The 72,089-nt window shown below is 42.8% G+C and overlaps 1 long non-coding RNA gene across 1 annotated transcript; it reads left to right on the top strand.

Moving 5' to 3' along the window:
- Window positions 1-4,626: 4,626 nt before the first annotated feature.
- LOC107130728 (uncharacterized) lies at window positions 4,627-36,894 on the top strand. The gene is made up of 3 exons (XR_001493240.3): window positions 4,627-6,331; window positions 36,182-36,278; window positions 36,589-36,894. It is a non-coding gene; the product is annotated as an uncharacterized lncRNA (long non-coding RNA).
- The last annotated feature ends 35,195 nt before the right edge of the window (window positions 36,895-72,089 follow it).

Below are 72,089 nucleotides of genomic sequence, written 5' to 3' on the forward strand. Positions count from 1 at the left end.
CCCTTCCTTCTGCTTTCCACTGGGAGTCAAAGCAGCACCAGGTCCTCACCAGATGGGCTGCTGGATCTTGTACTTCCCAGGCTGCATAACTGTAAGCTCCATAAACCTCTTTTTATTCCTTATAAATTACCCAGTCTTAGGTATTCGACAGAATTGAATTGCTTGGGTAGCAACACAAAACGGATGAAGGCGTCTGTATTCCCAGGACCTGGGACAGCACCTGGTAAATGCAACCTATTCAGCAAATGTTCTCTAGAATCTTTAGAGATTTGGGAATATGAAGAAAAAAAAAAACTAGAAAAATGGGGTGGCAGATATTCCGGTTAAAAAATATTTCAGGTGAATTCTACAAACCAGGGTGGGTTTCAGACAACTGTGAATCATGAGTATACTTATTGGGAAAAAAATTCACATACCTAAGACAGCTACTCCTTGCGGTAAGCATTGAGGGACTGGGGCAATGAGAGGCATAAGCTGACTACAGAAAGTTAACTCTGACATTTTCAATTTTAAAACAGTTTCGTTTCCTGTTTGAAAACTTTGGGCCGGGCGCGGTGGCTCAAGCCTGTAATCCCAGCACTTTGGGAGGCCGAGATGGGCGGATCACGAGGTCAGGAGATCGAGACCATCCTGGCTAACCCGGTGAAACCCCGTCTCTACTAAAAATACAAGAAAATTAGCCGGGTGAGGTGGCGGGCGCCTGTAGTCCCAGCTACTTGGGAGGCTGAGGCAGGAGAATGGCGTGAAACCGGCGGGGCGGAGCTTGCAGTGAGCCGAGATCGCGCGCCACTGCATTCCAGCCTGGGGCACAGCAAGACTCCGTCTCAAAAAAAAAAAAAAAAAGAAAACTTTGGGGGTCTTTTTCTGAACAACTTTTTTTTTTTTTTTTTAATAGAAGGGGCAGGTATCAATTTTTTTAAAAATTTCAAGCTCTAGGTTTTGTTTTTAGAAAACATTTCTCAGAGGTTTTTCATCATGGATATTTGAAAATGCTGATGTAAAGAGACACATCTCAATTTCAATGCTGTCACAGCCATATTGTCCTTCTTTGGAGAGTCTTTGAACTAGAGTAAGCCATGGAAGCTTGATATTGTACAATGTGGTTGCCTATGATGACACACTGACCTGTCCAAATTTGTAATCTGCACATTTTAATGTAAATTGAGTAGTTGATGTAAGGACATAAATTATTTTTAAAGTCAGTAGACTATATTACAACAACGACGACGACACCCTAGGATTTCAGCATTTGCAAACTTCAAAGAATACTGAAAACTGGCTTAGGCTTTTGTTCTGGGGATGCTCAGCTATGCAGAGGAGATGCTGGGATTTCTGGCAGCCATCTTGTCTGCTACATAGTGAGACCTTATACGGAGAACGAAGTCAAGGAACACCAAGAAGGACACAGTCCTGATAGATGTCTAGGGGTCCCCAGACCCAATGTAAATGGAGCCAAATTAAGACAAGCAGAGCAGAGAGATCAGAGGGAGACGTCCCTGATTATTCCACTGGAAGTCCAAATCCAGCCATGCTTGAAGTTAGTGCATCCCTGGTTTTCCCATTTTCCCAGTTTTCTGAGAAATAAATTCCCCTTTCCTCTCTTGGTTCTGACTTTAACTAGTTTGATTTCTGATTTAATCACCTGTAACTAAAAACATTCTCTGTAATAAACTGCATCACGAGGTTATTGGCAGGATAAATTGAGATTATATACATAAAGCATTTCTTGGTGCATAGTAAGGGTTCAATAAATAGAATTTAAAAAATAAAATCTATTATAATCTGAGAGTAGTTATTGTAACTAACATAGGTCAGACAGCAAGTAAGAAGTAGCCAAGATTTCACAGTTTAAAAGTTCAATACTTATAATTTCAGCAAATTGAAAGGATCCGGGATGGAACCAATATGATGTGGTGGATAGAACTTGGGTCGTAGAGATAGATAGACTTGAGTTTGAAGTCCAGCTCTGCCATTTAACCATCTGAATTACACTGAGAAAACTGCAAGCAATTCTGAGGCTTTGTTCCCTCATCTTATAAAATGGGGATAATAGTGATAGTGGCAGAAGGCAGTCAAATGCCTAGGAAAATAGGGACAGGTCCCTGGTGAAACCGGACCTTCAAACCAAAGAGAGTTTAAAGCCTGAAAGCCAAGCTACAAGTCTCAGATAAATCCACGAACTGGATTGAGAACCTCTCTTCCTATTTGGTGTGCTTTCCTCTGATCGATCCCCACCCTTCACCTATTTTACATACACCTACCCTTCCCTTGAGCTGTGCCTTTTTTAGCCATTTTTTTTGCACACTCACAAACCAATCAGCATGCACTCCCCCATTCTGAGCCCATAAAAGTTCCAGACTCAACCATAGTTGGAGGACCACTCGCCTTCAGGTGGGGGAGACTCCCCAACTTTGGGTAGGGGGAGGCCAACTCAGGTCCCCCTCTCCACTGAGAGCTGTTTCATCACTCAATAGAACTCTTCACCTTGCTCACCCACCAGGTGTTAGCATAACCTTCAACTTCCTGGATGTGGGACAAGAACTCAGAACCCGCCAAACAGTGTGTGTGAACAGAGCTGTAACCCTGTAGCACTCCCCTCCTGCTCACCAAGCAATGGGAGAGGGAGCTGCTGGGTGCCACATGCACCAGTTTGTTGGGGCAGGACTGAAAGAACTGTTAACATGCTGTAATACCCTCTTAGGGGCTTTGGGGTTGCTGGCATCCCAGAGTTTTTCAGTTGCCACCATGTTCCCCTCTTCCACATGCTGGCACCTAAAGTGGGAGCAGACCAAGACATGCCCGGCCCACTCATAGGCTGGAGTGCAAGCCAAACACAGCTGCTGGACCAAGTGGTGGAGTACCTCCTGCAGCAAGCCCAGAGCCAAGCATGGCCCTGGGCAGGGGCATTGCTGGCTGCGGAGGTCACCAGCTGGTGAAGCGACACCCAAAAAATCCTCCTTGTAATAATTAAGATAATCAAGAATGTAGCATTATTCCTGGCACATAGACTTTCAGTAAATGCTGGCTGCCTCCCTCCTCCAGCATCTGCCACCACTACATGCTGGCCCCTTTTACAGGTTAGAATTTTATTTGTTAAAGTGAAGCACAAGGTTTACTGCCCCAAAGTATCTTTCCTTATGATGCTTCTGAAGGTGTAGTAAGGCTGTTGAAGACTTGTAAAGAGGGGTTTATTGTTTTATATCCAAAGTGTTTTCTAATGAATATTTTATGGTTTTTCTCACTGTTTGATAATTGTGTAGGATTCAAACAAGTGAGGAAACTTGATTTGTTTTGGAGAAAAAAAGAGAAAGAATCACTATAACTAGTGATAGAGCCCATCTGTTCTGGGTACCAGAGAACCCCAGTTGGTGACCCCATCCCTGACTGCAGCATTAAGTCCTGAGTAATGTAACCCAATCAGCTGGTAGCATTCTTCTTAATGTCTCCTATTGTTTAAGCATGGTCATTTGCCTAAATCTATACAACAAGACTAAATTAAAGGATATATACTTCAGTATTTTACATGCTTCAGGTAAAGATTTCTCACCCATGCTGACATGAACATGGAGCACAAAGCTTTAAGACCACGAATTTTTTAGCTGCTGTCTTAGCACTATGAGGGGACCCACCCTTAGGATGAAGCCAGGTGCTGAGGACAGCAAAGCACAGGAATGGAAAGAACTCGTGTCTATGATAACATCTTTGAGCTGATAATTATACTGCACCTGGATCCCTCCTACCTCTGGACTTAAGGTTATGTGAGGCAATGGATTTCCTTATTCTTATGAAAACCAGTTTCTGTGAAACTGATCAATATTAAGCGTGAAGCATGCTTCATGAAGCAGCACCAGACTATAGAAAATACCAGGGCAGCTGCGGGTCACAGCCCTGAAATCTAGCCACCTGGGTTCATATCCTGCTTCCACTTGTGCCAGCTGTGTGGCCTTGGGGAACATACTCAACCTCTGGCGGCTTCAGTTTCTGCATCTGAGAAACAATGATAATAGTAGTGTTCCTCACAGGAGAAACGTGCGTAACACACACGATGTAGTGCCTGACCCGTGGTAAGTCTCAATAAAATCTGACTTGTAATTATGGTTCCCCCTAGGTGTGAAGATCATCTCAGGATCCACAGATTGATTCAAAAGTGGATTCCCAGTCCTCTTCCTTTCTATCATTGACTCTGTGTCTCTTTATTATTTTGGGTTTTTCTCACTTTTCCTCTCCTGATCTTCTCTCCTCTCATTCCTTTAGCCATAATTGGGATTGATTGATAACTTTATTTGTTGTATTTTAAAATATGTAAGTTTACATTTTCCCTTTTTAATTTAAGAAGTCAAAGAATGGAACATTTTATATTTCTTTCAATAAAAAAGAACCTCTTTATTTGCTTTATATGTATATCCCCATTCAATTTCATCTGCTTGGCTTTGGTCCAGTGTTCCACCCTGTCAGAATCATTTTCCATCTTGACACTGTCAGTTATTGGCTTTGCCATCCTTCCTGGCTTTATTTCATCTGCCTTTTAAACCTTCACCAAGTTCTTGACAAAACCTGCAATTTAGGATGGCTCTATCAGTTATCAGGTAGGTGTATGTGCTGGAAAACTCTAAATCAATGCTCCTTAAACTTCAGTGGCCATAAGAATCACCTGGAGAGCTTGTTAAAGCAGATTTGTGGGCTCCTCACCTGAGATTCTGATTCGGTGGGTCTGGAGTGGGGACTTGGCATTTCCAATAAGCTCCCAAGTGACGCGGAATAGGGCTGCCACAAATAATAGGGGCTCAGTCAAGTTAGTATAATAAGTTTCTTTCCTCTTACGTTGACGTCCGTAGGCAGGTAGTCCAGCCTAGTACCAAGGTTTCAAAACCTAGGTTTTTTCCCTCTCCTTCCTGCCTTAAATGGCATTTGGTTTCCTACTCATGTTTCAGAGTGTTTGCTTGAGCTACAGCCATCATGTCCACATTCAAACCAGTAAGAAAGAGGAAGGGGGAAAGGATGTCTTCTCTCTTTGTAAGGACATATCTCAGAAGTTGTATGTGACACTCTGCTTACCTCTTCTTAGCCAAAACTTCCTCACAAATCACACTAGCTGCAAATAAATCTGGAAAGTATAGTTTTTATTTGGGGTGTCATATGCCCAGCTAAAAATCAAAGTTTTATGACCAAGGCAGAAGAGAATGTGTTTCTGACATTACTAGTTTTTAATGTTACAACAAACCTTTCCCAACTCTCCAGCCAGAGGTTTGCAATCTAAAACCTGCAATGGGCTAGGAAGTTCCAATAAAACTCTGAATTTCAAATTCTGATCACCCCTCCACAGGTAAGTATTATTTCTTTCATTTCTGTGTTCAGGAAATTGAGTCTCAGAGAGCTTCAGTGACTTTCTTGAGATCTCTCAGTAACTAAATGCCCCAAACAAGATCTAAACTCAACCCTGCCAAAGTCCAGGCTTCTAATGTGTCATTCTACATCACAGGAATCATACATTTGTGTGCAGGATGAGCCTTGAGTCAACCAACTACTGTTTCATGCTATGCAACCACAAAACTCTGAGACCTAGACACTTATTTTACTACCATGTCTATAAGTCAACTGGAGACCAGCTGCTCTAGGCTGGGCTGGACTGGACTCCTCCAAGCCACAGCTGGGTCTGGGTCTGCTCCATGGTTCTCCATCTTTCTCAGACTTGTGGGCCTACCAGGGTAGAGCCTTCTCATGCCAAATGCAGAGAAGCACATCTCACTGCTGCTTGTAGTGCGGTCTGCTTCCATTCCCTTGACTGAAGGAAGTCACATGGCCAAGACGAAAGCTAGGCAGTACAGTCCTCCAGGAGGGAGTAAATATTTCTCAATATGTTCTTATCTACCTCAAGTCCCTATGTGATGCATTGGAATGGAAAGAGCCCCAGACTGAGAATCAGAAGTCCCTAGTTCTAGTCCCAGACCTGCCATGAATGACTTGTGTGACCTTGGACAAATTACTAGCCCCTTCTGGGCCTCAGGTTTGTTCTAGAGATCTCTAAGGCATATGCAGACTTTAACTTAAGAAGCTATGGCATGAAAAAACAAATCATTGCCTCTCAAAATTCTAATCTCCTCTGAATGTAGCTTAGTCTGTATGCAAAAATAAACACACACACTAGAGTCTTTTCAAAACCACTGGGCTAATAATGTTCATGATTCTGCTAATGACCAAACTGGAGCACAGTGCAGCTGGTCCTGCTGGTCACGGGAAGGCCCTAGAAAGAAATGAAGCCATCAAGAAGCTATTGATGCTGTGACCTTCTGTTCACAGGGCCTGAATGCAGGCTGCTCCTCTACTTAGACAGGTGAGATTTAATTTTGGTGATTTATGATAATGGCTCTAAGTGCACGGGTAAACATGTCATGGCTTATTTTGTAGAATTAATGAAGTCTGATTAATCTCTCGGTCCCCAGCAGATTCTGCTCTGAGAAATGGAGCGAGACTACCAGGCTTTTGTGCAAATTATGGCGGAAGGATTGATGGCATGAGAATCATCTGAAATCCACACAATCTGACCTTTTTTAATCCCGTGGATCCTTTAGTTGGATTCGTTGCCATCATACTGGATGACTGCTGACCAGGGAGAGACCCTTCTGTGAACACAGTGTGCAATACCACAACTGCAGCTAAAGTTAATCAAGCTAGTTCCATGCATCAGGTGCTTCACATGGTCCTTTATCCCAAGGATTGAAAAAAGCCACGCTTTTGACTTGGATGGATAGCAGTTCAAATCCTAGTCCCACAATTTAGAAGCTGTTTGATCTTGGATGCATAGTGCAGGCACTGTTGGTGTTCTTCTGTGCACATTCAACCCTGTGTCTTCTCTGTCCATATGCATCCTACAGCATGGACAGTTCCAGCATGTCACCTTTTCGTATTTTGGTGGGAGAGAGAAATATGTAAGCAACAAATTATATTGGAAATAAAACCCATGAGTGACTCTAAGCTGCAGATGGAAAAACTCAGTTTATCCACAACACTGGGGTTAAATCCTTCTTACTAAGAATTGGAGGCCAGGCATGGTGGCTCATGCCTGTAACCCCACCCCTTTGGGAGGCTGAGGCAGATGGATCACTTGAGTTCAGGAGTTAGAGACCAGCCTGGGTAACATAGTGAAACCTCATCTCTACAAACACAGACACACACACACACACATACAATTAGCCAGGCATGGTGGCATGTGCCTGTAGTCCCAGCTACTTGGGGCTGAGGTGGGAGGATCGCTTGAGCCCAGGAGGTCGAGGCTGCAGGGAGCTGTGATTGGGCCATTGCACTCTGGCCTGGGCAACAGAGTGAGATACCGTCTCAAAGAAAAAAAGAAAAAAAGAATTGGAGATGGTAAAGATTCACAGCCGAATTTAAGGCTTTTGTGTGTCGAAATACACAAACAAGGTGGGAGAGATTGTGCTGCAGCAAAAGGAGTGCTGTGATAGCCATCAGGAATCTGGATTTGAGTCTTGATTCTGCTGACTACAAAAGATGTGACTAGGGGCAAAGTTACAAAACTGGAATCTCGGTTTCCTCATCTGTAAAGTGGGAATGATAATGCCTGCCCTGCCTATTGCACAGACCTTCTAATGGAGATCCCAGAGATAAAAGCCATCAATGATTAGTAACTCCATTTTACAGATGAAGAAACCGAAGACAAAAATGTAGGCGGTGGAACAGAGACATGGATCTCGTAGTTCTTCTCCTACCTCATCTTGTACCACTGTTTTTCCCACTCACTCTGCTCCAACCACACTAACTTTTTGTCCTTCCCTTGAATAAAACAAGCTCATTTTCACCTCAGGGACTTTGCTGTTTCCTCTTTCTAGAATGTTCTTCCCCTATGTCTTCATGCACTTCGAGGAGGAATTGGCCTTCCTTTCTTGATATGCAGGAGTCAGTACAAACATCTCTTCCTCATAGAAGTCTTCCACAGACCCCCATTCAAGGTGATCTCTCTGCTAGGCTCCCTTTTGCATATCATCCTGTTATATTTTTGCTCTATCACTTCCTGAGATGATGACATTTATGTATTGACTTGTTAATCATCTCTCACTACTCTCTTTCCTGGAGAAGAAAGATCCTGAATATCTCATTTTCTGTTACATTGTCAGTGCCAAGAACAGGACTTGGTACATTGTGAGCAGACAGTAAATATTTTTTTGAATGAACAAATTAGTATGTATAGACTTATTTTTAATGACTTTATAATATGTTGCATGGATATACCATCATTCATTTAACCAGAGCTTTAGAGATGGATACTTGATTTTTCTTTTCTGCTTTTACTTATTTTTATTTTCAAATTATTTTGCTACAGCAAACAAATGAGTATAATCTGTGTATACTTACTTGATTTTATCCATAAAGCATATTCTTAGCAGTGGGATTGCTGGATCAAAGGACAAGCGCATTTACAAATTGTGATACATATTTTCAACTTCCGCTATAAAATATGTTCATCAATTTATGCTCCCATCATCTGTGTATGGCACCACCAGCTTGGCATTCCCTCTAAGTCCCTGACAATAACACATTATTGCTGAGAAGCCTTTGCTGCCTTTCAACTTGCTCTCCAAGTGCTTCATCTACTTTACTCATTACCCAGTGAGAGGCTGTGTGTGCAGCAGCTCTGCTCTATTTCTCTGAGATCTAAGTGCTTTGGGTGATTTTCTCCTCTCATTTAGGTTGCATTCTCTAGCCTGCTGTGGCAAAAGAAGGGACATTTAAAATATATGGTAGTGTCTGTAAAGATTAGATTATTGTTCAGTAAATATTCATTATTTTCCCCCTACCCTGTGGCAAGAAAGTACTTTCTGTACTCCCTAACTTTGGCCTTGGCCTGGTGATTAGTTTTGGCCAGTAGGATGTTCGCAGAGGTTATATGAGCAGAAGATTCAAATATGCTAGTATTTTTGGGCTTGCTCTTATGCCTTTGTTTTTTTGCCATGAGAATAACATGCCTTATTTATCTAAATCAGCTAGATCAGATGAACTCCAGCTGTCATGTAGATGTGTAAACGTCTTGTCATATGACATCAAGATTTTTTTCTTATTTGTTACACAGTGAAAGCTGATACAAATTCCAAAATGAAGCTAGAGCTCGCATTTTGCAGCACTTGGCACTTTCTATGTTAAATATTAAATATTCCCTAGGGCAGTGGTAGCAGAGGAATATTTGAACCTATTGACATTTATCTTTGTGTGGGTTTAATTGAGTCTTGAAGAAAGCATAGGGCTAAATGAGTCCTAGGTGAGGACTCATAGCAGAAGGAAAGGTATAGAAGAAGGACTGTGCAAGGCCTGTCTTAGGACTAGTGAGCAGACTAAAATATAGGCTATATGTCAAAGAGTACTGTAGTAGCTAAGGTTTGAGTTAGGAAACAAAGAAATTGAAGAAGTTAGAGATAGCTTTTATTCTCAGGTTACTGATTCCAGCAAAGAAATATAAACTGCAAGGGAACCCTGGATGCCAATTATATGTCAATTATACCATAAGTCATTGACATTCCGAGGTCAACTACGTAATGAAAACTGGTAAGAGCCTAAGAATAGGCTGTCTGTGCCAAATAGAACAGGCCGGCAGGCAGCTTTATTCATACTTGTATTGTTTCCATTTAGAACATCATTATTAATTAAGCTGTATTTAATGTAGTACCAGCCCACACTTTTGCTCCTTAAATATTGTATGACTATGGCCCTGTCTTCACAGAAACAGACATCAATTGCAGTACTCAAAAGTTATTCTGAACGTAGCCTCATATTTATCCACTTTTTGATAGTATATTGTTTTTTTTAGACAGGGTCTTGCTCTGTCACCCAGGTTGGAGTGTAGTAGTGCAGTCATGGCTCACTGCAGCCTCCACTTCCCAGGCTCAAGTGATCCTCCCACCTCAGCCTCACAAGTAGCTGGGACTACAGGTATGTGCCACCATGCCTGACTAGTCAAAAAAAAAATTGTTTTTGTAGAGATGGGGTCTCACTTGTTGACCAGGCTGGTGTTGAACTCCTGGGCTCAAGCAATCGTCTCACCTCAGACTCCCAAAATTATGGGATTGCAGGTGTGAGTCATTGTGCCCAGTTGAATAAAATTTTAAACAATTATTTTGTGAGTAGTTTTTGGTATTTAATCCAATCAATTGTGGTAATATTCATTCATCCATTTTTAAATATTTAGCATCATGAGAAGTCATATGGATGCGAGTCTGAATTCCAGGTTCATCACTTACTGGTCATGTGCCCTTGAGCAAGTTATTTTACCTTGATAAGACTTTCTTCGTCTGGAAAAGAGGGTGAATAAAATGCACCCCATAAGGTTGCTGTAATGATTAAATTAGTCAATGTGTATGGAGCTGTGTTAGTCCATTTTCACAATGCTGATAAACACATACCCCAGACTGGGTAATTTATATTTAAAAAAACGGTTTAATGGACTCTCAGTGCCTCGTGGCTGGGGAGGCCTCACAATCGTGGCAGAAGGTGAAAGGCACATCTTACAGGATGGCAGACAAGAGAGAATGACAGCCAAGCTAAAGTGGAAACCCCTTTTAAAAACATCGGATTTTGTGAGATGTATTTACTACCACAAAAACAGTGTGGGGTAAACCACACCCATGATTCTATTATCATCCACCGGGTCCCTCACACAACACATGAGAATTATGTAAGCTACAATTCAAGATGAGATTCAGGTGGGGACACATCAAAACCATATCAGGAGCACATAGCATTATCCCTGGCCTCAGGGAGGCTCAGTAAATGCCATCTCCTGACATGCAGTTAAACACTTATTGAGAAGCATGAAGGGCTATGAGTCAGGTACCACGCTGGGCACAGTGAAGGAAACAGAATGTTTGTCCTCAAAAATCTCAAAGGCCAGGGACAAACCAGCCAGGGCTGACTTACAAACATAAGAAGGGAAGTGAGGGATAAAGCCTCAGCGTAGCAGCCCCTGCCTTTTTGTCTGCCTGTTGTAGAGGGACGTCCATAAGTAGTAGCCATGATTCAATCACACACCACATGCTTGGATGCCAGGTTCTTAAAACCCCACCATTGTGACTGACCCAAAGCTGGGCACCTGACCTCAATGGGGTCTTCAATTCAGTCTTCTCTGGAATTTTGTATTTATTCCAGATGGCAAATGGACTTATTCCAGGCTGCAGATCATTCTTTTTTCTCGAATTTGATTTTTTGGTTAATAAGAGTGTCACATACACCTTGAAAGCAGTACCGGATCTTTTGCTGCCTGCCCTACCTCTGTTCCTCCTTGAGGGGAAATGTGCGTTTATTGGTTGGAGCCTGAAGTACAGATTAGGCTACACTCACAACTGCCACTGGGGGGTTCACTGTGTGTTGAAGGGTAGAGACTTGTTCTCATGTCCCTCTTCTCACTTCCCTTTTGCAACCAGAGCTGGTTGGGTAAACTGAGCTTTGCCTGACCCTCTGAGACAGAGGGTCTGAGACTCTTCTCCCCACTCTCTTTCTCTCTCTCGTGTCCTCTTGCTGCAGTGATGGAAATTGCCTACATCTGCACTGTCTGCTATGGAAGCCACTAGTTGTGTGCGGCTTTTGAGTACTTGAAATGTAGCTAATGTGACTGAAGACTTGAATTTTCAATTGTATTTAATTCTAATTAATTTAAGCCTAAATCTAAATAACTTCATGTAGCTAATAGCTCCTGTATTGGACGGCACAGCTGTGCCACACAGAAAAGGCTGGCAGGCAGCTTCATTCACAAATTTTATCGTTTCCACTTAGGGGAGCAGTATTAATTAAGCTGCTTCTAACATAGTGCCAGCCCACGTTTTTGCTCCTTAAATATGGAGGAGAGAGTGAGAAGAGTCAAAATTGGATTTTTTTTTTTTTTTTTGCCTGGGGCCAGGGGCTGGGGTGGGAGAGGCTACACTTAGCCTCTGGTCTAATCTGTGTGTTTTAATTCCTCTGTACCAGGGAAGATTGAATTCAGGTGCCAGTTGCTGGCTCAGCTAATAATGAAAAGGTTTTTTGTGTGTTTGTGTCGTATATGACCACTGTTTCTTGTAGATCTATCTTTCGGGACTTCCTTACTCAGGAAGGTAATTGGTGGGGCAGGATTCAGGTATTCCCATGGGCTCCAGAAATACTACCATGGCTTAGACGATGTCACTCCCTCTCAAGTGCGGCTTTATCAGATTTAAAGGGACAAGGCAGGCCGAGGAACAAACGTGTCCCAGGAGTGCTGGCCCGGCTTGGGAGTTTGAATTTCTGGTGCACCATCTCTTGATCGCATGTCCTTGGACAAGTTACTTTACCTTGATAGGACTCAGTCATGTATGTATTATAGGTTGAGGGGTGGGGTGTCTTTTGTCTTTGCGCCAAAGTGATCTCCAGGTGAGATGACTCCAATTTGTCCAAGGGCCATCCTCTGGAGAAGGCTGCAGGTGGGAGGCGTCAGCATTGTTAGCTACAACCGCCTCCCAGTTTCTAGATCCCTCCCCTTATTTCTTTCATCCATTTCTGCCAATCTTGACTTCAAAAATTTCCCCAGATATGAGTTCTTATGCTTTCCCCAGTACCAGTTACCTTCTATGATACCAATTATTTGATTTAAAAAGTGATTAACACTCCCTAAAATTGTGGTTTGAGTCTCCCTCCTAGACGTGAGCTCCTTAAGGGCAGGAATCTTGTTTCTTATCTTCACGTCTGTATTCCATTATGGAGAAATGTGCAATGAGGCTCCATCAAGAACCTGGTTTTCCTGGATCCTGATGTAGTCTGTACTCAGCTGGGGGCGCTCAGGACCTGTTTGGAATTAAGCAGACCCAACAGCCAATCATGGCTCTGCTGCTAACTAGCTGAGACTGAGTAGATGAGTAGGTGGCTCCAAGTCTGTTTTCTTACCTGTGGAATGCAGATAGATGACAGCTACCCAACAGCGGGGTCATAAGAAAGGAATGTCATCAGGTATGTACAGTACTTAGTCAGGTGCCTGGCACACGGCAGACACTTAATAAGTGGAGTTACAACCATAATTAAACATTTATCACAGCTTGCTTTTGTTAGAAATCAGTACTAACCTGTTGTCCCTCATTTGACTGTCAGCTCTTTGAAAACAGTAACTTTGTTTTTTTCGTTTTGGTATCCTTGTTTATCCTTTCCATCCCCCAAGCACTCAGCAAAGAGCTTGGGACGTGGAGGGGATTCGTAATACTTACTAGGTTGAAGTCTTAACACATGACAGTTCCTACAGTAGGTGGAAAATGGAGTGGAAATAGAGTGAGACAGTTCAGGGAGGATGATGTAAAAAGACCTCGTGACAGTAGCATCTCCTTAGAAAAATATAGGAATGAACTTATCTATATACTGCATTCCTCAAAAGGAATTTTTGTAAATATACTTAAATGCCTTACATTCCCTAAAGGGGACTGTTTCAAACAGACACAAATACTTGACTGTATCTTCTAAAGGACCTGTTTACTTAATTCGAGAGATGAAGAGAGAGGCAGGTGGCTGAGATTTGAAGGCAGGGCTGCCAAGAATTCCATTCTGCGGCTGATGAAATGCAGCACTTTCTTTGATGGATGGTTCTTTCTTTCTTTTACACAAGACAGGAAGTTATTTCCAGGGCAGGTATTGTGTCCTTTGCAATTTTGCACCCCCACACCTAGCTCAGTGTTCGAGTGGTATAAGATACTTTGTGTTGGTAAGGTACTTGTTTAATTTTAATTAATGAGTATTGGATCAGTTGGGTTGCGTTTCTTCATCTTTGTTTTCATATCCTAAGAAAGGGTTCTCACCCTAACTGTACATGCGAGTCCTCCAGGGAGGTTTTAAGAAGACTACTGCTCAAATCTGCTCTGCAGATGTTCTGGCTTACCTGATCTAGGGGAGAACCTGAGCGGGTGGGTGATGGTCAGTAGCATCCCGGTGATTCCTCTGTGTGGTCCGATGTTGGGATCCACTGGTGAGGATGAGAGTCAGTAGAACTGGATTCCGGTCCACATCACCCACTTGTTACGTGACCTGGGGCAATGACTCTCTCTTTGGGTCTGGGCCTTTTCATCTGTAAAATGAGGGCGTTGGATTAGAACAGGCAGTTTTAATTTTTCTAGTTCAGAAGTCCATTCAGAATGGGTTTTCCTTCTCTCCAGGAAAATAAGCATACTTATGCAAAATTTGCGTATATTTCAAGGAATTAATGAAATTTCCTGTATTGGTTAGGATTCTTTTCTTCACAAGTGTCAGAGACCCAGGTCAAATTGGCACCTACCAAAAAGCAATGTAATAGTTCATGGTCCTCATAAATCCTGGAGTAGAAGTGGTCTAGGCATGCTGGAACCAGGAGCTCAAAGATGCCAGGAGGAACTTAGCTCTAGATCTTGCCTCTGCTCTCTGAGTTTTTGGCTTTCTTTTAGGAAGTGTCTCTCCCAGTGATGGCAAAGATGTCCGTCAGCAGCACAGGCTGGTATTTTACCCACCTAGCAACCCCAATTGAAAGAGCGCAACCTTTTTTTATGGTCCTGGTAAATATCTGGCCCAGCTCTGACACAACCTCTGTGGGTAGGGGGTTGGATGCTCAGCTGGCCCCATGCTTGTCACTATTACTTGGAGTGGGTAGGCTCCACTTGATCTTGATGGAGGGCAGAATGGGGTGGTTTCCCAAAAGAAAATTAGGCCGTTGTTACCATAAGACAGAGCAATAAATACTGGGAAGGCAAGGATACAGATAACATCTTACCTTGGAAGGCTGTACATCTGTGGAACCCATAGAGGTGCATGGCCACAGGTTGAAAACACCTGGACCAATGAGGTCTGAAGTCACTCTTAGTAATGTACAATGATAGATAAGCGTGGTGTTCTTATCTTATTTTTGAAAGCTTTTGGAGATATATATGAGATATATATACTATTTAAAATTTATATGTAAGAAGGGCTATTGATTTTCCTTCCATGTTTAATTTTATATTCCACTCATTTCTGGAGTGCCAGTTATGTGCTAGATCTGTTCACCCCATTTGTTTTGATGGCAGTAATGAAGCTTGCAGGCAGCTGGAAATTTGCAAAAACTCCACAGTGAGGAAGTAGAAGAGCTGGGATTCAAATATAGGCCTCCCAATCCACACACAATGCTGCTTCCAAGAAAATACTGCCTTGTGTTCCGTCCTGTTTTTTTCTGTTTTGAGAGATTCACCCCATAGACTACTGTTTAGCTTGAATGAATGGTTCCTGAAAGTGCTTTCCTAGCGTCAAGGCCTTGTAACCCATTGTCTGATGAAACGGGGTAGTTTTGTCTGTTTAAAGTTGACCTTTAATAATAATACACCCAGTGCTTTCTGCCTATCTCTTGGGACTATACTTATCTAGATTGTATTAGCCCCTGTTGTCTAGTATGTGAACCCGAGAGACATGCCTGCAACCAGTGAGTGTGGCAATTATTCCTGTGTCCAGAAAACCATAGGTGATTAGTGGAAGAGGGGTTGTTAGGTTTGGTGCCCTGGAGCACCTCAGGTTTTTTGAAATGCTAAGACCAGAATACATAACTTGTCATTTTAAAGAGAGTATAATTTTAAAAGCAGTGGTCCAGCCCAAAGAAAGTGGACGTGATTTTTGTCTGAACTCTCAAATAATTTAGCTTCTTAATCTAGGATCTCTAATAGTGATCTAATGAAAAAAGATTCACTGCTTAAGTTACCAAAAATGTGTTGCTCAACTTCCACAGATATCTGGAGAATGAGTCTAAAGGAAGAACAAAACATCCCGCCTTATTATGTGCAGAAATATTGTTGAAGAAAAGGAATAAAATGAATGATCTAGAAAAAAGGTATTAACTATTAAAGTCCATGGTAAAATACATGGACACAAAGTAGAGCTGACTTCTCTAAATAGGTTCTCTAGGCCCATGTCGTAATTCTAATACTTCTTTGCTTTTGAACTTTTCAGGATATTTGGGCACTTATTATCACATGCATATTCTCGAACAACTCACCCACATTCTCTCTAAACAGGGACACAGGTTCAAGTCCTAGCTCTTGCACTTAGTAGGTTGAGTCAATGAACCACTATTAACATCTTGTGATATCTCCTTCTAGCCTTCGTCTTTAGTATTGTCAACCATTGAGATACTAGTGCATGATTTTGTATGCTGGCTTTGTCACCAAATATAAGCTCTTTATTTTCAGATTGTTGAAAGCTCTGTTTTATATGTCATTTTAAATAGCTGCATATTACACCTTTGCATGGATACACAATGATTCTCATGTTTCTTTCTCTGCCATCAGAAGAAGTTCAACCAAGGAGGGACATGATGAGATTTGTGCTGGAAGCTTCCTGGAGGGTGACTGGAAAGAGTGTGGGTTCAGAGGGGCCAGGGCTACTGAGAATTCCTTTCATTAAATGATTATTACAGGAAAGTCTGAGCAGTATCACTGACGAAGACCCTAAAGTCTATCAGTACAACTTTCTTGATTTATAATTGAAGAAATGGAGACTCAGATTGATAAAATGACCTCACCAAGGTCTCCCAGCCTCACCTGGGGGATTTCTAACTCTCTGTCCACGGAGCTGTTTCTATTCAAGTTCAACATCTGCCACAGCCGTATCATAACTGAACATAGGCTAAACCCACTCCCAGGGTGCTGTTTCAGTAAGAAGTAGATAGAGATCTAGTCTTGAAATGCATTTAGCTGTTCCTTTTTTTTTTTTTTTTTTTTAACAAATTGTCAGTGTTATTAGTGATTACTGGCTGCTGGCTTCAAACCATTCCTTGCCTATCCAAACATAGCAAATTAAGGAGAACAAATGATGTAACTTTGTTTAAATAGAAAAAAGCCATTGAAATGTCCCCCAAAGAGAGGAAGCTATTATTATCCCAGACTTATTAATGGGAAGATGTGAATAGGCTAGGCAACTTCTCCAAAGTAATCAGCTAGAATTAGAAGTCAAAATTCCTGATGTCCACCAAGGGGCAAGAGCTCTGCTGGCAGTTTGGCTTTGCCCGCTATAGGGAGGGCCAAGTCAAACAGGATACAATTAAGGATAGAATTCCCATGCCTTCTCCTGCTCTGTGACCCCCTGACCAAGCAGCTCTTGCCAAGTTTTTTTGCTGCTGTATAAACCTTCTGACTCTCATACTGTCAGCAAGATTAAGCAGAAACAATGGGGTGGGGCTGACTCTTCCACTGCCTCCTAGCCGAGCCCCACCCGGCAGTGGCTTCACCTCTTGGATCACAAATGTTCCATCTGGAACTGGAGATGACATCTAATTGCCTTCCCAGCTCCATAATCCAAGATGTAAAGTGAAGGCCCGGCGTAGGGGCTCATGCCTGTAATTTCAGCACTTTGAGAGGCCAAGATCATTTGAGCCCAGGAATTTGACACCAGCCTGGGTAACATAGGGAGACCCATCTCTACAGAAAAAAAAAAAAAAAAAAAAAAAAAAAAAAAATTTCTGGGCATGGTGGCTCATGCCTGTAGTCCCAGTACTTTGAGAGGCTGAGATGGGCAGATCACTTGAGGTCTGGAGTTCAAGACCAGCCTGGCCAACATGATGAAACCCTGTCTCTACTAAAAATACAAAAATCAGCGAGGTGTGGTGGTCCATGCCTGTAATCCCAGATACTCGGGAGGCTGAGGCAGGAGAATTGCTTGAACCCAGGACACTGAGGTTGCAGTGAGCCGAGATCACACCACTGCTCTCCGGTCTGGGTGACAGAGCAATACTCTGTGTTAAAACAAACACACACACACACACAAATCTGAGGGTGGGGGTGTGGTGGCACGCACCTGTAGTTTCAGCTACTTGGGAGGCTGGGGTGGGAGGATCTCTTGAGCCCAGACGCTCAAGGCTGCAATGAGCTGTGATCATGCCACTGCACTCTAGCCTGGGTGACAGAGTGAGACCTGGTCTCCAAAACAAACAAACAAACAAAAACCCACAAAAAACCCAAAAACAAAAATAAGATGTAAAGTGAGAAGTATGCTTTCAAAAGGCATTTGCCAGGACTTTCTTGGTGGCAGGTAATAGAATGTCAATTCATAAGAGATTAGGCAAAAGAGAAATTCATAGCAGTTTAGTGCCCACCTTTCCCTGCAAAACCTAGGATAATAATAATAATAATCCCTGCTTATAACTGCATTAGATGGGGGCCCAAGCCTTGAATGATTTGTCTCATTAAATCCTTGCAAACTCTGAGGTGCCTAGACTTTTTTGTTTGTTTGTTTGTTTGTTTGTTTGTTTTTTAGAGATAAGGTCTCACTCTGTTGCCCAGGGTAGAGTACAGTGGTGTGACCATAGCTCACAGGAGCCTGTAACTCCTGGGCTCAATGGATCCTCCTGCCTTAGTCTCTCAAGTACCTGGGACTTCAGATATGCAACACCACATTCAGCTAATGTATTTTGTATTAAAATTTTCTTTTTAGAGACAGGGTCTTTCTATGTTGCCCAGGCTAATCTCAAACTCCTGGGCTCAAGCAGTCCTTCTGCTTTAACCTCCTAGATTACTGGGGTTACAGTCATGAGCCACTGAGCTCAGCTACTGAGGTGCCTAGTTTTATCAACCTTGTCTTATACGGGGACAAACCAGGGCCTGGGGACCAGAAAGTTGTCAGGCACAACCCAAAGGCCAGTCTCTCTATGTATCAGGCTCCAAGCTGCCACTCTCTCTGCCTTCTGCATCTGAGGAAGGACAGACACAGGCATTTGTAAGAACCTTGCATCCTGGCATTGTGACAATTCTTTAGGGGAGGTGTGATTATCTCCAATTGACAGACAAGAAAAGTGAGGCTGCCTCTACAAGAAGAAAGTATTTGTTTTATATTTAAAAGAGCATAGGGATGGTGTCTTTTTCTGGGTTTTGGGATCAAATCCAATCAGGGTGCAAGGGTGTCTATGACTGAGAGGACAGCAGCTTGAGCCTGAAGGGCTTGTGCTGAAGTCGGGCAAGCTGAGAATGGTAGTTCCCCAAGACTTGCAGGTATCTGTACGCATAAATGAGTGAATTAAAATTTACCGGTACCTTTGTTGGTCAGACCCTGTGCTGGTCAAAGTCACATTTGCCATCTCATTTAAGGTTCACAGCAACTGTGGAGTAGTATTATTTCCATTCTACAGATGAGAAAATTGAGGCTCAAAGAGGTGACATGCCCTGGATCATTGAGCTAGCAAATGGCCAAGATAGAATTTAGACCCACGAATGTCACATTCTGGATTTGGGGCTCATTCTGTTTTTCCTCAATGGTTTTATTTGGAATGAACACCGAAACTTTCTAGGTCTTTGGCCAAGAGGAGCAAAACAAACTACAGAAACACTTTATGTCCCACAGAATTACAGAATACCAGAGCTAGAAGGGCTGTTCAAGACTAGGAAATTTTGTATTCCTTGAATTTTGTGGAGTTTCAAAATGCTTTGACACTTTTCTAAGAAAAATCAACATAGCACAGATACACAAAATCTTACTTACAAGTCTGGGGGGGAAGAATCACCCTTTGCTTCATTTTCCTGTCCTTCATATCCAACACGATTTAACATGATGAAAAGAAGTGGTAAAAAGAAGCTAACTAGACTATGAGCTTCTATATTATTACTTGTCAGGATTCTCCAGAGGAACAGAACCAATAGAATGTGTGTGTGCAGATTTATATTCAGGAATTAGCTCATGCAATTCTTGGGGCTGGCAAGTCTGAAATCTGCAGGACAGACCAGCAGGATGGAGACTTAGGGAAGAGATGATTTTGTTGCTAGAGTCCAAAGACAGTGTAAAGGCAGAATTTTCTCTTCCTCAGGGACCTCAGTCTTTTTCTCTTAAGCCTGTCAACTGATTGGATGAGACGCACCCAAATTGTAAAGGATAAACTACTTTCGTCAAAGTCTATTGATTAGAATGTTAATCTTATCTAAAAAATACTCTCATAGTGACACCTAAACCAATATTTGACCAAACATCTGGGTGCCATGGTCTAGCCAAATTGACACATAACAATTAACTCTCACAGCTGTGCAAAGCAGAGCCTGGGTCTGATTCACTCTGTGTCTTCGGGGCTGAGTGCAGTTCCTGGCAGAGAGTGGCTGCTCCTGACCTGTTGGCAAATTAATGAGTCAAATTCTAAAGCTCCCAGAATGACCTTGGAGGAAGCATGGTGGAAGGCAAAGAAGGCTATGCTCAGCCCGGAAGATTAGGTGTGATTCCAAGAAGCAATTGGGAAGCAAAGAGTTGTGGGCTAGAGAGGTGACATTCAGGGACTTTGGCAGAGGTGTGGACTTCCAGTGACCCTGCAGGTGTATCTCAGTGGAGCAACCCTGGTGGGGGCTCTGCGCCTGCTGAGACGCTGCAGAGCAAGGGCTGGAGTGGAAAGTGGCTTGGCCTGGCAGCGGGAGCTCCGGTCCTTGTGCTGTCTCTGGTGATCATGCGCTGTGGGCCTGGCAGATTGTCTCACCTCTCTGGACTCAGGTGCTGCGTCTATGGAAGGGTCACGAACTGGCCATCTTCAGGCAGGATCTGACCGACAATCAGGTATGTTTGACCCAGGAAACATTTACAAAACGGTTTAAATAATCGCCAATATTAAAACATTGGCGGATTTTGGCCAGGCATGGTGGCTCATGCCTGTAATCCCAGCACTTTGGGAGGCTGAGGTGGGTAAATCAGTTGAGTTCACAAGTTCGAGACTAGCCTGGGCAAAATGGTCTCTACAAAAAATACACAAATTAGCTGGCCGTGGTAGTACACACGTGTAGTCCCAGCTACTTGGGAGGCTGAGGTGAAAGGATAATTAGAGCCTGGGAGGCAGATGTTGCAGTGAGCTGAGATCTTGCCACTGTACTCCAGCCTGGGTGACAGCCAGACCCTGTCTCCAAAAAACAAAACAAAACAAAAAAATTATATAAAACAATTGGCAGATTTCACACACAAAAAATGAGGATTTATGATTTCCCTGAAAATTTCCCTGAAGTCAGGCCAACAACTCTAGGCCTGGCTTTATCTGGTAGCCACCACGCAGACAGAGGAGCCACTGTGTCCTTAGCTGGGGAAAGTCCTTGTGCTGTCCACCACGAGGCTCCCATGGCTCTATGTGGTCTCCCTGAGGCTGAGGTTGCAGTTAGCTGCCAGTCATCACTGAACTTGTATGGTGGTTTTTCACTCTTCTATGTAACCCCACCAGGCCCTGGAGACCTTGGAGTTTCTAGACCTTGTTCTAGATGCTCTTCAAGGTCTCTAGGTCTCTTTACATGAATACCAGTATGTTCCTCCAACTGGGCCCCAACACATGTCAGGCATAATCCTAGGCAGTTTATGTGCATCACAGAGGCAAAACATTCAAAGATTCTTAATTAAAATGCTGGACAGGCTTGGTATGGAGCAATCACAGGGTGGGGCTGGCACAGAGTGGGACGGAGCAGTGAAAGGAACAACACTGTCTGGCTAATTGCATGACTTGCAGTCTGAACGGCACTAAAATGATGTTTTCTCATGGTCCAGCTGCCCTGAGAGTTCTTGCATAACATGCCTTCTAAATATATATCTCTATACCTTTCCCAAAAGAGTTTGAGAAAATTTCATTTATTTCTCTAAGTCCTTCGAATGCCTGGGCTGGACATTTGCACAGCCACAGCCATTCCTTCATATGAGAGTGCCCAGGCCGTGTAGCCTTATTACCCCCTCTAGTTGATCTTTTGAGGCTCACTCTTGCTCAAGAATCTATGGCTGTACAGTAAGAAGTAAACCTCCAAATTGTATTTTCTACGACTCTTTTGGTGGCAAGAAATCTCATTTGAAATAGATCAGGTGCAAGGGAAATTTTATAGGTGAAGTTTCACCCATACCTGACTTTAAGCAGTTTTTGGGACAGTAGATGACAAGAAGACGTAATCCTAGGACTCAAGAAGCCTGTGCTCTTTCCCATGGGCAAAGGGAGCCTGTAAGAGAAAAACATTACATTTGATTTTGGCATAGAAAGAATATGGGATTTGGGGCCAGGAAGCCCTGGCTTTGCCATATACTAGCTTAGCAAACGGTGCAGTCTCTACAGTGGGACATTGATACTCCTTTCCTTGCATGTTGGTTTTGAGAATGGGCACAATGTGTGTAAAGTGTCCACCACGTTGTCGTCTGTCATACACTAAGAGCTTAACAAGGGACAGCTGTGGTTGTTCTTATTACCATAGCCAGTAGGTAGTCTTGGAGTTGTGGAGACCCCTGTGGTCTAATAGGTCTGGGTGGTTTCAGAAAGGAGCTGGGCTCTTGCTGGGGCTTAGAGGATGGGTAGGATGTGGGTGGGTTGTTAGCACTGCAGGTGAGGGAACAGCGTGTGCATGGGCGGAGGCAGAGGTCAGCACGGCATGTTCAGGGGACAGGTCAGACTGGCCTGGCTAGACAAGAGGGTTCACATGGAGGCAAAGGGTTAGAACAATGCCTGGCTTTTGTGATAGCTGGTTAGAATTGCCCCGTGCTCCTCTCTGAAATATCTGTCCCCTTTGCCAAGTGGAAATTGGCATTCCTTGCTCTGGCCACATACCCTTTTCTCCCCTGCCTGCTTACCTGTAGGCGTAGGCAGTGGAGCCAATGAATTGTTCTTATTCTCTGCCAAGTTTCCAGTTAAGTGATTACATACCTGGCGTTTCTATGGAGCCGGCCTAGGAGTGTGTCCTGAGTGAGAGTCAACCAGACCCAAGGAGCCCACCAGCATGCAGTGTCCAGGGACAGTGGAGCAGACCAGGCTGGGGATCCTTTGACTTGGGATGGCTGCTTCCCAGGTTTCTCTACCCCTTTCTGTGTGGACAAAAGAACTGGCAATTCAGAGAGGGAACTCTTCACCCTGGTACTCAGGATATTTTACTGGGAAGAGCCCAGAGAAGACATCCAGTGCTTAGTCCAACTTCACATCTGACTTTGACTGCAGGAAACACTGCAGAGCTTTCTGAATAGGTGGTTGCAGCTCCTACTTGCAGACCCCCAGTGCAGGGGCTCACTCCCTCCACAACAACCCTTGCTTCTGTTGATGGCTTTAGCAGTTTGCAAGCTTGTCTTTGTATTGAATTATGTACCAAAACTCCTTGTGTTTTCTTGTACTGCTTTTTGTTTTATTTCTGTTTATGTCTAGTTATGAGATGGATAACATTATCTTAATAGCACTTCATAGAGAGAGCCTAAACTCTAGGAAGGGAGATGTGTAAATAAGAAATGCAGGCCAGGCATGGTGCTCACACCTATCATCCCAGCACTTTGGGAGGCCAAGGTGGGAGGATTGCTTGAGCCCACGAGTCTAAAACCAGCCTGGGCAACACAGTGAGTCCCCATCTCAACAAAAAATACAAAAATTAGCCAGGCTCGGTGGCATGCACCTGTGGTCCCAGCTACTTGGGAGGCTGAGGAAGGAGGATTGTGTGTGCCCTCGAGGTCAAGGCTGCAGTGAGCCATAATTGTGCTACTGCACTCCAGCCTGAGCAGCAGAGCAAGACTCTATCTCAAATTAAAAAAAAGAAATGTGATGCAGAGGTTGAGAGGGGAAGGGAGTAGGGAAAATTCTGGCTGAGGGTATAGGCAAGACTTTCTCAGGTTCCACACTGGGCACTCATCTTCAGGGGGCTTGTGGAGGCATGGCCAATAAGGAGAGGACCACTCAAGTTGTGAGAAAGGAGAGCAGGCTTGCTGGGGATGACTCTTCCTAGGTGCCCCTTCCCCACTGACCACGGCAACCATCTTGTTTGTTTTCATTCCCTGGAGCTAAAGAACAAGTGTGGTCTCTGTCATACGGGAGAGCTCTTTGACATTTCCTTCCTTGGGGTGAGTAAGACATAGTCCCTGGCCACAAGGAGATCATAGTCTAGAGTAGAAGAGAGATCTAAGAGGAAAAGTATGCGAAGATACTCTGTCCTGGGATGGGGTGTATGTAACAGCCAAGAGAAGGAAGATGAAGGCCCCTAATCCACTCTGAGGCATGGATCTGTCCACCCTTTCTTCTCCACCTCTAGTCTTCTCCTGTACTTTGCTGATAGTATCAGGGGTCATTTTTATCTTTTCCATTTCTAGCACTCTCTGATAGTAACATTTTACTGAATACTTAGTGCATGCTGGGTCCTGTGCTAAGTGCTTTTCATAGATTATTTCACTTAACCCACCAGCAAAGGATTGCTCTTCTCCTTCTTTCATGACTGGAGACACTGAGGACAGAGAGGTGAACTAACCTGCTCCAGGTCACACAGCAAGAAGGGGCAGGGCCGGAATGTGAATTACAGCCACCTAACCACACAGCTTCCATTCCTTCCCCCTATACCAGTCTGAATACCTGATAGATAATACCACAACAGGGTTCTCCCAACAAATTAGGGTTGGCTGGGGAAGGGTTATTGAGAAGGAGAATAAATGGGTGGGTGAAAATTGTGAAAAGCCTTCTTTTTCATGGATTACATTTGGATTCAATCTATAGGCATTAGGGAAGCATTGCAGTGTCTTAAAGAGAGCAGTTATGTCAGGTTTGCATTTAAGGACTATGTCTCTGGAGGTGTTGTGAGGGAACTGATTGCACAGAGGAAAGTAGAGGCAGCAGGCACGGTGGCTCATGCCTATAATTCCCAGCACTTTGGGAGGCCAAGGTGGGCAGATCACTTGAGTCCAGGAGTTTGAGACCAGCCTGGCCAACATGGCAAAACCCTGTCTCTACTAAAAATACAAAAATTAGCTGGGCATGGTGGCACACGCCTGTAATCCCAGCTACTCGGGAGGCTGAGACATGAGAATCGCTCGAATCTGGCAAGTGGAGGTTGCAGTGAGCCAAGATCACAACACTGCACTCCAGCTTAGGGGACAGAGTGAGACTCTGTCTCAAGAAAAGAAAAAGAAAGGAAAAGAAAAAAGAAAGTAGAGGCAAAGAGATGGCTGGGAGGCTGTTTGGCTTTCCAGGTAAGAGTTAAGGTGCAGGGAACACCATTTGGCACTAACTGGGTACCAGGCATGGCTCTACACACTTTGCCTAATAAATAATTACATTTGATCTTTACAACAATTTTGTGAGGTGCAAATTGCAGCAGTGTTTCTCAACTCTGGCTGCCCCTGTAATTACCTGGTGAGCTGTAAAACAGTGATTCTCCAAGTGTGGTCCCTGGACTAGCAGCATCAGCATCCCTGGGGACTTGTTTACAACGCAAATTCTCGAGTCCCACCCCAGACCTACTGAATCAGAAACCGTAAGGGTGGGACTCAGCAATTTTCTGTTTGAACCAACCCTTCAGGTGACTCTATGTGAACTCGTGTGTGAGAACCACTGAACTGCAGGTTAGGTGTCTTCCCTAACCTGGAGATTAGGTCTCATTGTTCCTCCCACATTCCCAAAGCGAGTGGCTGGTCTGAAGTTGTGAAGGCAGTGACATTGTTCCAGAGGCACAGAGACAGCTGCTGGATGGAATGCTTCAATCAGGAATTTATTAAGTGCCATGTGTGTACTCAGTGCCTTGCTACGTACTCTCAGGAATTCGAAAGTTAGGTCTCAGAGCCCACCTTCAAGCAGTTGAAAGTATGTTACTTATTCATCCATTCCTTCTGTAAATATTTCTTGAGCTCCTATCATGGGTCAGGCATAGTACTGGATGTGGTGAACAAGATACACGGTGAATTGTGAACAAGACAGATAAGGTTGCCACTCTCAGTGTCTTTTTTTTTTAATTTTTAAATTTTTATTTCTATTTTTTTTTGAGACAGAGTTTCACCCTTGTTGCCCAGGCTGGAGTGCAATGGAACAATCTCGGCTCACCACAACTTCTGCCTCTCAGGTTCAAGCAATTCTCCTGCCTCAGCCTCCTGAGTAGCTGGGATTACAGGGGCCTACCACTAAACTTGGCTAATTTTGTCTTTTAATAGAGACGGAATTTCTCCATGTTGGTCAGGCTGGTCTTGAACTCCTGACCTCAGGTGATCTGCCTGCCTCAGTCTCCCAAAGTGCTGGGATTAAAGGCATGAGCCACCATGCCTGGCTCACTCTCAGTGTCTTAATCCTACCTTGGAAAAATAGAAGATGAACAAGTGAACAACTACATAAATGTAAAATGGTGATATTTACTATGAAGGAGAGGAAGCAAGGTCAAATGTCAGAGTAGGAGAGAGGTGGAAGGCAGGGGTGGTGGTGTCTCTGAGAAAGGGTGATTTGAACTGAGACCTGAATTACAAGAGAGGCTTGCAAAGATCTGACACAGGGCATTCCAGACAGAAAGAAGAAGGTTTGCAAAAGCGCTGAGGTGGGTGGGAGCTCCGTGAGTGTGAGGAAGAAGCAGGAGATCCACGTGGCTGGATTTTGTTGGGGGCAGAGTCAGAAGCTAGCGTGGACGAGCACAACAGGTGGGCACCAGTGGTCCAGGTGAGGACTTCAGAGGTCAGCCCCTGAGAAAGTCTGGCAGGTCCACACAAGACTCGGAGATTATCCCCAGGCTGGCCAGACCCCTTCCTGTGATCCCCACACTTGGAAATCATGGGATCTGTCTTTGGTTCCTGAGATCCAAGGAACCTGTGGACTCTTCCAATCCAAGCTCAGTCTCCAGGAAACCCATTTGTGTGCATTTCTTTTTCTCATTCTCTTTCTCTTTTAAAGAAAAATAAACCTGGGAAAGGCTTCCTTCCACAGGGGGAACCTGGAAGCCTGTTGAAGTTCTTGTAAGGGTCACACTCTCAGAAGCTCCAGTGTTAGAGATTACTCGTCTAGTGCCTAAGTCCAGCGTTCCAATTTTACAGATGAAATTGTGGCCCATAGAGCAGGGGCTTGCCACTGTAACCAGGAGATTGCTGACTGCGTGTTTAAATCTTTTTAGGGGTAGATTCTCACCATGTTGCCCAGGCAGGAGTGCAGTGGCTATTCACAGGTGCACTCACAGTGCATTGTATCCCTGATCTCCTGGGCTCTTTGGCCATGTTTCAAAGTTTCCTCAAGTTGCAAGTGGTGGAGCCTGAATGACTTCAGGTTCTTTGACTCCAAGGGCACTGCCTGTCCTTCCAAAGCCTGACTGCTTGTCCTAATTACAAGGGAAAAATGAAGGATTCCCACCTTGACTTGCAAAAATGAGGTTATTGTGTTAAGTGATCCTCCTGCCTCAGTCTCCCAAGTAGCACACCACCACACCTGGCTCTGGCTACAGGTTTAATACTTTATCTTTTTGTGTTGGACATTGAGTTACTGACTCTCAGCTCCAAACCCACCCTTTGCTACTCTGATTTAAGATGCTGGGGCTGGGACTCTGCAAACCACATTTCTATCCTGTCCACTGGCTCTGAATTTAGGTTCTTGGATGGGGGTATGAGAGAGGAAGAAAGCTTTGGGCATCTCTGTATCCTCTGTCCAAGAATGACCCCAGCAACAATAGTAGACTCCGGGAGTCCCCTTGGTTTCAGGTTGCAGGTGTTCCACACTCCTGGGATCAGCCTCCTTGCACCCCCAGTACCTACCAACTGGAGCACTTTCTTTAGACATTTGCATTCAAGCTCCAGAGGGCCTCCCTCCTCAGAGATTCTACATTCTAATAATCCCGATCTTTTCTTCTGTTTCTTAACCCTTGGGTTGGGAGCTGCTTTGACAGTTGCTGCTCTTGTATTCCTTAGTGCTCCCCCAACTTTTTTTTCTACCCAGTACTTGGTTAACGATTCTTTGTATCAAGGTCTCTCTGTTAAAATAACTGGTAGAGTTTCTGTCTCTTGATAGGGCCCTAACTAGACACGCTGTTTCTTTCTTTCAAATACGGTTTTAAAAGCCCCATTTGCATCCTTTTGCCTCTTCTGGTCTTTATTCTTATCTCATGAAGCAGGGTGTGTTAATATTATCAGGGAAACTGAGGCTCAGGCAGCTTTGGCCATGTTTAGAAGTTTCCTCAAGTTGCAAGTGGTGGAGCCTGAAGGACTACAGTTTCTTTGACTCCAAGAGCACTGCCTGTCCTTCCAAAGCTTGACTGCTTGTCCTAATTCCGGGATAAAAATGCAGAACTCCCACCTTGACTTACAAAAATGAGGCGATTGTGTGCTCTATTACAAGCATTTTAAAGACTATGCTTTAAATGATGTATTCCTTGGAAATGAAAGGGCAAGAACTAGAATTTGTTAGTAAGTCTTCATGATAAATTCCAAAATCCCAATAAAATAGGATTATTCTATGAGGCTTGCATTACTAAAAAAATTTTACTGTGGAAATGGTGTAGGTTCTTGTTTATTTTTTGTTCATCTCTATAAGACATTTTATTGGTTATATATTTTAGAGGCACATAATTTAGTTGTGTATTTTTCTATATATCTTGTATTTTGAGTGCATAAAGAATATGTGTGTTATCTGTGGTATCAAGGAATTGGGTTTCTCCTTGAATATTCTGTTGGAGTGACTGTAATTGTTATATTGGTTAATCATTTGAAAATAATTAGAATAATGTGGCAAATGTAGTATTTACAATGTGCCATGCACTGTTCTCAGTGCTTTACATATATTAAATTAACTTATGTAATTTCCACAAAAACGCTGAGAGTGGATAGTATTGTAATACTTTTTTCATTTATACCATTAAGGCACAGGGAGAATAACGAACTTGTCCAGAGTTACACAGCTGACAAGTGTGAGAGCTGGGAATTGAACCCATAATATCTGGCTCCAGAGTTCTTGCTCCTATGCTGTATACTGACTCTGTTTCTAAGATCACTCCTTTTTTGAGTCTGCAGCTGTCATAGTCAGGTTATTTATGAGTGCTGGAAAATAAGAAAGAAAACAGCAAAGGCAAGTCTGTAGAGCATATAAACAAGATGGTACAGGGCTACTTTAACAAAGGGATGCCACCACCCCCAGCGCTTAGAGAGTATGATGGATTGATTGCATTAATAGCCCCGATTATTCATGCCTCTTTTTATTCTACTTTTTGGTAATGCTCTCCCATGCTGACTCTGGGATTAACAATGTCAACTGCTGTATTAGATGTCTATGTTGTGTAACACATTACTACAATCTTACCAGCCTAAAACAATGTATCTTTCTTATTTCCCACAGTTTCTGTGGGTCAGGAATCCAAGCAGGGTTAAAGGGGCCCTTTTTCTAGGGTCTCACGAGGCTGCAATCAAGGAATCAGCTGTGCTGTCTCCTTTCTGCAGCTCAGGTTCCTCTTCCATGGTCACATCATTTGTTGACACAAGTTAGTTCCTTGTGGCCACAGCACTAAGGTCCTCCTTTTCTTGTTGGCTGGTAGCTGGGGACGACTCTCGGCTCCTAGATGTCATTGGCTCTTCCTTGCCACACGGCCCTCTTACACTGTGACAGCTCACTTCTTCAAGGCCAGCAGGAGAAACTCTTATTCACGTTCGCTATGATGGAGTCTTACAGAACATAATGAAATCATGACAATGAATATTCCAACACCTATATATACCATAGGAGAGGACTTCCAAAAGTTCACAGAAAAATGGAATTAAAAGATACAAATTTAAAAATATAAACTTTATTTCCCAACACAAGTTCCATCAAGTTCAAGACACCTTTGTAAGCAATTGTAAAAGTCACGGCTGGGCATGGGAGCTTACACCTATAATCTCAGCACTTTGGGAGGCCGAGGCGGGCGGATCATGAGATCAGGAGATTGAGACCATCCCGGCTAACATGGTGAAACCCAGTCTCTACTAAAAATACAAAAAATTAGCCAGGTGTGGTGGCGGGCGCCTGTAAGTCCCAGTTGCTCAGGAGGCTGAGGCAGGAGAATGGCGTGAACCTGGGAGGCGGAGGTTGCAGTGAGCCGAGATCACGCCACTGCACTCCAGCCTGGGTGACAGAGCAAGATTCCATTTCAAAACAAACAAACAAACAAACAAACAAAACAAAAAAAGTCATTTAGTTCATCCCTAAAGAACTGAGGGTCTTGGGAATTTAACCATATCAATGCAGTCTTTTAACATTATTAACTGAAGAAAAATGGGTGCCATTTAAATTTTTTTTTAAGATTAGGAAACAAAAAGAAGTCAGCAGAAGTCCAATCAGGAGTGTAAGGTGAATGCCTAATGATTTCCCATCAAAACTCTTGCCAAATTTTCCTTGGTTGATGAGAAGAATGAGAAGCAGCAGTGTTGAAAGACTCTGGTAAAGCATCCCCAGGCATTTTTCTGCTAAAGCTTTGGCTAACTTTCTCAAAACGCTCTCAGAATAAGCACATGTTCTTGCCCCTTGGTCCTCCAGAAAGTCACATAAAATTCCTTGAGCATCCCCCAAAACTGTTGCTACGACCCTTGGTCTTGACCCCTCCACTTTTGCTTTGACTGTAAACTTTCATCTTTTGGTAGCCAAGGCTTTGATTGTATTTTGTCTTCAGGATTATACTGGTAAAACCACATTTCATTTCCTGTTAAAATTCTTTAAAGAAATGCTTTAGGGTCTTCCCCCCCCCCACCGCCCCACCGCTGAAACAGGGTCTTGTTCTGTCACCCAGGCTGGAGTGCAGTGATATGATCTTGGCTCACTGCAGCCACAAACTCTGAGGCTCAAACCATACTCCCACCTCAGCCTCCTGAGTAGCTGGACTACAGTTATGCACCACCACATCTGGCTAATTTTGTTTATTTTTTATAGAGACAAGGTCTTACTATGTTACTTAGGCTTGTCTCAAACTCCTGGTCTCAACTGATACTCCTGCCTTGGCCTCCCAGAGTGCTGGGATGACAGGTGTAGCCACTTTATCCAGCCAGTTTTAGCATCCTGATCCCAGATGTTTAAAATTTCCATTGAAAGCTTTCCTCTTGTGTGCAGTTGATCTGGGTGCAACAGTTTTAGCACCTATTGAATGGAAAGTTTGTTCAACTTTAATTTTTCAGTCAAAATTGTGTAAGCTGAACCAACTGAGATGTCTATGGTGTTGGCCATTGTTTCTGGTGTTAATTGTTTGTTCTCTTCAATTACGGTATGAACAAGATTAATTTATTCCTCACGAATTGATGTGGATGGTCTGCCACTGTGGTCTTTCATCTTCAACATCTTCTCGTCCCTTCTTAAAACAAGTTATCCATTTTTAATTTGCTGATTTCGTAGGGGCATTGTCCCCTAAACTTTTCATAAAACATCAATGATTTCATCATTCTTTCATCCAAGCTTCACTGTACATTTGATGTTTGTTCCTGCTTCAATTTTAGTAGAATTCGTGTTGCTCTGATAGGGGCTATTTTCAAACCAATATTTTATCCTTCTTAGTGCCTCAAATTAAATCCTGTTCACATGTTATAACAAGGTAGTATGGTTTTATTTTGGTGCAAAAAATTTTGAAATCCATGCGTAGTTTTTAAAAAATATGTCTTGTCCATAAACTTTTTGAAGGCCACTTGCATTCTACTGGCCAGAAGCAAGTCATAGGTCCCACCTATATCCATGAGTAGATTATACATGGGTGTGACTCATTGGGGGCTCATCTTAGAATCCTTCCTGCCACTCTTATTTTAGCCACTGGAATGTGCAAACTTGACATTAGCAGAAATGTGCTCGCAGATTTCTGCTGGGCCCCTAACATTGCCCTGTGGCCATGCCTGGGCTAATCTACTGTGAGAGAAAGTGAGAGACATGTAAAGGAGAGCTGAGCCATTCCAGCTGAAACTTAGACCAGCTTAGAGCCAGTCAAACTCCAAAAGTGAGAAAGAGTCTGACCAAAATCAGAGCTGGCTATCCAACCTGCAGCTGACTGTAGACTGTGAGAAAGCCCAGTCACGACTAGAATCATCACCTACCTCATAAGTTTGTGAACAGTAATAGATGGTTGTTTTTAAGTTGCTGAGTTTAGGTCATTTTTATGTAGCATTGTGCTGTCAACAGATAACGAATACAGTGTTACCATTCGTTGCCTACCATTTCTTGCCAGGTATCATATTAGTTTTTTCATGCTTGCTTTCTCATTTAACCCTCAAAGCAGCCCTGAATGAGGGCTTGTGTCTAATCAGTATTTTCACTGTAGACATTGGTGAGGACGTCAATATTATGATTGCTAATGGCCAAAAAGCTCCTGAAAAGATGCTCAACATCACTAATTGTTAGGGAAATATAAATCAAAGCTACAATGAGATACCACATTGCAATCATTAGAATGGCTACCATAAAAAATAACAGAAAATAACAAATGTTGGAGAGGATGTGGAGAAATCAGAACCCTTGGGCACAGTTGGTGAGACCGTAAAATGGTGCAACTGCTGTGGAAAACAATATGGAGGTTATTAAAAAATTAAAAATAGAATTACTGTATGATCAAGGAATTCCACTTCTGGATATATACCCCAAATAACTGAAAGCAGGATCTCAAAAATAGTCTGTGCATGAACGTTCATAGCAGCGTTATTCACAACGGCTAAAAGATGGAAGCAGCCTAAGTGTCCATCAATAGGTGAGCAAATAACCAAGATGTCATATACACATGCAATGGAACATTATTCATCCTTTAAAAGGAAGACAGTTCTGACACATGCTGTGATGTGAATGAACCTTGAGGACTTATATTAAGTAAAATAAGCCAGCAACAAAAAGACATGTACTGTATGATTCCACTCCTATGAGGTATCTAGTGTAGTGAAATTCATAGAAACAGAAAGTAGCATGGTGGTTGCCAGGGGCTGGAGGGGAGAAGAGTAGGGAATTATTGTTTAACGGGTACAGCTTCAGTTTTGTAAAATGAAAAAAGTTCTGGAAAAGGATGGTGGTGATTGCACAACCATGTGAATCTATTGTCTGTACATTTAAAAATGGCTAAGATGGTAAATTTTATGTTATATGTATTTTAATCACGATTTTAAAAAGCAGACTATGGCTGGGCACAGTGGCTCACACCTGTAATCCTAGTACTTTGGGATGCCAAGGAGGGTGGATTGCCTGAACTCAGGAGTTTGAGACCAGTCTGGGCAACATGGTGAAACCCCATCTCTACTAAAAATGTAAAAATTAGCCGACATCATGGTGCGCACCTGTAGTCCCAGCTACTTGGGAGGCTGAGGCATGAGAATTGCTTGAGCCCAGGAGGCAGAGGTTGCAATGAGCCGAGATTGCACCACTGCACTCTAGCCTGGGTGACAGAGTGAGACTCTATCTCCAAAAATAAAATAAAATAAATGAATGAATAAATAAACAAATGCAGACTATGATTACCATCTCTTCTACTTGCAGTGCAAATCCTCCTGTAAAAAGCCTACTTTTTTTTTTTTTTTTTTTGAGACGGAGTCTTGCTTTGTTGCCTAGGCTGTAGTACAATGGTACAATCTCAGCTCACTGAGACCTCCACCTCCCAGGTTCAAGCGATTCTCCTGCCTCAGCCTCCTTAGTAGCTGGGATTACAGGCAAGTGCCACCACACCTGTTTGATTTTTGTATTTTTAGTAGAGACGGGATTTCACTGTATTGGCTAGGCTGGTCTTGAACTCCTGACCTCATGTGATCCACCTGCCTAGGCCTCTCAAAGTGCTGGGATTACAGGCGTGAACCTCTGTGCCTGTTCTTACTGTTCTTTAAATTACTTCCTCCAAGAAGCCCTCCTTGCTGACATGCCTCTCTCTCTCTTTTTGTTTTTAATATTCCAGTTTATCTTTTGTAGTAAGACCCGAAGCTTAAGGGTAAGTGATGCATGGAGTTTGCAAAGTCTGTAAGTTCAGGGCCTCTGATGTTGGACTCCCTGGGTTCAAATTTGGACTGTACCCTTGATCAGCTATGTGGTCTTGGGAAATTTACTTAATCTCTGTAAGCATCAGGTTTCTCATATGCAAAGTCAAGATAACAGTACAACCTCATAGCATTGTTGTGAAGATTGAGTGATGAGAGACATGTAAAATGCTAGACACAGTGCCTGGCAAGAAGTAAGCACTCAGTAAACATCAGCTGTTGTTGGTACCTGATAAAAGATAATACCTGCCTAGTGATTCTAAAAAAAACACAAGATACTCATCATTATGCACAACATAGAGGACGTAATTAAGAACTTGGCAACTGAAAAAGTATAGTGTACGGTTTCCTACCTATTGTGTGATCCTAAGAACAAACCATTTGTTCTTTTCCTTTTAGGTAGTATTCAAAATTAAGGGAAAATTGCCCACAATCGAAGTCTGGACATTATAGAAATGGGTCACAGTACAAAGCCTTCCACAGTCAAATGACTCAATTAGTGTTCAAATGGCCACGTCATGGCATTAGTGGCTCTTCCCTGCTCACCTTATCTTACAGTTGTTTCTCCCCTCTGTTGTCTCTTCCCTCTTGAAGATGTTGGTATGGGATGTCCTGTATGATCAGTGTTGTGCAGTCCTATGTGGCTCAAAGCAGGGTGAGCTTTTTGAGGGATGGGGCCATGTCTATTCACCCCCTGATGTATCACTGTGCTTGACACAAAGAAGGCTCCCGCGAGTATGCACAGGATTGAATCAATGATGTTGTGAGGACTTAGGGGTCGTAGTTAGAGGTTTCCTAAGAATCGGGAAACATACATGTACGCATGAAGAGTTGAACTTTAAATTCCACACGTAATGGATCAGAAAAGAGTAGTGCAAAATGTAGCGATTTTAGCATGAAGACACTCAGGCTACCTGTCTTGTCTGGCCAGGGCTGCTATAACACATTATCATGGACTGACTGGCTTAAACAACAGAGAATATTTCTCACAGTTTTGGAGCCTAGGAAGTTCTAGATCAGAGTGTCAGCGTGATTGAGTTCTGTTGGGGGCTCTTTTTGTGGTTTTCCGACAGCTGTCATCTTGCCGTGTCCTCACGTGGTGTACAGCACAGAGAGAGGAAGCAAACTCCTATCTTTTCCTATGAGGGCACTAATTCCATCCTGGGGCTCCACCATCATGACTGAATTACCGCCCAAAGACCCCATCTCTAAATACCACCACACTGGGGATTACGGTTTCAAAATATCAATTTTTGGCAGGGAGCAGGGGACACATTTAGTACACAGCCACTTAACACTTTACTTAGGATTAACCTTTAAAGAGAATGTGAGGATCGCACCATTGCACTCCAGCCCTGGCAACAGTGGCCAGACTCTGTCTCAAAAAAAAAAAAAAAAAAAAAAAAAGAAAGAAAATAAAGAGAAACAAAGAAAGTGGGACCATCAGAAGTTGGCACTGGCTGGTGGTTTCAGTGGTGGTTTCAGTGGTGGTTTGTCGGACTTGGAGGGATGGCAAAGGGAGTCACAGATGATAAATATCACCAAGACCCCACCCAGCTTTCATCAAGGTGGGAGTCATACTGGTTTCTGGGTCCATTGGTCAAGTCATGCCCATGGTGGAGGTAGACACCATTGACTATGTAAGCCTGACACCACCTAGGCTCCAGTTGCATGCTCACCAAGCCTGTGGGTAATCCTGTCTATGGGGAAATCATGGAGTGGTGAAATGGACTCAAGTATTCTTGTTCTCATGTGTGTTAAGTGGAACCAAAGATGTCCACATCTTCACCCCTGGGAATTGTGACTATACTGTGTTACATGGCAAAGGCAAATTAAGTTTGCAAATGGGATTATAGTTTCTAATTGGCTGACTTTAAATTGGGGAGGTTATTCTGGATTATCTGGGTGAGGTCAAGGTAATCACAAGGGTCCTTAAAGGTGGAAGAGGAAGGCAGAAGAAGAGTGAGATTGGAAGGATGTGAGCTGAGAAGGACTCAGCTCACTGTTACTGGCTTTGAAGATGGAGGAAGGGGCCATGAACCAGGGAGTGCAGGCAGCCTCTAGAAGCTGGAGGAGAAAAAAATAAGGATCCTCCCCTAGAGCCCCCAGAAGTAATTTTCCTGCCAACAGTGAGACCCATGCCAGGCTTCTGATCTGCTAAACTGTAAGATCATACACTGGTGGTATTGTAAGCCACTAAATTTGTGGTTTTGTTACAGCAGCCGTTGGAAACTAATACACCAGAGCAGTGATTTCTCAGTGTAAATGAGTAAATTAACATTTTTATTTGTTTCAGCTTCAAGATATGTGGCTTAAACTCTCCATGGGATGATACAATCCTATTTCTGACTCTGGAAAGCTGACCAGACTTTGCCCCTTGCAATGAACTGAATGTTTGTGTCTCCCCAAAATTCAAATGTTGAAATCCTGCCCTCAAATGTGATGTTATTAGGAGGTGGGGCCTCTGGGAGGTGCTTAGGTTATGAGGGTGAAGCCCTCTTGAATGGGATTATTACCCTTGGAAAAAGGACCCCAGAGAGAACTCTCATTTTTTTTTTTTTTTTGCCATGTGAGAATACAGGGAGAAGATGGCCATCTATGAACCAGGAAACCCTCACTAGACACCAAGTCTGCCAGCACCTCGAACTTGGATTCCTCAGACTTCCCAACTGTGGGAAGTAAATGTTGTTTAAGCCACTCAGTCTATGGCACTTTTGTTATAGCATCCTGAATAGACTAACATATTAGGACTTTCCACTAAGAGACCATAAGAATTGTCATCATAATATTGGGAGCTTCTATGTGTTGAGTGCTTTACCAGTGTGTTGCCTAGAATTATCTCTATAACCCTATGAATTAGGTGCAGTTATTCCCATTTTATAAATGTGATAACTGTGGTTTAAGTTGAGCCACACAACCTCAGATGATGTGATGTGGATTTAAACCCTGGTCTGGGTTCTCCACTCATGTTCTTTTGAACACCCCTAGCTGCCTCACCGCCATGCTGTCTCAGAAGACTCCGTCTCTCGGAGAACAATCTGCCTTGCTGATGGCATGAGGCATGACGAAAAGCAGCTGGGTGGGAGAGGGACAGAAAAATCTCCCATCTTCCTGCATAGCTGAGGCTTTCTCCATTCCTAGGGAGAAGGCACTGGAGTGAATCCCATGAACATTCTCCACTATTTGCAAAATATTGCCAATATACTTCTGTGTATTGATATTTTGAAACCGTAATCCCCAATGTGGTGGTATATTGTATTTTAGCTGTTTTACAAATTGTATATGCTTCATTCTAGCTCGGTTTCTGTCATTCTCAATGATTTCTTTATTTTCTTAAATATTTCTGAATAAAAGGGCCTCCTTAGTGAACCTAAGACAGGTGTATTTAACCTGAACCAGGTGTGGTTAATCTGAATGAAGAGGAGGCAACTGACAAATGGTCAGAGAAAGCTGATTAGGAAATGAACATCCTATATGGTAGAGGTTCTTATCACACACACAACTCTTGATGAAATGAGAATACATAAAATCAGCACTAGCACACCTGCTTGGTTTCACCTGCTGCCTCCAAGATCATGATTGATCTGCAGAGCAGAGTTGAGAGCAGACACCATTTGTCTATGGTCTGTCCCAGTGGAATCATATGACATGTCATATCTGACTATGACTGCCCAAATCTTCCCGACTCACTTTGCCAAAGAGGGAACTAGGTCTTCGGGGTTGGAGTGACTTACCTAAGGTCTTTCTATGGCGAGGTGGCAGGGCTAGAATTTAAACCCAGACTCTAGGTTCCAAGTGCACACCCTTTCTGCTGTACTATCGTAGCCTGTTTCCCTTCAGTGCTTAGCTCAGTTCCTTGAATGTATTGAGTCAGCTCTGTAAGTGCTTCCTGAATGAAGCTGAGGTTGTACACATGAGAATAGTGAATACGACTTTTTGTTTCCCAGCAGTTTTGCTGGGTGACTGCAGGAAGCACTTGGCTTTCATCATCAGCCAACTGGGGATATCCACCCCTGGAAGTCATTTGATCACTTAAGCTCTCAACTCACTCAGGAGGTTGCCTGCAAGGGCCTTGCAGCTTTGATCCAAATTTTCCATCCAAACAGCCATGTAAACGGAGAGGCTCCTGATTCCACCCAACCCCCAAATTGCCGCTCTCTTTCTCAACGAAAAGAAAGAAAATGTGTCTTCCACTGTGGCTGGGCTACCTGAACAGATCAAGTGCTGGAATGCACTGATTGCTTTGAGGAGCAGGATCCTTTTTAGCTTCATCTTTTTGTTTTGCTGCTGGGCTTTAGGAGACTCAGTGTTTATTGCTTATTATAAGTCTCACCAGAAAATATTTCAATCTCATCATCTTCACCATTCAGGCTAAGGCCAATGAATGCAATTCAGTCCCAGAAACAGTAATCATGCACCATCGTATCCAAGCACTGTGTCAGAAGTAGGGATGTGGAAGTCAGTGTGGGGCCATATTCTCTCAGGGAGGGCACAATATCTGGCCCAGCGGAGGAAGAGTTAACCCAAAGCAGAGCTGTTCATGTTAAGCTGTGGCTGAGTAGCCTGACATGAGCATGGAAGACAATTCCTTTTTTGAATTCGCACTGTGTGAAGCCTCGTGTCAGCTGCCAGATGCTTTCATGACCTGAATCATCTTTGGCAAACCCTGTAACAGGAGCAATGTTCTTCCCGTGGTACAGACAAAGAAACCGAGGCCCAGAGAGAGGAGCCAGAGCATTGGAGTGGAAAGGTTCTGGGGGACCTGGGTTCAAACCTTAGCCACAAATCCTGAGGCTTTGGACACTTTTCTCAGCCTCTCTGAGCCTCTGTTGAGTCATTTGTAAGTATAAGTAAGTGGTTGTGAGGTTCCATGGGTAGGTGCAGGTGTTAGAGGGGTTACCCTGGCGCCAGACAGAGTCACTGCTCTCACAGCTCAGAAGATCCTGTGAGCGACAGAAGCTCAGGTGCCTCTCTCAGCTGAGCCTCATAGTTTCGAGACTACCAGTGGGTTATTCTATCACCCCTGAGGAAATGCCCGAATGGATTCTGGAGGAATGTGTTTGTTGGTTGTGTTCTTCATTATTGATCTCTCTGGAGGGATGTCTGCATCACCCCTCTCTGGCAGGCTTGGAATTGATGGATGAGAAGGGAGGGAAGAACAGCCTGGATGGTCTCCCTGTAGGAGCCTGGTCCAGAGTCTACTTGCTTGGGGGCAGCCACCCATGCAGTGGTAGTCCTGCAGCATCCTAAACTCCTGACCTGTCTTATTGCTCCCGTTTCCCATCTGGGAGGAGGTGGTTGAAAAACCCACTTGCCTGAACTGTAGGACACTGTCTGGCCCTGGTTTTGTCCTGGGTGGTGAAGGGACTACCTGGGGAGACTTTTTTTGATTTGGGATGGTTCATCTTTTCCTTCCTTTCTTGCCTTATTTTATTTCATTGAAGCGATGGGCTTTCTTCCCACTGCCTTTGAGACAACCCTCCGGAGAGTCTGACTTGGGTCTTCCTCACTAATGCACATTGGCTCAGGACTGCTTTGATGGATAGAGGCAATTTTCCTTGGAAATCGGCTGCAATATTGGCAGTTCCATGGGACATACATTATATTCCTCTCAGAGAGAGATTTTCTGTGGGGTCTTGAGATGGAGTGATGCTGTTCAAGAGGGTTTGGGGAAAGTTGAAATCACCTGAAAGGAAAGGCATCTATTTCAATGTTTAGCATAGCTGCATCTCTTGGCGAATGGGTCCAGCCCACTCTTGCAAAGTGGCTCCTTTAGAAGACGAGGGAACTTGTCCATGTCTTATTAAAGGTAGATAAATTAAAAGGCGAGGAAGCAGAATCACGTCCAAGTAGAACAGAGCTCCTGCCAGGTGCAAGAGGACTCAAAGGCCCCTGCATCCCAGAACTCTTGGTTTTCAACTGAGATAAGAGAGACCCATTGATCAAAGGATGTGTCACATATGGTGGAAGGTGCTGGGCACTCGGGAAGAACAGGGCACAGTCACCATCCTTTTCCTACTAGAATTGACCGTTTCTTTAGGGACACACACATGCACAAATAGCCCTCTTGATATCATAGGACAAGTATTAATAATAACAGCTAAAATTTGTTTATAATCTGTAAAAGCATTAAGTACTTGACATTCACTAAAACTTTTCAAGGTAGGTATTATAATTATCTCCATTTTACAGACAAGGAAACTGAGGCATGGGGAAGTGAAATAATTTGTCTCAGGTCATCCCTAGTAAGTAGAGGAGCTGGGATTCAAATCCAGGCCCTCTAGTTCCCTCGCCCCTGCTCTGTGCTGCTGTGTTGCTCTCTTGCTGACCTCTGCAAATTGAAGAGACATCTGAAAGCTTCCAGAGGTGTATTTGCTGGCTCGTAAATCCCAGATCTCTGTCCGATCAGCCCAGCACTGTTTCCCCCAACCTTACTTCTTCTTGGAAACTTTGCTTCCTTCTGTGTGTCTTGTCTTGTTGTGGTCAAAGGGCAAGGTCTGGAGGCAGCAGGGTGTGGGGTAGGAGGGCAGAGACATTGGTCCAGAGGAAGCTGCAGGCTTCATCCCAGGAGGGTTTGTTCGGGAAATCGGGGCCCGCTCTGGACCAAGCTCTGTATTGGGTGCAGGGATGTGCCGGTGAAGGGTCCTTGTTCTCTTGGATCCCTGCTCTCTTGGATCTTACCGTCTTGCTGGGGCACCAGACAATAAGCAAACCAACACATGGAAACCCAGGTGGATGCTGTGCAGAGCATTAACAATGGATGCTGTGAGCAGGTGGATGCTGTGCAGAGCATTAACACTGGATGCTGTGAGCAGGGATGATGAGTGTCTATTTTGGGTTGGATGACCAGGTAAGGCCTCACAAAGAAGTGACACTGAACATGAGATCTGGATAATAAAACAAAGCCAGCCCAGGGATCATAGGAAGGAAGGGTGTTCCAGGGAGAGGAACCTGTGTGTGCCAAGGCCCGGGTAGGAGCAGGACGGGCAGGGCATGTTTGACGACAGAGGCTGTGCAGTTGGGATCATGGGGGTGGAAAGGGCGGTAGGAAAGGAAATAAAAGAGGAGGCTGAATAATCATGTAGGGCCCTGTAGATCATAAGGAGGAGTCAGAGTTTTATTCCAGGTGTATTAGGAAGCCATGGAGGCTGGAGGATGGAGTAGGGACATGATCTGCTGAGATGCTGCCATTCCATGGACACTAGCCCCTTGACCTTGGTTCTAGGCATTTAAGCAGGTATAAACCTCGTGGCAAGATAGTGAGTACTGATGGCCAGAGCCCTCGTCAGGGATCAGAATGGCGATTCCATTCATTCTCTTGTTCTTTATCCAGCAAACAGTATTGGGGCATTGATCATGTGCCAGGTGTTTTGCTAGCTAGCACTGAGGATATGAAGCATTCTGGGATAATACACCCTTAGCCTCCAGGAGTGCCCCTTCTGTGGGTGAGACAGGGAAACAATTGGTCCAGAACAGGCCAGCAGGGGTATGACAGTTTCCCCCATCACTAAAAGACACAGGCAGGTTAAGCCCTCCAGCCTTTTGTGAAATGCACACGAGACACATTCAAAAATAAGAGTAATCTTCTAACTATGAAGAAATCTTAATACAAACAATTACAACACAATGTAATAAATATTAATGGAACAATTAAGTTTGTCTGCTCTGCCCAGGGAGACTCATAGGGAAGTGAAATGAGTAGAAGCTGGTTACGGTGAGAAAAGCTTGGGGAAAGAAGAGAAGGTGCTCAGGATCCTTTTACTGGAGCGCGGAAGCAGGGAGGAGAGGGAGAAGGTCATGCTTAGAAAAAAAAAATCTTTGTCATTCCTTCATACGAATGTCACAAATGAACATTTTAGCCAAGACCTTTTTATGTGCAGGGATATGAGAAATGCCCAGAATGAATCAAATCCCTGGATGCTACAAACTTAGACGACCTTATTGAAGATCTGGTCTGGTAAAGAAAGACACAAGATTAAAACCAAAACCAACTTTCTTCTAAATACCAACGTGTATTGGACTTCCCTCTAGTGGCTACATGCAAAATAACAAGCCTACAGGTCCCAAGTAGAATGTTGCATTGTTCTCTACTCTGTTTACTTAGCAATCAACATATTAACTGTGCTTCACTCCATGTACCTTCCATTCACACACCTGGCAAACACCATCTCTTCCATGATATTCTCCTATATCTCCTTCCAGAAGTAACTTCTGCCTTCTCAGTTGTCATTAGTCATGCAACCAGCTTTCACTTATCTACTGAGAAACTGTTATGCGCAGGACCCGCAGATGTTATGTTTCAGTCCCTGCCTTACTTTTGCGCTATCTGGGAGGACACGTCTGTCTTCCCTGGGCACTCTCTGAGCTTCTGGAAGGCACTAAGTCTGATATATTACCCATTGTGTTTAATAGAGGAGGAATAACATTGATTCGAACCAAAGCAAAGGTGGCCACTAGTGCCTTCAAAAAGGATGTGTGTGTGGAACAAATTCACACAGAATTGGAATAAGAAATCATTATGAGTTGATGCTTCTGCTAGCTAACATTTATTGAGTGCTTACAGGCCTGAGGGCTTAGCCTCTCTGTGCCTCAACTTGTTCATCTGTCAAATGGAGATAATAGTTCTTAGTGCACAGAGAACTATGCAAGAGTTAGCTGAGTTACTGTGTATGCCGTCTCGTGGTTAAGAGGAACCTGTGTCTGAATCCTGCTCTGCCATTTCCTTGAAAGTGACTATGGCTTACGGGATTTTAATAACAAAAATACATATCTTGTTGTGATGAGTAATGATGATAATGCCTGGCATATACGAATAGCCCAATAAGCATTAAATTACTATAATAGTACTTGCCATGAAAAAATAAATGTTAGATATTAATCTTACCATCTCATTTACTTTGCCCAACAAAACACTGAAATACTGCTATGATTAGTTCTACCATGTGATGAAGAAACTCAAGCACAGACGGGTCAAGAGCTTGCCCAAGAGATGAGCCAATCTTTGAACACAGTGCCTGAATACAGAATTGCCCTCCACACCCCTCTTTTCTGGCTGACATGACTGAAGAACACGAGTCATAATATTAGAACATATTGGTGAGTCCTTGGGGTGCAAGTAGGCAGACACAGCTAAGTCATGGGGTATGGGCTGGAGAAAGCTGAATTGCTCAGATGAATAAAATAGTTATTTGATGTTGTTGCTTGTATTAGAGGAGAGATAGAAGAAGAGAGGGGGGAAGTAGGCAATGCAGCAAGAAGCTAGTATTTGGGGAGATAAATACTAAATAATTTATGCTTACATTCTAAAAAATTGAGATACAATTTACACACCAAAAAACTTACTCTCTTGAATTGTGCAAATGAATGGTTTTTAGTGTATTCACACAGGTGTGCGACTATCAGCTCTATCTAATTCCAGAACATTTTTATCTCTCTAAAATGAAACATTGTACTCATTAGCAAAACTCCCCATTCTCCCACCCCACCCTCCAGGCCCCGTCAACCACGAATTGGCCTTCTGTCTTTACACATTTGCCTATTCTAGATGTTATGAATGGAATCACCAATATGTAGTCTTTTGTGTCTGTCATTTTTCACTTAGCATAATGTTTCCAAAATTCATCCGTGTAGTAGCATGTATCAGTACTTCACTTTTTTTAATGGCTCAGTAATATTTCCCTGCATGGAGAGCCCACATTTTGTTTACCCATTCAACCAGTCGATGGGCATTTGGATTGTTTCTTCCTTTTTTCCTATGCAAGTAACACTACTATGAACATTCCTGTCCAGGTTTAGCGTGAACATATGTTTTCACTTCTCTTGTGTATACTTAGGAGTGGAATTGCTGGGTCATATGGCAACTCTATGTTTAATTTTTTGAGGAAGTGGCAAGCCATTTTCTAAAGTGGCCACACCATTTTACATTATCACTAGCTATACATGAAGGTTGTAATTTCTCCACATCCTGGCCAATGCTTGTTATTTTTAACTAAAAATTTATAGCCATCTTAGTGTGTGTGAAGTGCCTCATACCTCATTGTGGTTTTGATTTGCATTTCTCTAAAAACTAATAATAATATTTTTGTGTATATTATCTATTTGCATATATTCTTTGTGGAAATATCTACCTAAACTTTTTACCCTTTGAAAATAGAATTATTTATCTTTTTATTGTTGACTTGTAGGAGTGTTTTTTTAAATATATTCTGGATACAAGTCCCTTAGTAGATATATGATTTGCAAATATATTCTTCCATTCTGTGGGTTGTTGCTTTTCTTTTCTGATAGTGTCATTTGAAGTACAAAAGTTTCTAGTTTTGATGAAGTCCAATTTTTTCACACTTATGTTGCTTGTGATTTTGGTGTCATATCTAAGAAGTCATTGCCTAATCCAAGGTAATGAAGATGTATGTCTCTTTCTTCTAAGTGTGTTATAGTTTTAGCTCTTACATGTTGGTCTCTCATCTATTTTGAGATAGTTTTTATATACGTATAAGGTGAAGGTTCACATTCATTCTTTTGCATGCATGTGGATATCCAGTACCATTTGTTGAAAAGGCTTTTATTTTCCCCATTGAATTGTCATGGCACATGCTGAAAATTAATTGACCATAAATTTAAGAGTGTGTTTCTGGGCTGTGAGTTCCATTCTTCTGCGTGGCTATCCTTATTCCAGTACTACACTCTCTTAATTACTATAGCTTTGTAATACGATTTAAAATTGTTAAGTGTGAGTTCTCCAAGTTTGTTCTTCCTTTTCAAGATTGCTTTGGCAACTCTGGGTTCTGGGCATTTCAATATGAATTTTAGGATCAGCTTGTTAATTTCTGCCAACATGAAAGGGAGCTGGGATTTAACTGGGCCGCATTCCATCTGTAGGCTGCTCTGGGGAGTCTGCGCGTACTGGGGAGTGTGGCCATCCCCACAATATTAAGTCTTCCAATGTAAGAACACGGACTGTTGTCCATTTACTTAGGTCTTTAATTCTTTTCAACAATATTTTGCATTTTTAAGTTTACAAATCTGGCACATCTTTTAAAAAATTTATTCCTAAGTATTTATTTTGTTGCTCTCATAAGTGAACTGGTTTTCTTAGTTTCATTTTCAGATGATTCATTGTTAGCATATAGAAAGAAATACAACTGATTTTTGTATTGATCTTATATCCTGCAACGTTGCTGAACTCATTTATTAGCTCTATTTACAAGACAATGTCATCTGCATAAAGATAGACTTACTTCTTTCTTTCCAATCTGGATGCCTTTTCTTTCCTTTTCTAGCTTAATGGTCATGGTTAGAATTCCCAGTACAATCAATGCTCACACAAGTGAGGAGAATGGACATTCTTCTCTTGTTCCAGATCTTCAAGCGAAAACTTTCATTTTCTCATCATTTAGTGTGATGTTAGGTATTGCTTTTTGTAGATGGCCTTTAGAAGTTGAAGAAGTTCCCTTCTAATCCTGGTTAACTGTTTTTATCGTGAGAGGATTTTGTTGGAGATAGAATTCTTGAATTTTTTTCTTTCAGTAGTTTGAATATGTCACCCTACTTCCTTCAGGCCTTCATAGTTTCTGATGAGAAATCTTAATAGAAGTAAAATTATTACTTAATTCATTATATTACTAATTATACTTCTTTTAAGATTTTCTCTTTGGCTTTGAACAATTTGATTATGATGTGTGTAAGTGTGGATCTCTTTGAATTGGTCCTCTTTGGAGTTTGTGGAGCTTCTTATAGGTGCAGGTTAATGTATTTAAATCAAATTTGAGAAACTTTGGGTTATTATTTCTTCAAATGTTTTTATGCACTCATCTATTTGTCTCCAACTTTTGGGATTCTTATTAAGTGTATGTTGATACACTTGATATTGTCCCACAGGTCTCTGAGACTCTGTTCATTTTTCTTCATTCTTTTTCTTTTTCTTTTTTTTTGAGATGGAGTCTAGCTCTGTTGCCCAGACTGGAGTGCAGTGGCACAATCTTGGCTCACTGTAAGCTCTGCCTCCTGGAATCATGCCATTCTCCTGCCTCAGCCTCCCGACTAGCTGGGACTATAGGCAGCCACCACCACGCCCAGCTAATGTTTTTGTATTTTTAGTAGAGGCAGGGTTTCACCGTGTTAGCCAGGATGATCTCGATCTCCTGACCTCGTGATCCGCCCACCTCAGCCTTCCAAAGTGCTGGTATTACAGGCGTGAGCCACTGTGCCCGCCGATTCTTTTTTTTTTTTTTCTGTCAGACTGGATAATCTCAACTGATCCTTCTTCAAGTTTGCTGATTTTTTCTTCTGCCTATTCAAATCTGCTGTGGAATCCCTTTAGTAAATTTTTCATTTCATTTACTTTATTTTTTTTAAACTACATCTCTTAAGTTTGGGACAGTTATTATGATTTTCATCTCCAAAATTTCTATCTGGTTCTTTTAAGAAAATAATTTGTATCTCATTTTTTGATAGAATAACACTCCTGCCCCCCTTGTTCACAGGGGATATATTTAAAGATCCACAGTGGATGCCTAAAAACATGTATAACATCAAATACTATATATACTATGTTTCTTCTCTACGTATATATCTATAGTAAAGTTTAATTTATAAATTAGACACAGTAAGAGATGAACAACAACAATAAAATAGAACAACACTTCTAACAACATACTGTAATAAAAGTTATGTGAATGTGGTTTCTCTCTTTTTCTTTCAAAACATCTTATTGTACTGTACTCACTCACTTCTTGTGATGAGATGATAAAATGCCTATGTAATGAAATAAAGTGAAGTGAATGATGTAGGCATTGAGATGTAACATTAGCCTACTATTGACCTTCTATATTCCTTAATCTAAGTAGCCATCTCTTAATTGCTGTAAACGCCTAGGTGCCACTTGTTTCAGGGACCCCCTTGCTGAAGTCTTTGTACAGGCTCAATGCTTTCTGGAATAACACACTGTCATCAGTTGGAACGTGTTTTCTGTTCGTGTCTTCTACTCATAAATTTAACGTTTTTCTCCCTCTTGACTAAACATTTATCACACATTGTAGCTGCAACTTTCGCAGTGTGATGTATGACAGCAAAACTAGCATGAATTTCTTTTTCCTTCTCCATAGTTTCCTGGATAGATTTGTTCATACTGTGGATCTTACCAATCGAAGCACACGTCTTTTTCCTTTCCTTATTAATTAGAGAACTTTCACCTTTTACTTAAAGGAAACAGTTTATACCCTTCTCTTTAGCATAGATGAATTGTTATTAAGTAAAATAAGGGTTACTTGAACATAAGCACTGCGGTGCTGTCAGAATTGATTTGATATATGAGACAGTTCCTAAGGGACTAGTGGGCAGGTAGCCCATACAGTGTGGACACTCTGGACAAAGGGATGATTCTTGTCCCAGGTAGGATGGAGTGGGATGGCATGAGATTTTATTGTGCTACTCAGAAAGGTGCACAATTAAAAACTAATAAACTGTGTATTCCTAGAATTTTCCACTTCATATTTTTAGACCACAATTGACCCTGGGTAACTACAACTGTGGAAAGTGAAACCTAAAGTATTTCCATGAATAGCACAGTAGCACAGGCATCATCATGATATAAAAGACTCCTATATCATTTGGTGGCAGTCTATGACCAAAGGTGACATTAAGATGACAAAACTTAGCCTAGGCAGCATAGCGAGACCTTGTCTCTACAAATAATAAAAAGTTAGCTAGGCATGGTGGTGTGCACTGGTGGTCCCATCTACTCGGGAGGTTGAGGCAGGAGGATTGCTTGAGACTAGGACATTGAGGCTGCAGTGAGCCGTGATTGTGCCAGTGTACTCCAGCCTGGGTAACACAGTGAGACCCTGTCTCAAAACAAACAAGCAAACAAAAAATGACAAAACTTATGCATTATTTATTTCTGGAATTTTTCGTTTAATATTTTCAGACCACAATTGACATAGATGACTGTAACTGCAGAAAATGAAACTGTGACTAAGGAGGAACTACTTACTTGGTAAGATATGGCTGAGTACTTTCTTCATAGTTCTTAACATTGTTTCCTTTAGTTCTTTTTGTCGCCCAGGCTGCAGTGTAGTGGCACCATCTCAGCTCACCGTGACATTCGCCTCCCAGGTTCAAGTGATTCTTGTGCCTCAGCCTCCTGAGTAGCTGGGATTACAGGCACCCACCACCATGCTTGGCTAATTTTTGTATTTTTTAGTAGAAACAGGGTTTCACCATGTTTTCTAGGTTGGTTTCGAACTCCTGACCTCAGGTGATCTGCCCACCTCGGCCTCCCAAAGTGCTGGGATTACAGGTGTGAACCACCATGCTCGGCCTCCTTTATTCTTTAAGCATATTTAAAACAGCTGATTTAATAACATTTTCTAGTAATTCCAACTTCCGGGTTTCCTTAGGGATAGTTTCTAATGACTACATTTTATCCTGTATGTAGGCCATAGTTTATCGTTTCTTTTTATGCTTCATATTTTTTATGTTGAAAACCGGACATTTAAAATAATATGTCATTTATCAGGTTCTTTCATTTCTCCAGGGTTGTTTGTTAGTTTAATTACTTTATTGTTGCTGTTTGTTTAGTGACTTTGTTTGTTGTTGTTGTTATTATTATTATTATTATTTTGAGACGGAGTCTTGCGCTGTCACCCAGGCTGTAGTGCAGTGGCGCGATCTCTGCTCACTACAACCTCCGCCTCCCTAGTTCAAGCGATACTCTTGCCTCAGCCTCCCAAGTAGCTGGGATTACAGGTGCCCAACACCATGCCCAGCTAATTTGTTTTTTTTGTATTTTTAGTGCAGACAGGGTTTCACTATGTTAATCAGGCTTGTCTTGAACTCCTGACCTCGTGATTGCCCGCCTTGGCCTCCCTAAGTTCTGGTAATACAGTCATGAGTCACTGCGCCCGGCCGTTATTATTTATTGTTGTTGCTGTTGGTTTGTTGAGTGACTTCCTTACATGAATTCTGTAAAGTTTCTATTCTTTGTTGTTTGTGGCCATTGCCATCTCCAGTTGATTAATTTAGTGGTCAGTGAATAATTGGACAGTTATTTCCTTAAATGCCTGGAACTAATGAGTCTCCTAGACTATACCAAATGGCTCTTTGTGTGTTTGGGACATGCATTCAGTGTTCGTTTCAGTAGCTTACAATTCTGCCTTAGCCTTTACTTCCTGTTTGCACAAAACCTCAAGGTGAGTCAGAAGTGAGAGCTTAGGGCCGACTTAGGTCTTTCCTGGGCATAAGCACAGCCCCACACGTGCATGTGACCTTCTAAATTCCCAGGAACTTTGCATAGCCCCCATTAGACATCTCATTCCCCTGTTTTCCTTTTTTAAGTTGGTCGGCCTATTGTTTGTCCCAGCTGTGATTACTGCCTCAGGCAGCTACCATGTTTCACAATTGCCACTAAATATTTTTCATGACTACCCACTGGGAAAGCTCCGAGTCAGTCAAATGAAGACAAGTCCTGCAAATAAGGTTTTCCAGTGAACTACCAGAGAGGTCAAATAGTCTCAATCTTTTCAAAGTGAGCATTTGGAAGAGCTTCAATCCCATTCTATCTCCTTCCAGTGGCTTGCAGGCTGCTGTTTTTCACTGTGATTTACGGCTGTTAGTTTTCAAGCGTGGTATGGAGCAGAGGAATGGGGGAATGGAAATAGGGCAAGCTAAGATTCTACATGGCTTACAGTAAAAAAAATAATAATAAGATTCAGCCACTTTACCTGAGTAAATGCTTCCCAGATTGCTACGAGCCTTTGTTCAAGAGTTCTGAAAAAGTTGATTTTGGCAATTGTTGCCAGTGTTCTTGTGGCTTTTATGGAAGAGTGGATTTTTGGAGGTCCTTGCCTCACCATTGCCACTGATGTCATCCTCCCACATAATTTTTAGGAACAATTAACTTGCATTATTTGCATTGTGTGTAATACTTCCTTTCTTCTCTCCTCAAATATTCAATAAATTCTTCCAGAGAGTCACATGGCTCATACAAGTAAGTTTCTTTGTGTAAATCAAGAGGAAGAATCAAGGGTCCCATCTAGGGCAGGAGGGTACAAAACAGGGACAAGAAGCAGGAAAGTAAGAACTTAGAGCCAGGGGACAACGAGGAAAACAAAAACTCTTCTTTACTTCTCTCCCTCACGCTTCTCCTAAGTCCCTAAAGAGACTGCAATGGAGGTGAAGCTTAAACACATTTCACTTAAATTTCAGAAGACTGAGAATAAGGCAGATATCTTGGAATATAGCAAAAGAATATTTGCTGAGTACACACAGCAGCCGGGGACTGGGTGTCTGGAGATGAGTACAACACAAGGTTTTCTTTTGAATACCTCTTGGCTCAGTGAAGAAATAGAGATATATGATTATGACAGATGAAATCTCACTGAAAATTCAGTCACTTAACACCACAAATGTTTATTTTTTACACACATCACTTTCAGATACAGGGTGTGTCAGGGCAGGTCTCTTGCAGACATTCAGAGACCCGGGTTCCTCCAATCTTGTGGCTCCCTTCTTCTCTGGGTCCTTGGAATTCTCTCCATTCAGTTTGATAGAGAGGGAAGGGAAGTCAGAATTGTGAATGGGAGGGCACAGTGCGTCAACTCAGATGTGTACTTCACTTGCTCATACTCCTGTGGCCTGAACTCAGTCGTGTGAACACACTGAACTGCAAGCGAGGTTGGAAACAAAGTTTGTTTTTGTGCCCTGGGAGAAGAAGAGAGCACAGATGCTGGTGCATATCAGCAGTCTCTGCCACCTAAGTCAGGCACATACATGGCTGTGATGCAAGCTTGGAGGGGCCAAGTGTCCTATGAGGGATCATGGGCAAGTTGGTGGGAGGTTCTGAGTGTGGAGCGTGGTCTTCTAACTGAGAGCCCTGGGACAGTTTTCTGGAGCAACCATCCTCTTAGCGAGGCCTCAGTGGCCCAGGCTTTATGGTGGACACAGGGGGTAAATGTGGGTGGTGTGGCCTTCAAATTCAGCTTAGGTATCATCTTCTCTAGATGAGTTAAGAATCCTCCCTGACTGCTCATGGCAGCCAGGCCTCGGCAATATTAAAGTAATTTTAATTGTTTCTTTACTTGTGCATCGGTTTTCAGACTCTATCAGTTGCAAGGGATAGAAATAAAGTAGCTTAAGCAAAGAGGGGCTTTATCATGTAAATGGTGTTGTATTACGCTACCGTAAAGACACAGAAATCCACAAATACACGTGAACAGGGTCACTTTGATATAAAGCAGCACTGATTGTAACAAGGGATTAGAGTAATGAGGCATTGGCTTGAAAAAAGCAAGAGAACTGAAAGGATATAGCGCTAGCTGATAGAAGGAGCAGCCGTCACGCCTGAGGCTGAGATCCAAACTGGGTTGGAAGTGGCTTGGCTGAAGCTCGCTGAAGAGCAGAAAGTTGCGTGCTGCCATGCCAGTGTTACTGGAAACAGGCTCTCCAGAACTTGCCAGAAATCTCTGCTCTCAGGGGTTCAAGGAAAGGGCTCACAGCGAAGTGTCTCACCAGTGGCACTGTGCTGCAAAGTCACCTGAGGGCGCTGCCAAGGGATGCCGCTGTGCCCTGCAGCAGCCAGGCGCTGGGGGAACCATCTGTGCTGCTGGAGCTAGACCCCGAGGGGAGCTGTGTGTGTCCTAGGAGTTGGCCCAAGTTGCATCCCGGGACCAGAGGAAAAAAAAAAATCACTACCTCCTGTAGTGTCTCTCCAACCCCCTCTACTGATAAATCTTAATGTTATATCAACTGGCAAAGAGAAGGGTATTGAAAGGATCCAGGTCTATTTTTGCAGAGTAGGTAACGGAGAAGACATTTGATGCTGAAAGACAATAGATAGATGATTGGCACAGTCATCAGTGGGGATTTGTGACCTCCGGTAAGGCTGGATCCAGGGTAGTTTAAAGACATAATAAATAAACCTTCTTTTCACCTCTTTGTTCCACTTGTCTTTTCTTGATTTCATTTTACAGGCAAGTTCTGTCACATGAGTCGGGCTAGGCAGCTTTTGGCAGCTCTAGGCTCGTAGCTTCTCAGCTTAGGCACGTCATAGGAAGAGAACTTTTCTGTCTGCATATCAATCCCATGGAGGAATCTAACTGGTGCCACTTGGGCTGCAACCCATCTCTGAACCAATAACTGAGGCTTCGTCAGACTGAGTCATCTGCCTTTGCTGTTGTGTACCATGACTGACGAGCCCATCAGGAACACTCAGAAAAGAGAAGGAGTCCTTCCAGGAGCCAGTTATGTGGACTTTACGAGGCTAACACTGCACCCCCGATTCTCCTCACCTCATCTCACGCATAGGTTTCTCCATTTTACTTACTAGCACCACCAGCCTTCTGGTTGTTCAGGCCGCAGACCTTGGGGTCATCTTGCTGTATCTTTTGTTTTCACACTCCACATCTGATCGGAGAGTAAAGTCTCCTGCCTCTGCTTCCGCTGCTGCTCCCGGCCTATCTGCCACTGTCTCTGGTTAGATGCTTGCCACAGCCTCCAGCCAACGCCTGCCTCTGCCTTTGCCCTCCCTTGTCTATTTTCTTCACTGTAGTCAGTTTCTGTGAATTTGTAACCCAGCACCTGTGTCCTGTAAATTTTAAGTCAGGCCATGTCACTGCTCTGCTGTAAACATTCCAAAGGCTCCCACATTCCTCTTGGTGTCCAGACAAGTCTAAAAAAGATACACAGGGATTAGTGAAGCAAACCATGTATGAGTCAGCCTGCTGGAGTGATTCAGACCTTCATCTCCATAGCACTGAGGTCCTCAGTTGCTTTGTCCTCATCAGGGTTTGGTTGTTGGGATTTCTACAGCTACTCTTGGTCTTGGAGGCAGCAAGAGCTCCAGTTGTTCCATCTGCCTTGCTCCTCTTCAAATGAATTCCTCAAGCACAGCTTCCTGCCTCCATGGTAGAACAAGCCTTCTTCCTCATGTCAATCAGTGTATTAGTCTGTTCTTGTACTCCTATAAAAAACTCCTGGAGACTGGGTAATTTATAAAGAAAAGAGGTTTAATTGGCTCACATTTCCAGAGCCTGTACAGGAAGCATGGCTGGAGAGGCCTCAGGAAACTTTCAATCATGGTGGAAGGGGAAGCAGGCAGGTCTTATATAATCAGAGCAGGAGGAATAGAGCAAATGGGGAGGTGCTACCCACTTTTAAACAACCAGATCCCATGGGAACTCACTCACTATCACCAGAACAGCAAGGGGAAAATCTGTCCCCATGATCCAATCACTGTCCAACACGGGGGATTGCAATTCGACATGAGATTTGAGCAGGACGCAAATCCAAACCACCTCAATCAGAGTCATTCACCCTCTGTCTGTATGCTAATGACTTACCTGGTAACAAGATCCAGACCCTCACCAGTGTGAGTCTGAGCTTCTGGTCACCATGTCACCAAGTTCTTTTCAGGCTGTAGCTGTTGCCATTTACCATCAACAGTTAACCATTTATCATCAACATAGGGATTGGGGAGTACCAAGGAAACTCTGAGTGGATCATCTGGGTGCTAAGTTTATTTCCACCTGCTCCCATTGCATAACAACAGCTCTACTCCTTCTAATGATTATAACCAATGACACACCTGCCAGGATGATGACTCCTTTCTTTGCCTGCTGGTCTCTTGAAATGAAGATTCTGAAGTGTTAGGGTGGTGGACAAATCATAAAATTTAATAAGACTGTCACTGTGTGGTGGAAGCACTTTCTCTGAAAGCTAAGACCTCCATTCCACAGACCCCCGAACAGTGGGAACAGGAAGTACATAATCCCCCAGTGGGTTACTAAGGGTGATGGTAAGTGGGGTCACTCATCCTTCAACCTCTTGGTTTCCAGACCTATGGTTTGGGATTCCAGTCATATAAAACTGTTGATTTAGAGTGCGTGCTACATTCTGGGAGATGGTGCCTTGTCCTTATGGGATATTCTTTCCAAGTTAGTATCTCAAACAGGCTGTTCCACTGCTGAATCAGACCAGCAGCTACAGAGTGATGTGGTATATAACAGGACTGGCAGATCTTGTGATCAGTGCCTACTAATGTATCTGTTTAGGTCCAAGGTGATATTATGCAGGTCTACATGCCAGTAGATCAAATACTTTGTAAGTCCTCATGTAGTGGTATTGGCTGAGTGGTATTGACTTACGAGGACAGATAAAGTCATACTTGGAATATGGGTGTTGATTCCAGTGGAGATAAATTGGTGTTCCCTCCAAGTGGAAGGGGTCCAGTATAGTCAATTCGCCATTAAGTGGTTGGTTGGTTTCTTTGAAGAATGATGATGTATCAGGGGTTCCGTGTTATTCTCTGTTATCTATGTCTTTATCAGATTGGTGAATCTATCAGATACAATTGAGCCCAGTCATGGCCATAGTTCCTACCACCATGACTGCTTCACTTAGGTACCCATTGTTCCGTTAACGAATGGCTGGTAATGTAGTCTGAATGACATCAATGAGCTGAGTCATTCTGTCTACTTGTTTAGTGCTTCTTCTGTAATGAATATTCTTTGTTGTTTCCTTGGCTGTCATCTGACTTTGCCACTCATCATGACAATTGTACTCAACTCGCCTCTGGTGGAAAAGTATCACCACCCAGCCCCTATTATTTCAAGATACTATTATTTCCATTTTACCAGGGAGCCCAGATACGTAACAGCATTTCCTATCCTCTGCCACACTTTCAGGACTACAGAGGAGAACCACCATTGAACTTTGTAATGATGTTGCTGTTCCTCTAATGGAGAGTCTTTCAGGCCCTCCCATGATGCATAGTCATCTGGTGGGGTTCTAGTCTTAAATAGTATATATTCTCTAGCATGTCCATTTCTATGAGCCTTTTGATTTCTTCTCCTTCCACCTGCCACATTTCAAGTACTCAATAGCTGCATGTGGTTACTGCCTGCCGTATTGAACGGTGCAGCTCTCTAGAATCCCAGTTCACCCCTGGCGAATGTTTTCATAGTTGCATGACTACTTTGCAGGAGACTATGAGTGTTCCATCTGCTACCAGCAATGGGTCCTCTTTGTTTCTTGGCCAGCAGATGCTACAGATTCAAAGTTTCCTTTTAGAATCTGCTTTCTTAGATCACCCCTTATATGAACAGGAGTGTGTCATTTAGGAATCAAGCTTTGAGATGGAGATTTGAATATAGGAAGTTCTCTTGCTCTCTCCCTCTCTCATATTTTATTCTGACCCATTTGAGAGTAAGTTGTAGATACAATGCCTATATCTCTCTGAATATGTCGGTTTGCATTTCCTGAAATCAAGGCATTCTTTTACATAACTGACAGTGTAAACATCAAAATCAGAAGACTAACACTGATGCAATGCTATCATTGTACTCTTCTATCCACTGTCTCTGCAATGCCATTAGTAGCAAAATAAAATCCAGATCTCTCATTGCATTCAGTTGTCACATCCCTGTAGCCTCCTTTAATCTGGGACACTTCCTAAGTCTTTATAACACTGCCTTTTTTTTTTCTTTTTTAATAGTATTATTTTTTTTGAGTCAGGGTCTTGCTCTGTTGTCCAGGCTGGAGGAGTACAGTGGCGCGATCATAGCTCATTGCAGTCTTGAATGCCTAAGTTCAAGCAATCTTCCCATCTCAGTCTTCCGAGTAGCTGAGACTACAGGCATGTGCCACCACACCCAGCTAATCTTTATTTTTTTTTAGGTAGAGATGGGATCTTGTTATGTTGTCCAGGCGGGTCTTAAACTCCTCGCCTCAAACTTTCCTCCCCGCTTGGCCTCCCAAAGTATTGAGATTACAGGCATGAGCCACTGCACCAGACTGACACTGACATTTTTGAAGGGTGCAAGACAATTATTTTGTAGATTTTTCCTCAATTTGTCTGATGTTTCCTTGTGATTAGATTCAGGTTTCTTTTTGACAAAAAAGGCCACAGAAGTGATGCTTTATTCTTCACTGTGCTTCATATCAGAAGGCATATGATGATGTTTTTTTCTGTAATTGGGGATGTTAACTTTGATCACTTGGTTAAGGCAATTTCTGCCAAATTTGTCTGCTCCAAAGTTGCTATTCTGGGGAAATTATTAGAAACTTAGAGAATTATCCTGTTACTTTTCAACTTTGACCACTAGTTTTAGCATTCATTGAGTCTTGCCTATAGATTCCATCTTGTGTGAATGTTAATATTTTAGGTCATTTATTACACTTTTTACTTGAAGATAACTTTTAGAAAAAGAAACTCCTATAGATATTTTCCTAACTCTAATAAAATCTGCATCATCTTTATACTATTGAGATATTAAAACCTAGAGTGAGCTCATAGGCAATGGGTTAATTATCACAAAGTTGGTCAGAATGACTTTCCTATTTATGGTAATTTATGGGACTCGCCTATTTATGGCAAACACAGATGACAGCTTTAAGTGAATGCACATGGTTCTCTGTAGTTAAGCATTCTAGCACGTGTAGCTTCATATAACAAATATTTATAGTCCCAAGGTTACAAGTCGATGACCCTTGGAATCATTAAAATAATATTATTGGAAATAATATTCCTTGGTAAATAGGTATAGGTAGAAACATAATCTGATGACTCAGCTACAAAAGTACAAATTTAACTTAACTCTGATCATTGCTTTATAAATATTTGCAAACTTTTTTCTTTGTCTTTTTTTTCCTAAATAAAGGGTAAAGGTTAATCCAGCACTTCAAGTTCTCAAAAGGATTCGAGTTAACAGTTTCTTGTTAAGATTCTTGGTAAAGAACAACATTTGTGGTGTCTGGTTGTACAACTTTAGTTTTAATCAAACTTTAATCATAAGGGCTAAGGAAAATTCATTTCTACCCTTTTCAGAGATGGTAAAATTTGTTTAATAAATTGAATGAAGTAAGTATATGGCAGAAATTTGCTCTGATAACATTTTCAAAAGACCTCATTGCTGTCACTGCAGGAATGTTATGTGGCTTGCCACGGTGCTTGGTGAGCTGACTCTTTTCTTGGCAAATTGGTAGTAAGCTCAGCTTCTCAGAACTGTTAGTAGTAGGAGCAAAAGAATGAGTAATCGGGCCTCTTTGACTTGCCCTGATGGAAAACAAAGTGAGAATAGCTAGGTAGAAGGGAACAGAGCATTTCCTGTAGCTGCCAAGTCCAAGGACAGTCTAGCTTCAGGCACAGCTAGATCCAGGGGTCCAGTAGGGCCCGCAGAGCTCTTTCTTTCCATGTCTTTTCTTGGCTTTGTGCTGCAGGGGGCCTCTCTCCATGTGCTGGGTATATTAATTTCTTAGGGATGCCAAAACAAATTATCACACACTGGGTGGCTTAAAATCAGAGACTTTCTGTCACAGTTCTGGAGGCTAGAAATCCTACATCGAGGTGTGGACGGACCCACACTCCCTGTGAAGGCTCTAGGGGAGGATCCTTCTTTACTTCTTCCCGGCTCTGGAGGCTCCTAGCAATCCCTGGCATTCCTTGGCTTGTAGACACATCACTCCGGTTTCTGCCTTCATCCTCACATAGTCTCTTCTCTGTGAGTCTCTGTGTCTTCTTCTCTTATAAGGATACCAGTCCCACTCTAATCCAACAGTAAACTTCATCTTAGGTTCAGTAATGACATCAACAAAGACCCTACTTCCAAATAAGCTCATATTCCGAGGTTCCAGGTGGACATGAATTTTGGGGACATGCTGTTCATTCTACTGTACTGGGCTTTTATTATCATCTGTATACCCCCAGTGCCTAGTTGGGGGATATAATTGGTACTCAAAATGTTTGTTGAATTGAATTGACTTGATTTCAAACAGAAGTGTGCCGAAACCACATAAAGATGGTATCAGAGACAGAATGGATTGATTCTCTGGTCTTCTGCTCCTGTGGACCCTGGCAAAAGATACCTCATGTCTCAGGCTGATGGAACATGCCTGCTCTCTCTGACCTTTCTGGAGGCTTCAGGTTTTGGGGTATTTTCTTGCTGGGCTGCCAGGAGAATACAAAGTAAGAAACGAAAGAAAGTGACAAGCCACTAGGCAGAGTGCTTCAGGGGCCAGCCCTCAGAACTTTTCCTTGTTTTCCCAATAGCTCCTCTTCTTCAACTGGTTTCAAACCTAACGAGGTTTGAAGCTTGGAGGCATATTCATTCCCTTCCTGCTCATGTCCTCTTCTCCGAGTCACTAAGGTTTATGCATTTTCCCTCTAAAATGCCTTCCAGGGGTTTTTCCTCTTCTCAACTGTCTAGTTCAGTCCTCTGGGATATCTTCTCAAGGAATCTCCTGCCTCCAATCTCTCTTTTACCTCAAACCATCTTTCCTGTGGTCACAAGGGGGATCATTCTCAAACAAAGGCCTAAGTAGGGCTCCTTCCCCAAAGCCCCCGTTGCTTCCTACTGTGGCCCGACTAAGCTCAAGTTCATAGGACAGTCCTCCAGCCCCTCAGAGATCTGGCCTTCACCTGCTTTTGTAGCCTCATGCTCACTTCATCCTCAAGCTTCAGCTCGATCTACCCTGGGTCATCTAAATCCTATTCCCTGTTCCTTTCCTGGCTGCCCCAATTCTTCAAGACATGGTGCAAAGACTGGGCTCTTTTCCTGATGTCCCAACACTAACTTGGTCTCCTCTTTTGTGTTCCTGGAGAATGTTGATGGTCTTTCTGTTGGTTACTGAATCTATACTTACAAAAATGTTGTGACTTTCTCCTCAGCAGAGGGACCCTTTATAGTAGGTGGATAGTTTGTAAAAAGCAGAGTTTGGGATTGATTTGGATGTCACTCTTGGCTTTGCCACCTATACTGTCTGCAGCCTTCTTCAAGGGCTTTAACCTCTTCCAGGCTGCAGGGTCCTTGTTGGGATATGGGGGTAATGGCCCCTGTTGTAAGGATTCGTTTCTGTATTCACATGCCCACGGCCCCACTAGACCATGGGATCTTGAGCCAGAGTCTGGATTTGATTAAACTCCAGGTGCTTATTTATTCCCCATATGTCCTGCTCACATATGCCAGCTAGAAAGGGAACTGGAGACTGATTAACCTATGGTGGGGCTGTGGCATTTGGCTACCTCGCTCCTGCCACTGCTGCCAGTGAGTCCCAAGTCTGGCATATTCTTGCCCACTTCTGCAGTGACCTCTTTGTGAATCCAGGTCTCTGTGGGGGCACAGGGTGTCACAGGGTAGATGACCTACCCCCTACAGCTCCACCAAGCATGCTCTTCCATGCTCTCTTTAATCTGACTTTGCGTGTTCTCTCATTGTTCTTGTCTTAGCCTGAGGGTAGACCACTGGCCTCTTCAGACATGGCCCCAGCACCTGCTCCTTCAATCCAGAACCTCTCCTGGGCCTTGGGGTTGAGTAGGTTGTCCCAGTTCTTCCTTTGTGCTGGGCTTCCTTGTGGTTCTCTTTCCTGCCAAGGGACTTTTTGTGACCACCTTAGTTTACAAGAGAGGTTCCAATAGCATTGACTCTTCAAAAGGTATGTGTGGGAATTTCTGGCCTCCTTGTCTCTTGGTGAATGAGCATCTCTCCTAAGCCTTGTCTACAGAGGAGGGGCACTTGGAGACACAACCTTTGTGATGACACCAAATAGTCCTGTTATATTTTTCCCTCCAGGGACACATTTATATTACAAAGAGGAGCCACAAAAGTGACCATTTGTAGAACAAAGAGGATTTGATTCAAGCCCTTTCTGAGTCTATTTAGATAAGGAAGCAAGGCCAGTTTTTCAGAGGGAGTCTCTCTGTTTTCAAGATCTACTGCAGGATTTTTCAAACTTTAAAGTGTTTGTGAATTGCCTGGGGATCTTGTTAAAATTCAGTAGTTCTGGGAAGGGGCCTGAGATATCCCACATGTTTAACAAGCTTCTGGGTGACAACTTTGGTGCCTGTCCTTGGACTAAGCTTCAGAAACTAGCGTCTGGCACCTGGCCAAATCTGTATCCCCAACACTTAGTATTAGTCACCTGGTAAACAGTGGGCCATGGGTAAATTGTTATTGGGTGGATTAAATCATTAATTAATCCTAATTTTAATGTTCACAATAAAAAAACATTGATTGAGCTTTTAGTATCTTCCAGACACTGTGATTTACATCAATTCCCATAAGAGACTGGTGAGGGACTTGTAATAATCACTTTCATTGGCAGATGAGAAAACCAAGACTCAGAGAGGGCGAGTGGTTGTCCTGGTGATGAAGCAAGAATGTGAACCCACAGCCTGGGCCCTGAACATCTGTCTTATCCAGACTCTCTATAGGAGGCCGTAGAGGTTATACTTCTGCATCCCTTGCCAGCTCTACAAGTAACTTTGAGTATGTTGCAGGTGCTTGATAATTTCTCTTGTTTAATTAATGAATTACACTTATCTTCAAGTTAATGTCATAGTACTTTAAAGTAGGAAATGTTGTTATTTTTCTCTAAGCATAGATTTCAGGCCAGGTGCAGTGGCTCATGCCTGTAATCCCAGAACTTTGGGAGGCCGAGGTGGGCAGATCACTTGAGCTCAGGAGTATGACATCAGCCCGGGCAATATGGCAAAACCTCGTCTCCACTAAAAATACAAAAATTAGACAGGCATGGTGGCACACACCTGTAATCCCAGCTACCTGGGTGGCAGAAGCAGGAGAGTTGCTTAAACCCAGGAGGTGGAGGCCCCGCAGTGAACCGAGATTGCACCACTACACTCCAGCTTGGCTAACAGAGTGAGATGAGACCCTGTCTCAAAAAAACAAAACAAGACAAAACAAAACAAAACAAGACAAAAAAACCCTTTAGAATAGGAACTGTTAGTTGAGTGCTTGGAGAAGCATCATAGTTTCTGAAAAACTTTTGAATTGTATGCAGCATTTTGCTGTATATTATGTGGGTGCATTTTCTGGTGGACTGAGTTTATAGATTTCATGAGACTCTCAAAGGGTAGGTGACTTCAGAAGAGCTAAGGACAACTGCTTCAGGTAATTAAAATTATATCAAGGATTATGCTTATGTATATAATTTACTCTTCAGAATTGTTACAGAGGAAATAATTTTGCATGTGTGACCCCCCAGAAAAGGGCAGAATTGCTAAAGATTTGTCGACCTGATTATGAACTGCTGAGTAGGTCAGGTACTGTGACCTCGCTCTTGTAGTTTCTCTCAGATCCTTCGCAAATATTTGAGTCTCATCTCTTACTACGTTCTGTTCATTATTGATTCTCTGAAGGCTGGCTCAGTGTCTGGCACAGAGCAGGACAATTAAAATGCTGGAGAGATACCTGCACTCCCACGTTTAGTGTGGCACTATTCACAATAGCCAAGACATAGAATCAACCTAAGTGTCCATTAACGGATGAATGGATAAAGAAAATGTGGTATATATACACAATGGAATATTATTCTACCATAAAAAATTAAATCTGTCATTTGCAACAACATAGATGGAACTGGAGGACATTATGTTAAGTGAAATAAACCAGACATGGAAAAACAGATATCATATGTTCTTACCAATTTATGAGAGCTAAAAAATTTGAACTCATGGAGATTGAGTAGAATGATGATTACCAGAGGCTGGGAAGGGTAGTGGAGGTGGGGGATATAAAGGAGATGGTTAATGGGTATAAAAATACAGTTAAATAGAAATAAGATTTAACTTCAGTAGCGCAATAGGGAGACTGTAGCTAATCATAATCTATTGTATGTTTCAAAGTAACTAAAAGAGTAGAATTCAAATATTCCTAATACAGAGAAGTGATAAATGCTTGGTGTGATGGATACCCAGTTACCCTGATTTGATTATTACACATTGTATGTTTGTATTGAAATATATGTACCCCATAAATATGTGAAACTATCATGTAACCACAGTAATTAAAAATAAAAAATTTTAAAAGGACAAAAATGTTGGTAGAACTGGTAAGCTTGAGTAGCTTAGCCTTTCTTTAGAATTTGATATCCCACCAAAAATGAGGGTATCCTGTGCCTCCTGTGAGCCTGTGATGACGGGGAGACAAAGTTGCCATCTCTTAGATCGCCACTAGGCTGTGCTATTGGTCTGCAGTAGGGTCCCTCTGTTGCCTCTATCTGCTCTGTGATGATCCATTATTCAAAAGGGTGGTGCTACCAACAGTTAGACTTATTGTGTATAATGTCACACGAAAATGATCAATGCTTTTTGCATCTGTGCACAGGGCAGATGATTAGCTGCATTCCACCTCCCTTGTACCTGTTGTTGCGTGATGGTACCTGCAGGACTGAACACCACCTTGCCTGTGCCGTGAGTCACAGATTCACTGTGAAAAACCCACAGGCTGCTGCCAACTATTTCAAAGGGATATGTCTTCCTCGCTCCATATGCTTCATCATGAGGTGGATGAACAATGATTCCTCTAGCGAAAGCTGCACCTATTTTCAGTATCAATTTTAATTTGGCAACATTAAATTGTATAACTTACAAGAGTGTCCCCGGAGGGGTGTGCAGGACGTTTTAAGTGTGTGGGCAGCAGCGGGAGGCAGACCTGTGGCCACCCCTGGCTAGGCTGGAAGTAGAGGAAAGTCGCCTCTGAGGCTGCTCCTAGCATCCCTCTTCCTCCACTGTGGCCCTGCCGCCTGCCCAAAGCCCGCCTTCCCCGGGTCCCTTGTTCTAGGCTGCCCCTAGGCGGCAGTGTCGCACAATGGAAAGTGCTCCGGAGCCTTCCGTTCTAGCTGCTGCTGGTTCTGCCTAGAGCTTGCGCTGTGTGTTTTTAGGCAAGTCACTTCCCGTCTCAGGTCTCTGTTTTCTCCTCTGTAAGACAGGGACGCTAATAGCCACTCTGTCAGGGTATGTGAGGCTCCTCCTTTACTGTGATATGCTTTTCAAGTAGGAGGCCCTTCGAGGAACTGGAAACCTGTGTTCTAGGTCCTGATTTGCTTTGTGGCCTTTGGCAAATCTCTTAACCTTTCTGGGACTAAAATCACTGGTTTATAAAAGACAAGGTTGGAGCAGATGATGCTTATCTTAGTCCATTGGGCTGCCAGAACAAAATATCTTAGCTTGGGTAATTTATACATAATAGAACCTTCTTTCTCACAGTTCTGGAAGTGAGGAACTCCAAAATGAAGGCACCAGCAAATCTAGTGTCTAGTGAGGGCTCTTTTCTGCTTCACAGGTGAGGCCTCTTGCTGAGTCCTTTCAGGGTGGCAGGGGCAAACAGTTCCCTTTCACCTCTTTATTTTTTATTTTTATTTTTTAAATTTTATTTTCCTTTACGTTCTGGGATACATGTGCAGAATGTGTAGGTTTGTTACATAGGTAAATGTGTGCCGTGGTAGTTTGCTGCACCTATTAACCTGTCACCTAGGCATTAAGTTCCACATGCATTAGTTATTCGTCCTGGTGCTCTCCCTCCCCTTTCCCCCCGTGACAGGCCTTGGTGTGTGTTGTTTCCCTCCCTGTGTCCACGTGTTCTCATTGTTCAACTCCCACGTATGAGTGAGAACATGTGGTGTTTGGTTTTCTGTTCCTGTGTGTTTGCTGAGGATAATAGCTCCCAGCTTCATCCATGTCCCTGCAAAGGACATAATCTCATTCTTTTTTATGGCTGCATAGTATTCCATGGCCTTGCAACTCTGTATAAGGTCACTCATCCTGTTCAGGAGGACTCTGCCCTCATGATTTAATCAACTCCTAATGGTAACATCTCATTTAAAAAAAGATTTAATTTATATTTATTTTTATATTTCAATAGTTTTTGTGGTATAGGTGGCTTTTAGTTACATGAATAAATTATTTAGTGGTGATTTCTGATATTTTGGTGCACCTGTCACCCAAGCAGTATACACACTGCACACAATGTGTAGTCTTTTACCTGTCACCCTCTTCCCATCCTTCCTCTTGAGCCCACAAAGTCCATTATATCATTCTTATGCCTTTGCATCCTGATAGCTTAGCTCCCATTTATAAGTGAGAACATACGGTATTTGGTTTTCCATTCCTGAGTTACTTCACTTAGAATAATGACCTCCAACTCTGCCCAAGTTGCGCAAAAGCCATTATTTCGTTTTGTTTTGTGGCTGAGTAGTATTCCATAGGTCATATACACCACATTTTCTTTATCCAGTCATTGGTTGATGGACATTTAGGTTTATTCCATATTTTTGCAATTGTGAATTGTGCTGCTATAAACTTGCATGTGCATGTGTCTTTTTCATATAATGACTTCTTTTCCTTTGGGTAGATACCCATTACTGGAATTCTGGACTCAATGGTAGTTTTGCTTTTAGTTCTTTAAGGATTCTCCATATTTCCCACCAGCACTATAAATGTGTCCCCTTTTCAACACATCCACACCAGCATCTATTACTTTTAATGTTTAAAATTATGGTCATTCTTGCAGGACTAAGGTGGTATCTCATTGTGGTTTTAATTTGCATTTCCCTGATAATTAGTAATATTGAGCATTTTTTCATATGTTTGTTGGCTGGTTGTATTTCTTCTTTTTATTATTGTCTATTCATGTACTTTGCCCACTTTTTGATGGGATTATTTGCTTTTTTCTTGCTGATTTGTTTGAGTTCCTTGTAGATTTTGGGTATTACTTCTTTGTCAGAGAATATTTTCTCCCACTCTGTGGGTTGTATGTTTACTCTGCTGATTATTTATTTTGCTGGGCAGAAGCTTTTTAGTTTAGTTAGGTCCGGTTTATTTATTTTTATTTGTGTCACATTTGCTTTTGGGTTCTTAGTCATGAATTCTTTGCTTAAGCCAATGTCTAGAAGTTTTTCTGATGTTATCTTCTAAAACATTTATGGTTTCAGGTCTTAGATTTAAGTCTTTGATCCATCTTGAGTTGATTTTTTATAAGGTGAGAGATGAGGATCCAGTTTTATTCTTCTACCGTGGCTTGCTGGTTATCCCAGCACCATTTATTCAATAGGGTGTCCTGTCCTACTTAATGTTTTGGTATGCTTTGGCAAAGATCAGTTGGCTGTATTTGGCTTTATTCTGGGTTCTCTAATCTGTTCCATGGGACTACATGCCTATTTTTATACCAGTACCATGCTGTTTTGGTGACTATAGCCCTGTAGTATAATTTAAAGTCTGGTAATGTGATGCCTCCAGATTTGTTTTTTTTTGCTTGGTATTGCTTTGGCTATGTAGGCTCTTTTTTTTTTTTTTTTGGTTCCATATAAATTTTAGCATTGTGTTTTCTAGTTCTGTGTAGAATGATGATGGTATTTTGATGAGAATTACATTGAATCTATAGATGCTTTTGGCAGGATGATTATTATCACAATATTGATTCTATCCATCTACGAACATGGGATGTGTTTCCATTTGTTTGTGTCATCTATGATTACTTTCAGCAGTGTTTGGTGGTTTTCCCTGTAGAGATCTTTAACCTCTTTGGTTAGGCATATTCCTAAGTATTTCGATTTTATTTTTTGCAGTGGTTGTAAAGGGATTGAGTTCTTGATTTGGTTCTCAGCTTGGTTGCTGTTAGTCTATAGCAGTGCTACTGATTTTGTACATAGATTTTGTATCCTGAGACTTTACTGAATTTATTTATCAGATTCAGGAGCTTTCTGGATGAGTCTTTAGGTTTCTTTAGGTATACAATCATATCATTGGTGAAGACAGTTTGACTTCCTCTTTTCCAATTTGGATGCCCTTTGTTTTTTTTTTCTTGTCTGATTGCTCTGGCTAGGACGTCCAGTACTACGTTGACTAGAAGTGGCAAAAGTGGGCATCCTTGTCTTGTTCCAGTTCTTAGGGGGAATGCTTTCAATTTTTCCCCATTCAGTATGATCTTGGCTATGGGTTTGTTATAGATGGTTTTTATTACTTTGACTTATGTCCCTTCTATGACAATTTTGTTGAGGGTTTTAATCTAGGGATGCTGAATATTATCAAATGCTTTTCCTGTGTATATTGAGATGATCATATGATCATAATTCTGTTTATGTGAGCAACACCTCTTAATGATATCATATTAGTGATTAAGTTTTAACACATACGTTTTGGAAGGACACAAATATTCAGACCACAGCACCACTTCAGGTCTTTTCCACGCTGCACTTCAACCTCTCCTGTGTTCTACACCTTTACAGCCTTAACCTGGAAAATAATCAGGTAGACTAAAGAATACAGAAGCAAGTACACAAATGGGCAATTAGGATGACCTGGATTATTCCTGCAGCATAATTCATCTTTTACCAGGGGACAAAAATGCCAGGACACTTTCTTTTCCTGGTCTGCTAGTGAGTTACTATTGCAGCTCTGAGACCACCTCACACCTCCCCAACCCCACTGCCAAGCTTTTTCTAATACCTTCAGACAATGTGAAGTCCTCTTGATTCTGTGCTTGTTCACTGCACCTCACAACACAAAAATTATATTTGTCATGTGTTTGTCTCTGAATTGAGTCTTATTTTTTCCCCTGTTTTTACTGCTCTTTTAGCATGTCATAGATAAAACTTACTTTATATTGTCATTATCTGAACATGCCTGCTTCTCTATTTGTAAAGCGGATATCTATAATGGGACTGTCAGTCATTTCCATACTCTCAGCCGCTAACACAGTGCCTGGCACATGGTAATCACTTGAGAAGAGATTTTTAGATGAAAGAATGAGTGAGGAGAATAGATGACAGAAAGAATAAATCAATGAATGGGACATCTCTAATAATGGGGTTTCCAGCCCCACGGCAATGCTGCCAATAGGGACAGATTTTATGGCCTCATGCAATGTGTTAGGCTGCCTCCGTTACCAATGCAGATGAAAACCATCCTTTTTATACTGTCCGAACAATTGGTATCAAGGTCGTATATTTGCAACCTCAGGCTCAGGTTTTTCTTCTTCTTTTTTTTTTTTTTTGGTGTTGTGTGTGTTCAAGTATAGACTTCATGTTCTCTTTTATTTTCCTTGAAGGTTAAACTTTTGCTTTTTTTCTTTCATAAAGGTGTTTTAAAAATCCCATCTTGAAGCTTTAAAGATTTTTCTCCCAGCAGCTAGATATGGATATATAAAATCCACCCACCTTACAAATGAAAATGATTGATACACATAAAAAATGTTATCAGCATTAGATAGTAAAACCCAGCTCAAGTCTCTCTTTAAAAAGCTCACTCTAGGAATTTAACTGAAAAGACAGATTCCTTAGAGACTCAGTGATAGGCAATTTAAGAATGAGGAGAGCTGGTAATGGTAAAGAAAGTTACGTTTATTAATGTTTCAGGCACTTTATATGGGATACATTTTCTAATCCCCCTGACATTGCAAGGCGATGAGCACCAGCCCCAGTTTTGCAGGGAAGGAAACTTGAGGCTCTGATACGTGAATCAGTGTGTCCAAAGTCACGCATGTCAGTTGGCAGTACTGGTCTCTGGTGAGGTTTCTGTGCATGTAGCCTCCACGTGAATGATCCCACCATCAAGAAACTCCATGAAAAGGGCCATTGGTAGGACTGTGACTTCATGCAAAAATTATGTGCCTCTGTTGTTGCAGGCCTCCTTCGATTGCTTCTTGCACAAGGCTGAGTCCTGGTGGGCCTTTGTCATCCACAGAAGTTGACAGTGAGGGCTGCCAAGGTGGGCAGACATGGGGTCAAATCCCAGCTTCTCTGCTTATTAGCTATATAGCTTTGGACAAATAACTCTCTTGGTTTTCTGATCTGTAAAATGGCGGTGATGATGTTGCCTGCTTCACAGGATTGTTTTGAAGATGGACATCATGAATAGAAAGTCCTTAGTCATGTACCTGGATATAGGAGGTGCCCAGTAAATGTTAACTCAGTAACTGGATGTCTTATTGAGAAATTAATGGTGTTTTGAATTTCCCCCTTTTGCTTTGTAATAGACTCCTCCCAACCCCACCTGTAGCCCTAAAGGTACCTTGCTATGAATTTACAAAGTCCTTCCCTCCCTCGAGGTACTCTGTTTTTGTCTTCTGGAGATGCTCTTGATAGTTACATCTATGATAAGTATGAATATGAACAGCATTTTCTAGGGTTATACAGTGTGAAACCTCTGTAATAGTTCCCTGCCACCCTGAATCACCTAAGAAAAAAGCAAAACACTATTTTCCTTTTCCTAAAAGGAAGAGGAAGACTTCATGACTTTGGGGGATTGCTCTTCCTTTTCCCAGGGTGGAACTGGCCCATGGGTGGAGGCTTAGCCCTTTCTGGTTGGGGTGGGAGTGGAAGCTGATTTTCCAGAGGAGAGAAGGACACAGGCTCAATCCTGGAAAAGGAGGTTGAACTTCCTGAGCCACCAGGATGAAGATGGGAGGGTGGGATGTGGGAGATGCCGAGTCAGTAAGACCTTGAGATGGGAAACAGTGGGAAGGTTCTGGGTGGACTGAGCCCCACTGTGCCATGGTGTGGGCTCTGGTTGACTTCTCCTGCTAAAGATCTCCAGGTTCAGGGGGAGTGTGGTCCCCAACGAAGCCTTTCCCTTCAAATGGACCCTAAAGTACTGGACAAGGAGAACTAGGAACTGCCACTGCAGCCTTGATAGACCAGAGACTCTTCCTCATGCTTTAGACTGTAAAAGCCTCACATCACATGTGTTATGGTGTGTCCGTTAATAACATGAGAGTTAGAGGCACAATACTTGAGTTGAAATCTTTCTCTATCACTACCTTGACCTTCGGCAAGTTAATCAGTTTCCTCATCAATTGCATGGAAATGCTAACAGTGCGTAACCCAAAATGTCATGAGGATTAAATGAGTGAATACACATGAAGTAGGCAGAACAACAGCTGGTATACAGTAAGTGCTCAATAATGTGCTATTTGCATCATTTTAGAGTCTCCAGGGAGATGGGAGGTCTCCCAGATGCCTCCACTCATTATCTGAGAATGGGTTCATTGCCGATCTTGGCTGATGAGGCTGACATAGATTTATTTGTATTTAAAAATACATGAAAATATGCCATTTCTGGCACCAGAGTGTTAATGAAGCCCTTCATAGGCACTGCAGCTCTTGTCATCATCACTGGGGTGTGTGGCATTCTGCAGGCTCAGGGCCTCAGCCGCTGTCCTGCTTCAGACACCATCATGAGGCATCCTACAGCTCAGTGTTCTCCCATTACTCTCCCATCCCAGCTGTTATCTCAGCTGTCCTCTTGGTTTATGGTTCTTTATTCCCTTCCTGAGCTCTTCAGAAACTCTATCCATTTTAGATTCTGCTTTCTGACTCCTACACACAGGGCTTGGCCTCTTCCTGTCTTCAGTCACTTCTTCCTCTTGAACTTCCATGTTTCCCAAAGACCCAAGAAGTATCCTCCAAAGGTGTCTTAGCCACAGAACACAGAGCCCGAGGCAAAGCTTACATGCCAGGGCTTTGTTGTGAGGTGCAAGCCCATGGCAGCAAGAGAGGGTGAACAGAAGAAAAGTAGATAGCGGGAGAAAACGAAGGCAAAGATGCATTATGGAGCTACTGCAACTCCACAAGAAAACATGTTTGGGGGCTGGCCATGGTGGCTTACACCTGTAATCCAAGCACTTTGGGAGGCCGAGGCAGGTGGATCACCTGAGGTCTGGAGTTTGAGACCAGCCTGTCCGACATGGTGAAACCTCATCTCTACTAAAAATGCAAAAATTAGCTGGGCATGGTAGTGGGCACCTGTAATCCCAGCTACTCAGGAAACTGAGGGAGGAGAATTGCTTGAACCCAAGAATAGGAGGTTGCAGTGAGCCGAGATCATGCCATTGCACTCCAGCCTGGGTGACAAAAGCAAAACTCGTTCTCAAAAAAAAAAAAAAAAAAAAAAAAAGCAAAACGTGTCTGGTTACTTGGTCATGTAGGGTCCTTAGTGAACCACAACTCAGAACAATCCATCACAGGGAAGAAGGAACAGAATATAGCTGCCAGCTCTTTCTCATCTCCTGCCTCTCATTGGTTAAAGTTTGCTCCAGGAGGGTTAACTCTACATTTCTGGATGTGATTTGCAACTACTCTGGGGGCTGATGGAGAAACCAGACTCCACGACTCAGAGCACAATCCTTCATCCTGCATCTTGAAGTGGCCAGACCTGGGCTTGTTCTGGTTGAATCTGAATGCCTGAGCTGCTTTGGCTCCTGCTGCAGAGGGTGTCATGGGGGGATGCCGAGGACAGTTGCTGGTGTTAGGAGGTGAGGCAAGGAGGGCAGTGCCAGGGTCTTCTTTAAGTGACCAAGTTGTGTCCTGGGAGGCAAGTAGGTGGGCTGAATGTGCGTCTGGGTGTGGGGGCTGCCCTCTCTCTAATGACTGAATGACCTAAGCTTAACTTAACTCCATCATGTGCCATCACCATCACAACATGTGGCTGCAAAATTCACTGCCCAGGGAAAAAGCATGATGGATGAAGTCCTCAGATTCTTATCTCCTTCACTTGAAAGGGACACATTCCACTTCTGTTCATCACCTGTGGTCCTGTCAATGGCCTTACCCTTACTTCTTGTGAAACTGAGAAATGTAGGGGGTCACCCGGAGGAGTCTTGTGATTGCTCCCTCTCTCAGCAGCACCACCTCCAATTTCCCCTCTCCTGTCCTTCAGTGTTAGTTGTTTATATCAATACTCAGTATTTACATGACAGTGGTCCTGAAGATTTACCACTCCAATCTCTTGCTGTGGTTCCAAGCTGCTGTCCTATTGGAACTGCTCCGCACCAGGCTTCCTTCAGCTGTCCCCAGTCAATTAGTACCCAATGCGTGGGTAGTAATTCTGGCCCCTTTCTGCTAGATGTGAGACTCTTAATGAGGAACTTTGGCTGGAAGACTCCCCATTGGCCTATCCAAAATGTTCTTGTTAACTTTCTTTTTTTCCAAAATACCTGAACGCCCCCTCCCCTTTCTCCTTTACAGGTGTTTTCTCCAACACATCTCTTTTACCTCTTATAGCATATGCTTCTCAGAGAACCACAGCGAAACATGCATCATGATACTTTGTAGCTGCTTTCCAACTCTGAGTTAAGGAGCCTACTATACTTTCCTGTAGTTAAACATTGTGTCATGTATTTCATTTAGTTTTCTAAGGATCTACTATTTACTGTTTTTTGCATGACCTAATGTCACAAATGCCTTCAACCCATTTTATTTGCCTGAAGACCTTCCTCCAGGTGTGTTTTGCCCCTTCCCCAGTGTAGAGTGGGACTCCTCCAGACCTGGATATTGGGCTGTCTAGATCCTCCCTTTGCCTGCATTACATTTCCTATATGCCTCTTGACTTACTTTCTTGCTCCAGCGTAACCTCCAGTAGCTTTCCAAGAAAAGGTGCAAACAAGATAACTTCCTAGGCTGGGTGTGGAGGCTCACACCTGTAATCCCAGCACTTTGGGAGGCTAAGGTGGAAGGATTGCTTGGGGACAGGAGTTTGAGACCAGTCTGGGCAACATGGTGAGACCTCGTCTCTACAAAAATTAAAAAAAAAAAAAACAATGAAAAAAATTAGCTGAGTATGGTAGTTCATGCCTATAGTCCTAGCTACGAGGGAGGCTAAGGTGGAAGGATTGCTTGAGCCCAGGAGTTTGAGGCTAAAGTGAGCTATGATCCTGCCACTGCCCTGTTGGGTAACAAAGCAATATCCCATCTCTTAAAAACAAACAACAGAAAAGATAACTTCTTGACTGCAAATATTTGCAAATGTCCTTATTTTAATCCTTCTGTTGAAAATAGTCTGATGGTATTCTGATTCCAGTTTCTTTGTATGTGACTTTGTTTCTCGATGTGGAAGTACGTAGGATCTTAGAATACTTTGTTTTAGTGTGGGTCTTATTTACTTTACTGCGCTAGACATCGATAGCTCTTCTCCATCTGAAGATTCAAAAGTTACCAAATGATGAACGATGAAAAGTCAGTTTCCTCCCTAACCCTGTCTGCTAGTGTTGTTCTTTCTCATCCCAATCAGTTACTCGTGTACATCTGGAGCTCAGTCATTATGCTCAGGCAGATTTGTCCCCTGACATTACCTTCAACGTTATTAACATATCCTCAACCCATTAAAAAGTCTTTGCAAACATCCTTTTAATAGCATCACAATATTCTAATACATGGATATACCGTAAAATTGATATAATCAATTCACTCATGTGAAGTGTCAGACTCTTTTTATATTGTATACTTTTTATATTGTAATCAGTGATGTGATAAGCATACCTGTAAATCTTCATGTATATTTTAAATTCTTTCCCTATATTCTGTTTTCAAGGTGTGTTCACATGCAGGATCTCAGTTTTGGGGTTAGAGTGGATCTCCTGTGGTTTGATATTCCGTTCTCCCCGTGTACAGTTAAGGATGGGGCCTCACTTTACGGGTAATCGAGCACGAATGTCAGGGAACATTTGGTCATCTCTTGCTCACATGCAGAGTGCAGAAATTCCCTTCCTGCAAATCACTTTTTGCTAAAGGGAGGCTTTCTCACTCATGCCAGATGACATCCTCTCCAGGCCCAGCTGTCCGCAGAAGCTCAAAGCTGTGAGCCTTAGAAGTCACGATTTTCCAATCCTACTTTGAGTTTCTAAAGCAATGACAACAAAAAATTACACACCTTGTTCTTCCTCTCCACAAGTTCTGAATGCTTAGAGAGTTCAGATGGTTTTAGAATTCTG

This window comes from Macaca fascicularis, chromosome 8 (genome assembly GCF_037993035.2).
Source record: "Macaca fascicularis isolate 582-1 chromosome 8, T2T-MFA8v1.1".
NCBI classification, from domain to species: Eukaryota; Metazoa; Chordata; class Mammalia; order Primates; family Cercopithecidae; genus Macaca; species Macaca fascicularis.